Source organism: Chenopodium album, chromosome 15, assembly GCF_948465745.1.
Source record: "Chenopodium album chromosome 15, dcCheAlbu1.1, whole genome shotgun sequence".
In the NCBI taxonomy this organism is placed as follows: Eukaryota; Viridiplantae; Streptophyta; class Magnoliopsida; order Caryophyllales; family Amaranthaceae; genus Chenopodium; species Chenopodium album.
Genome location: NC_137848.1, coordinates 15,261,439 through 15,333,527, shown reverse-complemented (window position 1 = coordinate 15,333,527; position 72,089 = coordinate 15,261,439). Strand labels below are relative to the sequence as shown.

General features: G+C 35.9%; 5 protein-coding genes and 1 pseudogene across 6 annotated transcripts in view; 1 reads left to right on the top strand and 5 right to left on the bottom strand.

The window, feature by feature from the left end:
* The window catches only part of LOC145580891 (disease resistance protein RGA2-like), a 1,099-nt gene extending 710 nt beyond the window's left edge, over positions 1 to 389 (bottom strand). The window contains exon 1 of the mRNA XM_081637975.1: positions 1 to 389. This exon is cut by the window's left edge and continues 323 nt beyond it. Coding sequence (XP_081494101.1) covers positions 1 to 389 — 389 coding nt within the window.
* Positions 390 to 15,514: 15,125 nt separating this feature from the next.
* Positions 15,515 to 17,810, bottom strand: LOC145580890 (disease resistance protein RGA2-like). Its single transcript, XM_081637974.1, has 5 exons — positions 16,905 to 17,810; positions 16,455 to 16,827; positions 16,064 to 16,184; positions 15,760 to 15,896; positions 15,515 to 15,672 (listed from the first exon to the last, which is right to left on the bottom strand). Exons 1-5 carry the CDS (start codon positions 17,808 to 17,810, stop codon positions 15,515 to 15,517), a joined length of 1,695 nt encoding a protein of 564 aa, XP_081494100.1.
* Positions 17,811 to 26,514: 8,704 nt separating this feature from the next.
* LOC145580889 (uncharacterized) lies at positions 26,515 to 29,033 on the bottom strand. The gene is made up of 3 exons (XM_081637973.1): positions 28,759 to 29,033; positions 28,236 to 28,342; positions 26,515 to 27,263 (listed from the first exon to the last, which is right to left on the bottom strand). Exons 1-3 carry the CDS (start codon positions 29,031 to 29,033, stop codon positions 26,515 to 26,517), a joined length of 1,131 nt encoding a protein of 376 aa, XP_081494099.1.
* Positions 29,034 to 31,720: 2,687 nt separating this feature from the next.
* Positions 31,721 to 34,044, top strand: LOC145583005 (pentatricopeptide repeat-containing protein At5g19020, mitochondrial pseudogene; annotated as a pseudogene).
* Positions 34,045 to 34,503: 459 nt separating this feature from the next.
* Positions 34,504 to 49,989, bottom strand: LOC145583004 (mediator of RNA polymerase II transcription subunit 33A-like). Of its 2 annotated transcripts, none has more exons than XM_081640103.1 (12): positions 49,625 to 49,989; positions 47,812 to 47,922; positions 46,081 to 46,428; positions 44,632 to 44,942; positions 44,453 to 44,544; positions 43,244 to 43,601; positions 40,782 to 40,992; positions 39,705 to 39,819; positions 39,452 to 39,613; positions 37,024 to 37,675; positions 36,571 to 36,777; positions 34,504 to 35,974 (listed from the first exon to the last, which is right to left on the bottom strand). In XM_081640103.1, exons 1-12 carry the CDS (start codon positions 49,900 to 49,902, stop codon positions 34,860 to 34,862), a joined length of 3,960 nt encoding a protein of 1,319 aa, XP_081496229.1. In that variant the 5' UTR covers positions 49,903 to 49,989; the 3' UTR covers positions 34,504 to 34,859. The 2 variants fall into 2 exon arrangements, with proteins under 2 accessions (XP_081496229.1, XP_081496230.1); XM_081640104.1 differs by having other exon boundaries at positions 34,504 to 35,971.
* A 6,376-nt stretch (positions 49,990 to 56,365) lies between these two features.
* On the bottom strand, positions 56,366 to 62,016 carry LOC145581998 (ribonucleoside-diphosphate reductase small chain A-like). The gene is made up of 9 exons (XM_081639036.1): positions 61,456 to 62,016; positions 59,636 to 59,796; positions 58,988 to 59,036; positions 58,784 to 58,910; positions 58,226 to 58,291; positions 57,999 to 58,115; positions 57,636 to 57,798; positions 57,448 to 57,518; positions 56,366 to 56,760 (listed from the first exon to the last, which is right to left on the bottom strand). Exons 1-9 carry the CDS (start codon positions 61,619 to 61,621, stop codon positions 56,646 to 56,648), a joined length of 1,035 nt encoding a protein of 344 aa, XP_081495162.1. The 5' UTR covers positions 61,622 to 62,016; the 3' UTR covers positions 56,366 to 56,645.
* Positions 62,017 to 72,089: the final 10,073 nt, after the last annotated feature.

The following is a 72,089-nucleotide window of genomic DNA, read 5'->3' as shown; positions in this document are numbered from 1 at the left end:
AACTCATCCCTAAGCTTTTTCACCTCAGTAGACGTTTTATAAGCAAAAAAGAGCTGGTTATTAGAGGAGAAGAAACGGCTTACCTTCTTAGAGATCTTACCACTGGGCATACCATTCAGCTGCTGAGAAATGGTTCTATATTCATCAAATAGATCATCAGCATCGTACACAGCATTTTTCAAGTTCTGAACCCAGCATTGGCCTTCATGTGTGAGCTCCTGGCACTTAGAGTCGGCATCGAGGAGGAAACTGTTGATGGTTTCAACAGTTTTGAGTAACTTCTCAAGCTCCGTTTCATACTTAAAGACTGAGCATAGCTGTCTCACTTCCGCACACTGCAGTGTTGCAAACAATGTCTGAGCAACACTCAGTACCGTGGCCACGTCCATCTTGAAGCCAAATTTTAAGGTAATAACAAGTAGAACAAGTGAAGTTTCAAGGGAAGAAGTTTGTGTTGATTAGAGTTGTAATTGTGAGCTTTACTAATTACTATCTACTTTAAATAGATGAACATGGGTGGGAGAGGAAACTTCTATCCATATTCCACTAATTCCGCCTACAAATTTCTCTTTAACTTTCCTTCATAAAGAAATTATCTATAACTGTCCTTCATATAAGAAAGTAAGTTGAATCTTGTTAGATTCACCCAAACTTATACTGTCAAAATATCAACTTTTTCCTGTTTTTTTACTAATACTAATATACTGATAAAGTTGTTTTTATACCTCTTATTCGCCCAAGATTTAGCTAATGCAATTATTATAAAATGTAATTACAAAAATAAAATAAGTCCAAGCCCATAGCAAACATGCAAGTCTTGAAAAACCGCAAATTTTAAGCTGGCCTTAGAGTTCTTGACTATATTAGAACAATCTGAATTTATAAATTAGGATTTTTTGCGAACTACTACCATTTACTTTACACTTTTTGTGAACAATTACCATTTAAGTTTTTTTTTAAAAAAAAAAAATAACTACCATTATTTGTAAATTTGTTTGACTACCACTACCATTTAACAGAAGATGTTAAAATTTCTGTCAAGTGGGACCCACATTATGAGTTTCCATCCAATTAGTGTTGTAAATGACCAAATTAACCCACTCAATTACCCTTCTCATAATACCCAACAGATCCACACCCTCTTTCTCCCTCCTCAGCCATTTACTTCATCTCTAATGGAAACAATCTAGTAAGATTCCATTGAAGCAATTTTTTTTTTTTTTTTTTTACTATTTTATTTCTTATATTTACTCATGACTTTGTTTCCATCTTTTTCAATTCCTATTCCCTGTTTCTTTCTTACACATTAAAGAACACAATTGCTACTGTTAAGAAGAAGCAAGCTGGGAGGGCAAGGAATTTGTGTGATGTAATTCAAGGTGTTGCTGCAGTTTTAATAATATATATATTGCTCTTGTACGTAGTCAAGGTTATTGTTAATTGAATTACTAGATTATTAAGAGTAGTTATTTAGTAAGGAACGAATGAAAAAAAAAATAAATAACAAAATTGTAGTGGTGGTACTGGGTCTGTTGGGTGCTATGAGAAGGGTAATTGAGAAGATTAATTTGGTCATTTACAACACAAACAGGAGGGAAACTCATAATGTGGGTCCCACTTAACGGAAATTTTAACATGTTCCGTTAAATGGTAGTGGTAGTCAAACAAATTTATAATGGTAGTTGTTTAAAAAAAAAATAAAAAAAATAAAAAAAAAAAAACTTAAATGATAGTTGTTCATAAAAAGTGTAAAATAAATGGTAGTGGTTCACAAAAAATCCTATAAATCATTAATACTCATTCATATTTAGGTTATTTCGATTCCTTCCCTTTAAAAAAAAAAAAAAAAAAAAAAAAAAAAAAAAAAAAAAAAGCTAATTTTGGTTCCTATTAAAGTCAATCCAATCAAATCCAAATATTCAAAAAATTTCATTCAATCCTATCCAGCTGATTTAAATTTAGAATCAGTTTGAATTAACAATTCATATTGGATAGAATTGAATTTTAGTTTTAATCCGAGTAATAAACACCTCTACTTAACATGCTATTGATGTTTTGTCTAGACCAACCCAATAATTAGGTCTACCATAGTGATGTTATAAATAAAATTTGTAACGAAATAAATAATCATAGTGCTCACTAGTCCATTTATTTATTGTAAAATAAAAGGAGCACAGAAGACCTGGACTTGTAAAGTTATGGGTCGGGTCAAAAAGTTTAAACATCATTGATCTATTGCGATTTGTAAGCATTGCTTTTGGAATTTACCTCATTCTTTCCATTAAAAGTAAACTAATGAATGGGTGAGTGATCAACTTTATTTAGCGTCAAACTAAAGTTGATCCAAATAGTAATCCTCAATCATTGTGATAGTAAAAAACACCAAGCTCAGAAGAATCAATTAGACTGTAGAATTGTATATATTGAATCTAATGGTATGCAATATTCAACATCAGCAAATTATTGGACAAGCATAAGTTAAGCTAAAAGCCGACTTACTGTTTAATTGTTTAATCCTGCCCCTCGTACAGATGACAGATCAACAAGGGCATAAAAAAGGAATCACTGATCGACAGTATGCTATATACATTATTTTGACATAAGATTGAACAACAATATCCAGCAAGTTCTCTATGTTAGGATGTTAGTTGAGATGAACAATACAAAAGGGGGTGAATTGTATTTAAATTCCTAGTGACTACTTTTGCGGAATTATAAAACAATGCATATAGGAACTAGCAAAGACACACAGATTTTACGAGGAAACCTTCCAGGGCCCAACTGGAAGTAAAACCTCGACCCTATCTTAGGGATTTCAACTACAAACAACTTCACTATAATAGGGCAAACACAAAGTTACAACCTACTATAATCAGACCTTTACTCACAAGTTCAAGAATGTACTTGCTACACAGTAGGACCCTATCCTACCCAATCTAAGCACCACATTTAGATTCACTCGTACTCCCAAATTACATGAACTCTCAGCTTCACACTAGAAGCTTACACAAACTGTATGTAAATATTAAACACATAAACACCCAAATAACCCAACCAATACAAACGATGAAACTTGATATATGATAGACAAGCTATGCACGAAATCCGAAACTAATATGACAAGGTTAGAAGCTTGGTAAACTTACTCAATTAAAGCTCTGTGATTTCTCCACGCATAAACTCACCAAAAACCTAAAACAATTCGATCTCTACTATTTATACAAGTACAACTTGTATAGCAAGTAGGTTTTCTAAAAGATAAAGAAGTTAATTTGCCTTATCTTAAAAACACGGTTTAAGTAAATCTTCTATGGAGAAAATCTTTTCCGGAAAAATAAGATAGAAAGAGAAATATTAAAAAGAATAAAATCTTTTTAAAACTGATTTTAAGAAACAAATATTAAATAAAATCTTTTCATAAAATCTACCTTTTTATCTTTTCCAATTTTATCTTTATTTACCAAGCAACTTGTCACGCTTCTAATAAATTTCGTGCATAACCTACTTAACATATTTAACAATAAATCTAGAAGATAAAATCTTAACTAAATAATATTGCTGCGCCATATTCTGCATAAGTAGGTTACTTGGGCTTCACGCAGACCAGGTCCAAGTTCCTGCTGTCACTCGTTCTTCAGTCTTCAACTAGAACTTCGCAGACTAAGTTCCTTCCAGAACTTGTTGTCTTCAACATGCATCATCCAAGTTCCTGTTAGGGAACATTCCTATTAAGGAACTCAGTTCTTGTTAGAGAACTCTTCTTCTATATTGTTTGACTTATCTTCAAAGGTCTCTTCATGTCTTCTTAGCCTAAGTTACTCTTCCTCCTCCAAGGTCAACTTCACCTGTACTAATCAAACACTTATAAACCTTTATTAATTGAGTTTGCTTTAGTTTAAGTTCATCATCATCAAAACCTTTAAGCTTCAACATAAGACTCAGTGACCGACTTTACCTCATGTTTAGTTTACAAGCCTCGCTCATAAAACTGTAATGGTTAGGAACCAATTGCCTTGTTGAAGATTGTACGAGCAGACGGAAGTGTTGCAATTAACTCAGGTTTGACTAGATGTTATGAAATCCATATAAAGAAGCTCCGTTTCAGACTCAGAATAGAATCGAAATCTGCATTACCCTGTCAACAATGAGCATCACATAATTTATTTTTCTAACAAAAAAGACCTTAATGTACTAATTTATCTGAAAAATGTGACTTTGAGTAGTATGCTGATGATCAGATGGCAGACCTGATTAATCTGAAAAAGATATTTGAGAAATGTGGCATATTTTGGACCAATCTTCCCCGTCTGGTTTTCGGCATCTATCCTTGAGCTCAGGGCTGGGCATTATTATATCAATCGTAGTGAGAGAGGTGAGGTGTCTTAATGCTTCTGGCAGTGATTTCAGTTCAGGGCAATCTTCTATTTTAAGTGTAGAAAGGGAGGTGAGTTGATGCATTTCTTCCGGCAATGATTCTAGTTTGTAGCAGTAATAAATTTCAAGAAGTTTTAGAGATTTAAGGGAGTAGATGCATTCCCCCGTGTTATTGCATCTATCAAGAATGAGGGATTGAAGGGAGGTCAAGTATCAAATCCCTGTTGGTAGAATTCCGGCTTTGAAATTAATAATTTCCAGTGATGAAAGAGAGCCAAGAGATTTCCATGGTATCCCTTCTATATAGTCTGTTATTTCAGATGGTATACTACAAGAGGGGGGATGAATTGTAGTATGTTCCTAATGCCTAATTTTCGCGGAATATAAAACAGTTATAGTTAGGAACTTAAAGAGTGCAAAATGGATTTTACGAGGAAACCTTCCAGGGCCTAACTGGAAGTAAAACCTCGGCCCTATTGGGACTTATAAACAAATTCCACTATAATAGGAAACTCTCCTAGTATAACCTATTACACAGACCTTTGCTTTGCAAGTTCCACCACGGACACTTGCCACTTGATAGGACACCTCATACCAGACCTAAGACACTTCCTAGGTACCTTTTTCCCTTTAACCCAGGACACTTCCTAGGTGACCCAAGACACCTTGCAGGTTCCTTTCACTTGACCCAAGACACCTCTCAGGTTCCTTTCACTTGTTGTGCACTCACAGCTACTTGAATTTTAGAGATTTCAAACTCATACACTCAAACGTGAATTTGTAGAGAATTCACAATCTCACCCCAAAACTGAAAACACTCAAACCCTTTTTCCCATTACAAGATCTTCAAGGAATAACTCTAAATACATATATATGAATAAAGAGATAAAAATAATATGTTGGACACTCAAGATCTGTCTGGAACTCACTGGACGTACTGTAACCAAAACCTGATAGGAACTTTGACCAGGAGGACTGACTTAGCTTCGTGGTGAAGGATGAAACCATTAAGCATGACCACTACACCTCGTCAGCCTGAACTTTGAATGAATACATATGAGCATATTTATAGTACACTCAAATTATTCATTTCACCTTGAAAAAGATAGGTTTTATGAAAGATAAGTTTAAAAGATATTTTCTAAAACAAGTCTTCCGAAAATATATATTTTTGTTAAGAATAAAATCTGTCAATAATAAAAAGATATAATTAATATAAAATCAGATTTTATTCAAAACTTATCTTTTTGTTTAAAAATACTTTTTAAACAAACTTATCTTTTTCCAAAAGGGATTTATTAGAAAATAAATATCTTTATTCAGTAAAACTAAATCCCTAAAAGATATGCACGTATTAGATAAATATCTATCATTAAAACCGACTTTTAAAGACGTGCATACTTAAGTTCCTATTAGGTTCGGAACTTCTGATAGTCTCTGAGTTCCTGACAAGTCAGTAACTCTAATTTCATTGACTGTCTGGAGTTCACCTTGGTTCTATATAAACTTGTTCCAGATCGAATTTTATGTCCAACATACTTACATGAATCCTAGAGCAATATACTTCTATTTCTCCGTCTTCATGTTGCTTCTCTGAGATTCTTGTTCTGGAATCCTGTAGTCTTGATGTATTCTGGATCTTAGGTTTTGCCCCAACATTACACCGGAACCAGGTCATTACAACCCGTTGATATGTTCCTATCAGGACACACCATGGCCCCAACATTACACCGGATACAGATCATTACAACCCTTGATATGATCCTGTCAGGGAACACCTTGAAGTTCCATTTCTGGAACGTTTCTTCTAACTTTACTTGTATCCTCATGGATCTTCTAAAGTTCCTCTGTTTCAGTTCCTTCTTCAACTCCTAGAGTTTTCTAAACCTACAAACATCACAACACTAGAAAATCCTTATTAAATGGAAGTTTGCTCAATCATAACTATCATCATCAAAACCTCATTAGGGTCAACAAGTTGCCCCTTTTTGATGATGACAAACTGTGCAAACTTCCGAGGATAACAAAGTAAAACAGAAGGTTAGTTTTTTCATTTATAAAAATAATAAAGAAAACTAAACTAAATTAAAAGACTCCTACACATACATGACCTATATATGCATAGGATACTTACCTCGTGAAGCTAACATATGTAAACACCTATTTACATAGTTACCTTCATGAATCCTTCGCCATCGTCATGCTCATCAACCATCTTTCATCATTGCGCTTGTTCCTTATACTGCTTATCATATATTACTCAAGTTCCTTTCATATATACCTGTCATTACCCAGGTTCCTTGTACCCTGTTCCAAGCATAACTTGTTCTTTCTATGCACAACTAAACAAACATGTTAGATAGATAATCATCATTAGTTTATAATCATCAAAACCTAATTACTCAATAATTTCCCCCTTTTTGATGATGACAAACTAATGATGCTTATCACACATTATAAGATCAATTGTTGTACATCTATTCCCCCTTAGTTTTTCAAGGAAATAACATTAGAACAAGTTAGGAACATACACAGGAACTTCATATAGTTAGGAACTTAGCAATACACATCATTTATCAATATATATATACTTTCAGCAATCATGATGTAAGAACTTTAGATTTAATTACTGCATACCATAAGCATCATACATATTCTTCCCCCTTTTGTCATTATCAAAAATGGTATTGTTCCACATGTTTGTTTTTCGTAAATTATACATACGTAAAGTCATATGTCACACCTACCACCATATAATAAGTAAATATGTAATGGTTAAACACTTGTTGTTCCTAAAAGCCTCAAGGTACTCACTTTTCAAACACGGATACCATTTTCACACTAATTTCCAACTCACAATCCAAAGGCCCAACTTCAAAACCCTTAATTGAACTTGGCAAATAAGAAGTTAAAAATCAAGTAAAGGTCAGAGCTAAAAAGTTAGAAATGGATTGCATGAATAGGCAAATGAAAGCGCAAGCTCAAAGGATATATATAGAGAAGCATATGAAACAAAATAAGTAGAGGGAACATGAAGTGGAATTTGTGCTCTTCGTTTAGATCTTTTGAGATGACGAGGTTCACCACATTTGTTTTTCATTTCATACTCTTAAACCTCCTGCTAAACACAACACATATTCAACTTGCTAGTTGATAACCAAGTTCCCTTACTTCAACCACCAATTTCTCTGAGGAACATTCTGCAAACTAGAACTTAAATAGATTTCAGTTTCATCATAGTCAAGTTCCTTCAACGTTTATCATTGTTCCTTCACTAGCTCACCAAGTATACAAGTACATGACTTCAAACCAGTCAATATTTTTCATATAACTATCTAGGAAATTAAATATTTGATCACCCTTTTTCTTTTTTCTTTTTTTTTTATTTATTTTATTTATTTTTATTATTATTATTATTATTATTATTTTTTTTTTTAAAGGGTGTCATTACACAAATTTTGCATGCTTTCCTAGAATAACACAATTATAATTAATGAAGATATTACTTACTCATACACTTGAGTTCCACAACCAGATATGAACCATTTTGATTTCTTGGTTTCTACCTTATTCCCCCTGAGTTCCTTACCATTCTTCTTCCTTTTCAAATACTTACCTTTTTATTTTTCTTCAACTTCCCCCTCAACATGTAATCACCATTTTTCACGTTTCATCGAACCATAAAAGGATGATGAACGAACTTAGAGCACATGGGAATTAGAAATAAGAAATAGGGCTATATGAAAAGATAAGGAAATAGGGTGGATAAGAATCTTCGAATATATGAAAATATGAAATAAGTATAGCGCAACACGGACACACAACTAGAAGTTGTAGAATAATGTTGCATTCGAAGATATATGGCGTGGATGCTTGAAAGTTGGCAAAAAGATAGGTTAGTTCCCTCTGAAATTTAAACAAGTGAGGTACAAACAGTCTAGGAACTTACCTGTCTTGTTCCATCAAAGTTTCTTCCATTGTTCCTTGGCAACTTAGGAACTTCGTGTTTGATAGCATCCATAGTTCTATTATGAGACCTCTAATACTCTTAGGCAAGTGAGTATGTCTTTTACAACACAAGAACTAAGTGTGACACATAAACAATAAGCGCACATTCTTTACTTTAAGTATAACATGCATAGGAACCCCAACTTGACATAACTTAAGGGAAAATTACTTTATACTCATGTTATGTTTCATTAAGTCTTGTTCCATTAAGAAATAAACAAGAATATGACAAGTCAAGACAAAACCATAAGAGAATCAATTCACATATTGCATTCATACCAAACATATATCAATTCAATTCATCTAATGCAGACATGAGAAAAGGAATTTATATCTTATGTAGTCTTCTACCAGTAAAAATGTAACTTTTAATACATTGGTTGATATGATGGCTTACCTTGGAGTTCTTAAAGTGGCTGTTCTGTTCCTTGATGATTTCGAATCTAATATGAACTTCCACTTCTAACTCAAGTTCCACTGTCAGTGGTTAATGCTTACAAATATATTTTCTCGTTATAGAATTAGCAAAAACCAATGCACAATGGCTCGTTAGTTGTACCAAAAAATATGATCAATGTAAGTAAGTACAACTAATAAACAATTCCATCTTGAAAACACTAATTGGCAATTTTAAAGCTCAATTTTCAAGAAGGAACTTGGATAGCAATCTATCCCGACCTAGAGTATGTTCCACGTAGACGTCTATATAAAAATTCATATCAAGATATACAAGACATCCATGTGGTACAACTCTAATCCCATATAAACAACAAGAACAAATAATATACAATTACCTTCAAGTCAAGCTACACATGCAACAAGTTCCTTAAAAACAATACATACCTTTATATTGGTTATTTCCTTTAAGAACCAACCTGGCCTTGTTCCATTCACGTGCCTTACTCAACAAGCTTTTTCCAGAACACCCTTTTTAATCTCCAACCCTTTTTAGGTGTTCTAGAATAGGTTCAGGATATAATAAACACCTTCTTCCTCTTAAGCTCATTGAGTTCCTGTTACACATCTAACCTTCAAGCTACATCCTCAAATACTTCAATGTCGTGAGGCTCGCCCTTGGTTACATAATCATATAAGACACTGTAGTTCCATAGTTTGTTGAGATTTTGCTGGTCGGAACAAATATTATCTCAGCTCTGGAACTTTGTTGGAACTTGCTTTCTTGTATTGAGTTCATTGAACTTTGCTGCAAGAGTCTTAACATCTAAAATTTCCTCAACATGTGAAGCTAGCCCTTGCTATTATTCTTAGTGACATATTTCTTTACTAGGAACTTTGTTAGTTCTACAGGAACTTGTGAGTTCATATTTTATAACCTGTTTGATGGGAACAAACTTGTTAGTCTCAAAATATGTTCACTTATTGCACATTAAACAAGGTAGAGAGTAAACTCTTTATGTTTTACTATTCTAGGAGTTTATGGGTAAATCGCCTTGGAACTTCTATCACCAAACATCCTTAAGTGGAACATAGGGTGTCTTGTTAGTCAAAGATCTATTGTTTCCATGTTGATGATGTGGCAAGAGGCATTGAAAACTATTCCAAAGAACCTATAAAGACCATTAGAATATAACTTTGTTTTCCTCGTGTCTTCCTAGATTCAAGGTTTAAAACTTGTTTGTCAATCCTGTGTTCCTGCAAGAATCATCAAACATGACTGGAACTAGGTTCCGTTGTTAGATCTTTACTTTCATAATTGTTGAACACTTAGCCACATATCCTGTTTATAGAAAAGACTTTCAACAAATAGTTCATCATCTCTTCTATTAAGAAAAGTAATCAAGTGCCCATTTTCATTCAACACTTATAAACAAGATATCTCTTTCAATTAATCTCTAAATATCACATGGTAAACAGATCCATATATATCACTTAGATCTAATGGATTAGTGTTACTTACCATCTCCCTGATGTTGAAAGAGAATATAGCATGTTTTGATTTTCATGCTTCTTGATCTTAACCTGTTTGGAACTTACATGTACATATACCTATTATCGAGTTCCTACTAGGTTTATCAAGCACGAAAAGATTAACATGTTTCAAGTTTGAAGCATAGAAGAATTTCATCTTCTATAAAACCTTGAAATGTCAGGTTGTTGTTAGGAACCAACTTGAGATCCACAAATATTGTGTTCCTTATTTGGTTCCCTTTGTTTTTGACATTTCCACTTTTTATTGATGATGCCGACTTAAATCCATAAAACATCTAGAGTTACAAAAATTTAAAAACTAAAATGTGCATTAAAAACTCGACAAGAAAAATGTTCACAATGAGATAGGAACTTGACTTACTAACTTCCTGTTATGTGGCAATTTTACCTTTTGTGTTAGTCTTATAAGTCAAAGTTCTTCCATTGTAGGTTATAGTAGGAGATACCTTGATTTGGCTATCATCATCTCTTTGGAACCTCACTGTCGAGATACTTCGAGTTCCCTTCTACTGTAAACCTTTAACTTTGACTTATAAACGAAATAGATACAAACTAACACAAAAGGTTCATCTCCATAAATATCTATCATTAAAACCGACTTTTAAAGACGTGCATACTTAAGTTCCTATTAGGTTCGGAACTTCTGATGGTCTCTGAGTTCCTGACAAGTCAGTAACTCTAATTTCATTGACTGTCTGGAGTTCACCTTGGTTCTATATAAACTTGTTCCAGATCGAATTTTATGTCCAACATACTTACATGAATCCTAGAGCAATATACTTCTATTTCTCCGTCTTCATGTTGCTTCTCTGAGACTCTTGTTCTGGAATCCTGTAGTCTTGATGTATTCTGGATCTCAGGTTTTGCCCCAGCATTACACCGGAACCAGGTCATTACAACCCGTTGATATGTTCCTATCAGGACACACCATTGCCCCAGCATTACACCGAATACAGATCATTACAACCCTTGATATGATCCTGTCAGGGAACACCTTGAAGTTCCATTTCTGGAACGTTTCTTCTAACTTTACTTGTATCCTCGTGGATCTTCTAAAGTTCCTCTGTTTCAGTTCCTTCTTCAACTCCTAGAGTTTTCTAAACCTACAAACATCACAACACTAGAAAATCCTTATTAAATGGAAGTTTGCTCAATCATAACTATCATCATCAAAACCTCATAAGGGTCAACAAGTTGCCCCCTTTTGATGATGACAAACTGTGCAAACTTCCGAGGATAACAAAGTAAAACAGAAGGTTAGTTTTTTCATTTATAAAAATAATAAAGAAAACTAAACTAAATTAAAAGACTCCAACACATACATGACCTATATATGCATAGGATACTTACCTCGTGAAGCTAACATATGTAAACACCTATTTACATAGTTACCTTCATGAATCCTTCGCCATCATCATGCTCATCAACCATCTTTCATCATTGCGCTTGTTCCTTATACTGCTTATCATATATTACTCAAGTTCCTTTCATATATACCTGTCATTACCCAGGTTCCTTGTACCCTGTTCCAAGCTGTAGGGAATATTTCAAGCATTACGATAACCCCAAACTTGAACCCCACTGTGATCATACACTAAAGTACGGTGGCGTTCCAAAGGGAAAGACAAAGAGCAAAAAGAGTCGCCAACAAGTTTTAGGAACTTGTAAACCCAAAAGACAATCCAAAAGGACCATCAACTACTCCATAAGGTCTTGAACCAAATAGGGTCCGGGGATGAGGGTACGAATCCAATCTACAAAAGAAAGGACCCGCCCTATAAAAGTAGGCCTCTACTTTGTTCTGCTCGTATTCATGTGCGCTTTTCGAATAACATACAAACATTATATTGAACCTACCCTGTTTATCTATGTTGGTTGAAATTAATGCACAAATAAAACTATTATTGGCGATCACTTGAATTAAAATCACATTAGCCTAAACCAAATTATTAATTATCTTATTAAGCGTGATTTCAAGTACAAATTCCCTTTAACAATCATAAAAGGTGTGATCAAGCAATAACAATAAAATATATCAAGCAACATAATAATAAACAATAAACATGATAAAGCTCAATAATAATAGCAAGATCCTAGGCATGATACTAACAAGATTAATAACAAACCCTAGCATGTCACTAAGCAATAAAGATCAAAGCTTTAAACTTAACATGGTACTAACATGATAACATGATATTAGAAATAAGTAAAGGCACCCTAAACATGATACTAGAAAGCATTAAATAACATCCTAACATGATACTAGGAATTAAATACATCCTAACATGATACTAGGAATATAACAATAACAAGCATGCTTTCCACATTGAAAGAGAGTAATAAGATTACATACTTTGAAGCCTCGTACCTCTTTCTAATAACAAAATACACAAGTTAATAAACTTCAATGAAAATAATAAACAATAATTAAAGAATTAAAGAATTAAATTGAAATCAAATTAAATAAAGTTTAGACTAGTTTTGGACCAAACCCTCAGAAATTATCAACCTTGCACGTCTAGGGCGAAGGCAACTTCGAACTTGGCTAAGTGTCTCAAGATCTTGTGAATGCGGAATATTGTATTTGAAAAAAGGTTGTTTAGAAAGAGAAAGAAAGAAAAGAATTAAGTAATTCTTGAGAGGGAATAGAGAGAATTAAGAAAGAGAATTGTTTCTAGATGATTTCTGAAAACAGGAATTCGGACGCTATTTATAATGAAAATAATCCGGAAAAACATAGAATTTGATAAGGAATAAAACTCCATGATGTCTCCAGGAATTAACTCTGTCGCGACGCGACAATGTCTGTCGCGAGGCGACAGGGTCTGTCGCGCGGCGACAGGGTCTGTCGCGCGGCGACAGGGTCTGTCGCGCGGCGACAGGGTCTGTCGCGCGGCGACAGACTTGTCGTTTGGCGACAGCCTGTATTAGCGCGTTTTTCTTCACGCGGAATCCGATCTTTAATCAACTTGATCTACGGAATCCGTACAGAAGATAAAATACGTATTTTAAGATAACAAAACAAAATTTTATTCCAAATAAAAATCTTTTAAAGATAATTAATTATTAAATCTAATAATATTAGAATTAAAAGGAACTTTCTAGAAACTTCTAGAAAACTATAATTAATCCTAATAATTTTAGGAATAATAATTAATATTGGGCCCTCCTCTAGATCATTGGGCCGTATTAAAATAAATAACCGGGCCCAGTTTAGTATTTTGGCCATAACTTCCTCAATATTCATCGAAATCGGGCTTATAATATATCGTTGGAAAAGGCTCTTCGAGCCCCATCCATCTACACCATTATTGGACCCTTATCATGGACCAAAATAAACTGAATTGGACGTTTTTAAATAAAATAAGTCATTTTCAAAAACAGAGAGAAAAGAATTTAATTAAAACTAAACCGCAACACTTGGCTTTTCCACACTTTCACCTAATTCGATAATAACACAACGTGCAAGGCATTCATCACTGGGTTTGGTTTTAGGGAGACACAAATGGGTGTCTACAGAAGCCCCCACTTTGACTGAGTTTGAAGAAACTTAAGTTTCGAAAAACGAGAGTCAAAGTATCGATAGGGACGGAGAATGATTCAAAATGTTCTGCAATTCCAAATCATTCTTATAACGCCGATACCTGCAAAACTAATCATTAGTTAAACAGATAAAAGAGTTAAGAAACGCGTATCTTGCACCGTCGAGCACACGTCTCTGAACGTAACCATTTTGTTGTTGCTCCATTTGTTGTTTGTGACAACCTCCACAGTATTTCGTGAACGCCATCGATGAAGATAACAGTATGTCGTCGCCTTCAATTTTCTTGGTGACAATCCTCCACAGTATTTCGGGAACATCGTAGAAAATAACTGTATGTCGTCATTTCCTGGGTGTGGCAATACGTCGCCACAGCAGTATGTCGCCGCTATAGACAATCTCTTCTTTACCTTGAGGGACCGCCGAAGGTGGCCTTGCTTCGCCATCTTCACCATTTGTGACACTACCTCGTCACGACCGTACTTCGCCGCTAAACAATTCCTCTTTATGTTGAGACATTGCCAAAGAATCACTTTACCTATTGACCCTTAATATCATCATTTATCATTGTCTTTTTATATTTGTGCCGGTACTTTGGTGCTTTTGCCTTTGTGAACCATTACTTTGGTGCATCTACTGAACCAATATTTCGGTGCCTTGAACCATTATCTCGATGCCTTATTTGTTGAACCAATATTTCGGTGCCTTGAACCATTATTTCGGTGCCTTGAACCATTATTTCGGTGCCTTATTTGTTGAACCAATATTTTGGTACCTTATTATGAGCCAATATGTAGGCGCTTTAAGCTAAAATGAGACGATCTTTCATCAAGTCGATCACTCAGTGCATTCTGATCAAGCTGACTAAATCATGTCATTTGCTCAAAGGGGCTAACTGGCGTACCAAGGAACCCAAATTACTAAAATGGACCCACAAAACCATAACTTGTTCTTTCTATGCACAACTAAACAAACATGTTAGATAGATAATCAGCATTAGTTTATAATCATCAAAACCTAATTACTCAACATAGTCTTCTAATTTTAGGGAATTCAGGTTGGTGAGATGCTCTATTCCCAAATTCTCCATTTCCCTGCAACTGCTAAGACAGAGGTGATGAAGAGAAAAGGCACAGCTTTGAAATTCCTCCTTAATTTGTCCCAATTTCTCTATGATATATAATTCGATACTAACATTGCTTCCCACAAATTCCATACCTAGGGAATTGAAAATGCATGAATTATCTATGCACAACAACTCCAAAGAGAATGGATTGCTTTGAACGTCACCCCCTTTCTTACAAAATGTCAGTGCTTCATTGACATTATAAAGATACAGTTCTTTTACCAGAGGACATGGAGGAAAGTACATCAATCCCTTGCACTCATCAATTTCCAAAACACGAAGTTGAGGAAATGACGGAATGAAAAAAGCCCCCTTTCTTCATCCATCTTATTTCCCTCCACCATCCCTCTAACTTTGGTATTTGAATTAGCTCTAAATACTCAAGAGACGGGAAGAATTTTGCCGCTGCAAATGGTGCATCACTCTCTATATACTCTACATTATTCAAACATCTAAAGTTAAGATATTTGAGATGACAAAGTTGACTTAGTGATGATGGAAGATATTGCAACTCATCACAATGTCTCAAGTCGATACTCACAAGCCCTGATGCCCAACGTGGCAAACTGGTACCCGCATAATTCTCCACACTCATCTCGTGAAATTGTATTAAAAAACAGGCTTTCCAACAATGTCTCTTGACCTTCCTTCTGATAAGCCTCGAGTTTAAAACCTAGATGTAAAGACACTAGTTGGACTTACATGCAATCTGAATATGGTACATTGTTTAACTTTGCATAATGTTTAACAGGGAGCTTACCTCTGAGGTTATTGAATAGAGCTATTAAGTCTATGAGCTTGCCTTTTTTATCTTCATCATCCCCACACACTATAAACATCGTTAGTGTGTGAAGACTTGTTAATTTACCCATTTCTGCAGGCATATGATTCAAGCTCCTACATTCAGATATATCCAGCACCCTAAGATTTACTAGTCTGCTTGTGTCTTCAGGCAACTCCTTTAGTTTCCAGCAATTAAATAATCTCAAAGCTTGTAATTGTGAAGCTTGGTGATTGATTTAGGGAGCATCTCCAATAAAATACTTCCTGAGAGATCAAGATACCTTAATTGTAATAGTTTACCCAGTAAATCTGGTAATGTTTTAGAGCGACAACGACTGAAGTCCAACACCCTTAACCGCTTACAGTTTGAAATAACAGAATCCACCTCACGATCCCAACACACTGAATTTATAAATAGGTACGCAATGTATTGCATGGACAATTACTTGACCTAAACCAGGTGGTCGGTCCTTCATTACTGACAATTAATTGATGACGAACTTTGCCTTCTGTATCACTTGAACAAGTTGTTGAGACCTATTTTGCGGCTACATTTCTAGCAAGTTCATGTATGAGATCATGCATTTTAAATGATTTAACTTTACCAAATTTATCGCTTATAATGTCTTGGAAAAAAACATCTATGCAATAAAATTGATATATATCTTTCACCAACATCTTCCATGCTCTCAGTTTTAGCACTTGGAACAAGATATCCTAGTGCCATCCAGATCCTAATTAACTTATTTTTGTTAATGATATAGTCTTCGGGAAAGTGTGAGCAAAAGCTAAAACAACTTTTTATCTCAGTAGCAAGATGATAATAGCTAAACATCAATGTTGGCATTATGCCACCTTCACCATCACAAACGCTAGCCAAATCAATACCAATCAGCGACTGCCAAGTTGCTATATCTTGATTACGCAGCAAACTGGCTATCACCCTTATGGAGAGAGGAAAATTGGCACATTTTTTCACAATATCTTTTCCGATCTGAAAAAGACCGTTGACAGCTTTGTCTTCCCTTTGTCCAAGTGATATTTTCTTGAACAATACCCAAGAATCCTCAACTGACAGACTTGCTAACTCATGTATCGGATAGTTTCAATCGCTCCTGCAACCTTTGTAGAGCGGCTAGTCACTAAGATCCTAGTTCCAGTTCCACCTAAAATCAAGAAGTTTTTCAACTCATCCCATCGTCTCCCGTTCTCAGACCATACATCATCTAAAACAAGCAAGTACCTTTTTCCTTCTATCTGATTTCGATCTTTTCTCTGTAGATCCTCAAATTCAAGCTCCTTATTACTAATCATCTTACCTAGAATATCTTTCATGCTAAAATTTTCAGACACACAAAGCCAATACATATTTTCTTGAAATGCCTCTTTGATCTTATGATCATTAAATACAAGTTGGGCAAGAGCAGTTTTTCCCAACCCCCCAATCCCCACAATAGTAACAAAAGAAATATTTATCTCAGAGTCATCTTGTAACAACAAATCCACAATGGCCTTCTTGTCAGCATCCCTCCCAATAATATCCTGTTCATACACATAAGGACAGGTTTCCTCTCTATTCTTAACAGGTTTATGCAGCTCACTAAACCCAAAATCACTATGGTTTTTAGCCAAGCTACCCAACTTTTCCCTAAGCCTATTAATCTCTCTTGATATATTAACAGCAAGTATCAGTTGGTTATTAGAAGAGAAGAAATGGCGTACCTTCTTAAGAACCTTACCACCAGGCATTCTTTTCAGCTGGTGAGCAATGGTGTTGAATTCATCCATCAAATCATCAGTGTGATACACAACATCCTTGAGGTTGTCGACCCAGTATTGGCCTTCACTTGTGAGCTCCTGACACTTGGAGTCAGCATCCAGGAGGAACTTGTTGATGGTTTTGACTGTATTGATCAACTTCTGAAGCTCAGATTCATAATTACAGATGGAGCATAGCTTTCGAACTTTTGCACACTGTAATGTCGCAAACAGTGTCTGAGCAACATTGAGTGTAGTTGCCACATCCATATTACAGTAAATTTTTCAATTAGACTGTCAGATTTTGTGTAAATGATTTTCCTTACTTTGTATTGCTCATTAACCGGGTATATATAATACAACTTAAGTTAACCTAAAGCCCAACTATACAACTATACAATATATAGCCCAACACCCCCCCTTAAGTTGGAGCATGAAGATCATAAATGCCCAACTTGCGAAGTAGATACAAAAATTTCTGCTTGCCTAAAGCCTTGGTAAAAATATCAGCTAGTTGCTCATTCGTCGAAACATGACTGGGAGATATAATCCCCTTTTGAACGACATCTCGAACATAATGACAATCTATCTCAATATGCTTAGTACGTTCATGAAACACGGGATTTTGAGCAATGTGAAGAGCCGACTTACTATCGCAAAATAAGTCCATCGCACGTGGGTGTGCCACTCCCAAACTACCAAACGGTAGGTTGTTTCTTTGTTTTCCAAGACACGGGAAAACAACCAAGAAACACTAGCCAACCAGTAAGAGATCGCCTATTTAGAGGGCAACCGGCCCAATCCGAATCACACCATCTGTTCAAGAAAAGAGAGCTATCAGCCCGAAGAAGAATACCTTGACCCGGGCACCCTTTTAAGTAGCACACAACCCGAATGACTGCATCCATATGGTCTTGCCGAGGGACTTGCATAAATTGCGCCAAAATATGGACAGTGTAAGCCAAATTCGGGCGAGTAAAAGACAAGTATATTAGACGACCCACAAGCCGCCTATACCGTTCAGGATCACCAAGAACCTCACCCTTAGCGAGAGTTAGTGTGTGATTTTGCTCGATAGGAAAACCCGAAGGCTTTGAGGCCAAAAGACCCGCCTCTGCAATGATGTCTAGAGTGTACTTACGCTAGAATAAATAAATACCCTCGGGGCTTCGGGCAACCTAAACCCCTAGAAAATACTTCAAAACCCCCAAATCCTTCATATGAAAACATTCACTCAAATATCGCTTAAAAGATGTAATCGCGGAAGAATCATTACCAGAGATGATTAGATCGTCCACATACACAAGGACATTAAGCTAAATTTTTCCGTGAGTCAGAGTAAAGAGGGAGTAATCGGGATAAGACTGAAGAAAACCATATTTTTTCCAAGGAAGCAGCTAACATAGCAAACCAGCATCTCGGGGCTTGTTTAAGACCGTACAACGACTTCTTCAAGCAACATACCATTCCCGGTTTTGCTACCATGAATCCAGGAGGTAATTTCATGTAAACCTCCTCATCTAAGTCACCATGTAAGAAGGCGTTATGAACATCCATTTCATGCAATTCCCAATTCTTAGTGGCGGCAACCGCCAAAATAGCACAAACGGTAACCATTTTTGCTACAGGAGCAAAAGTCTCATTGTAGTCAATCCCTTCAACTTGAAATAACCAATCGAGCCTTCAACCTCTCAACAGAACCATCAGCATGATATTTGACTTTGTACACCCATCGACAACCAAGTGCCCTTTTGCCAAGTGGTAATTTCTCCATTTCCCATGTCTCATTTGCCTCAAGAGCATCGATCTCCTTTCGCATTGCTTCACGCCAACCAGCATCCTTCATAGCCTCTTTGAAAGAACGAGGCTCATGACCGTCAAGAATAGCTGCAATAAAATTACGGTGTCGCATAAAAAAATGACTACAATCCACAAAATGTGCAATAGGATAGGGAGTACCTGAAGAGCTGGGAGGAGGCGACAAACTTGGGGATGGACTCTCAGTGTGTGACATAATTTTTCAGCAATACCGAAGGCCGCATTACACGCAAACCACGACCCAACTCAGTTGTAGGAGCACCACCTACTGTAGTTGGCTGGTCAAGGGGCTGTTCTGGCTCTGTCCGGGGATGTTGTACCTGCTGCTGGTCTAGCAGTAGCTTTGGTGTAGAGGCAGCAGGTGTGGGCTGCTCTGTGGCTGTGGCAGCAGGGGGCTGCTCTGTGGCAGGCAGCTGCACAGGCTGGTCGAGGCCCTCAACTGCAGACCACAACCCAGCTGTGGCAGCTGCTGCATCCTCATGGAGGGGAGCTTGCAATATCTCCTCCATGTCTTCTAAGAAGCCAATATCAACCCCATCTTGACCCTCACAAGTTGGCGAAATGTCACTCATCGAGTCACCTTTGTCATCCTCAAACGAAAACTCATTTTCATGAAATCGAAAAAGGTATAGGTTTGCTAGGCTGCTAGGGCTCTGATACCATGTCAGATTTTGTGTAAATAATTTTCCTTACTTTGTATTGCTCATTAACCAGGTATATATAATACAACTTAAGTTAACCTAAAGCCCAACTATACAACTATACAATATATAGCCCAACATAGACAAAGTAGAGAAAGGATGAAGCTAATAAGTATAATATGGTATTATTTTTTTTCAGTTGGTAGGAAATGTGAGCTCTAAGACCACCTTTAAATAACGGGTGAACCTTAGCTTTTTCGAATAAATAGGAATATAGGATGCTTAGCGGTCATCTCTAAAATTAACGGAAATAAAAGTTTTACATTTTAATTATCAGTTCAACAGCCCAATGATAATTTTTAATTATCAGGTATGTTAGAAGTTATCAATTAAATACTGAAACCAAACGCGTATCAAAAGAATCAATCCTCCTTGTTCAACACAAGTACCCAAACTTGTATTATCTATAACAATGGCAAATGTTCAATTGTATCAAACTGTAATTCAATTAAAAATCATCCTTTCGTACTTAAAAGTATGCACCAAATTCCATCTAATTACTTTTCAATACTTGTATATGGTTGAGTGAAGTATAATTAAAAACATTCTTTGGGAAATTAAACAATAGAAAAATGAAGTATTCTTTTACAGACTGATGGTTTGTCTGAACTACTATAATGGATTATACGTGCTAAATAATATCAATTAATTAATAAATTCACTGACATTTAAAGCAAAACAATGAATAATTTGAAATAATAGCATAAATCAAATCAAAAAAAATTACTGCTCAAATTACAAAATTAACAAAATAAAAAAGGAATTTATATGTACTAGATATAGAAATTGCAGTTGGATGAATCGACATTTGAATATCTCGCGTAAATGAACCCCAACTGAATTTCACCGATTCTGATTCCTGATAAGCACAAATATCTCGACCTCACTAACTGATGAATTTTGTTAGTCAATTGAACAAAGAAAGGGAACAGAGAGAGATATAGAAATCAGAACAAAAAAGGGGCCATTTGAAATTGATTCTAATAATTGCATCTTTGGATTATCTAATAATCCACATATTATCTCAAAATTGAGCTTTTAGTTTATTTTTTAGCCAAATTTGAGCTCAATTTGGACCCTGAATAGCTAAAATGACTCCTATAACTGTTAACATAACATTTTTTTAGCATGCAAATTGTGAAAAAAATAAAATAAAATAAATAAATTAAGGTGTAAAGTGGGCCTAACTAACGATGACCGTTAACGGTAGGATAACGGCAAGGTCACTATTGATACATAATTTTAAGTTGAAGATTACAACTCCAAATATGCAACTTTCAATAGAAGGGGACATAGCTTGAAAAAGTCAATACTAGAGGGGTATAGTGTAGAATTTCTCAAAAAAAAAAAAAAAAAAAAAAAAAAAAAAAAAAAAAAAATATCAGCATATTCCAACCCACACCACTACCCCCAATCCTCCCGGCAACCCTCCCTCCCCACCCCTCCACCCTTCCGGTAGCCCCCCCTTCCCGCCCACAACGCCAGAACCCCATCGCCATCACCGCCCATCGAAAATGGGGGTTCAGTGTAGGTGGGGAGGAGGGGTGGGTGTTGGGGTGGCCGTGGAGGTGGGGTTGTAGGGGTGGGCTGGGTTTTTTTTAAAAAATAAATTAAGTTTTTTTTTTTTACTTTTTGATCAATTACTTATAGTGTTTACTCAATGTACAAGTTATCAGTTAAAGTAGGGGTGGTTATTGAGAGGGTTGGGGCGGGTTGGTGCGAGTCATTAGCGGGGCGGGTCAGTTGCTGGTCAAGAGAAATATTTAGCGGGTTAAGGTCGTGTTAGGGTTAGGGTAAAAGTGAAGTGAGTCATTTATAATTTTGATGGGAATTTTTTTAATAGAAAGCTGACACATAAACAATGGTGATGTCAGAGGGTTCTACTTTAGTTATAGTTATAAATTATTATTATTATTATTGATTATTGATTACTTGCTTCATTTCTTTTTTAGAGGATAACAATATTTAACTATATTTTCTTTTTTGAAATAGATGGTAATCTGAGTGATTATTTAATTTAAGGGATGGTAATTTTAAAAAAAAAATAAACCGGTGGTTATTTTGAAAATGGATACATTTTTGGGTGGTAATTTAAAAAATTTCCTAAAAAAATATAAAAAAAAAATACATAAAAACAAATCAATATATGTATATTGGGTGGAGTGAAACTACATAACTCTAGAGATATGTAGTTTAGCCTTAGCTATAAACTGTGTAGCTCCACAATGATTAGCATATAGCTCTAATTATTAGAAATTACAAGCAGGTTCTTTTATATATGCAACCATTGTGGATGCTCTAATGAGTCTATTCTGGTTGAAATGTCAAATAATATTTCGACAAAAGTGCAAAAAACATGAGTTAGCAAGAATGTTTCAAATATCTAGTCGTTGAGCACCATAAATACATTAGTTAAAAAAAAATAAAAAAACAAAAAAACCTTCTATTTCAAATCTATAAGTCATTTATATTAGCATCTCCCCCCAAAAAATAGGAGTTCAAGTAATCTGCACTCCATCGTGCGTCAGTAAACCATCTCTTCATCAGGTACAATTGCATCATGTAGATTCAGGTCATCCATGCCCATCAATACGAGTAAGCCAGCAATAACATGAGCATTCAATGTCAAAAACATGCTGCTAGAACCACCGTTTTTAAGTTAGAAAATTATCAGCACTATTGTCTCTAAGTTTGCAACATGATATCATTCGCACGGCAGTAAGCCAGAAATCCAAATGTCTATGCAAGCTTTCAATTTACTGAGTACACACTTCTTGGAACTTCTTTAACTTGCACGTAAGCATGTTTCCGATAATGTTATGTGAAACTGGCACCCATCATTACGTGGCAAGAGCTTAAACTAAACCAATAAGAATCCAAGGCTTCAGGGCTTCCCGTACACGTAGATACATCCACAAAACACCTTTCAAGGGTATAGCAGAAGCGGCCACAAAATTAGTCAATATAAAGAACAAATGAAAACCAAATTCATGTGGACGTAAATTTTCTTTGGACTTACATAAGCCCAAGCTTAGGGTTTTGAGATGAGCATCTCTGGTTTGAGGCACTGCAAAACCAGAAATTTATTTAGTATGAAGTATGTAAGAATTTATCTTCAATTGTTACAATCAATTTTAAAAAAAGAAGCCTATATTTAAGAAAAACACATTTATTTACCTACAGAATGCATGTCCAACCTATCCTCTTTGGAAAAATTATAATCACAAGACTACAGGAGAGCAACCTGTACCAAATAAGTGTCATTTTTCCTCCCAATGTAAAGGTTTCAATTTACTTCATATAACATATGAAATCTCTATCGCCATTAATAAAACATTGCAAGAGAATGTTTCTACAAAGGCTTAATAAAAAAATAAAAAATTACAGAGTACTAATAGTCTCTGATAATGAAAAAACAGATTATAGGATCTGATCTGCAATGTTCCACTGTCAAATTTAATAATTACACGAACATGTTCAGTAAAATTAAAAATAATTTCAGGCTTACATTATAGGGCTATTGATTGTTGATAAATTATGTAAAGAGAATACCTTCAAACTTGGGTCCATCTTCTCTCTATTACAAATATTACAATATATACGTTGCCAAAGCAGACAATCAGTCAAGCGTACAAGTACAGACTGCCCCTAGTCTGATGCAAAATTGAACAACATTCAACGCCAACTAGCTAGGGAAACTCTGAAATATTACAAGAAAGGGGTTATTCTTCAATACAAAAGAGGACATATTTTCAAGTCATTACTCCCCTGTTCTTTTTTATTTTCTCACCTTTCTTGAGGGTTATAAGGATTATGTACCGAGATTAACCCATGGTTTTTTTCTTCGAGTAAATAAAATCTGCGATCATCTAAGCACAAGTACAATCTTCTGTTGTAGTGACAAATATGATGTTAGCTCAAGTCAAAGAGTTCAATAATATGTACTGTAGCACATATGTTAAAGGCTATTGTAGACACCCAAATGTGTCTCCCCAAAACCAAACCCATTGATGAATACCTTTTGCGTCGAATGATAATCGAATAAGGTGAAAGTGTGAAAGGTCAAGTGTTGCGATTAGTTTTTATTAAAATTCTTTCTTTCTGTTTTCGAAAACAACTCTATTTTATGAAAACAGCCAATCCAGTTTAATATGGTCCACGACAAGGGTCCAATAATAGTGTAGTTGGATGGGGCTTGCAAAGAGTTTTCTAACGATATATTATAAGCCCAATTCCGATGAATAATGAGGAAGTTATGGCCAAAATACTAAACTGGGCCCGGTTTGATCTTTACATGCGGCCCAATGATCTAGGGGAGGGCCCAATGTTAATCATTATTCCTAAAGCTATTAGAATTAATTATAGTCTTCTAGAATTCTCTAGAAGGTTCTCTTAAATCCTAATAGAATTAGAATTAATAATTATATTTTGATAAGTTTTACTTGGAATAAAATATTATTTTATGAAAAATACGATTTCGATTTTCATACGGACTTTACAAATCAATTTTGATTCATATGTGGACTCCGTGTTTGAAAGCGCGTAGAATCCAGCCTATCGCCACGCGTCTGTCGCCTGGCGACAAGGTCGGTTTTGCAGCGACAGCGTGGAGTTTTATTCCTTATCAAATTCTACCTATTTCCGGATTGTTTTCTTATAAATAGGCTCCTGAATCTCCGTTTTTATTCATCTACAATTCACAATCAATTATTCAATCAATCATCTATTCTCTAAATTCTCTCTATGCTCTCATCTCTCTAGCTTTTCATAAAATTCCGCATTCACAAGATCTAGAAACACCTAGCCAAGTTCGAAGTTGCCTTCGCCCTAGACGTGAAAAGTTATAATTTCTGAGGGTTTGGTCCCAAGTCTCTATTTCAATTATTTAATTTAATTGTTTGATTTTATATTTTCCTTGAAGTTACTAACACGTGTATTTTGTTATTAGAAAGAGGTACGAGACACTTAAAAGTATATAGTCTTATTGCTCTATTCTTGTAGAAAGCTTGTTTACTATTTATTAATTCCTAGCATCATGTTAGGATGTTATTATTGCTTTCTAGTATCATGTTTAGGGTGCTTCCTATGCTTTCTAATATCATGTTAGGGCTAAAGCTTTGATTTTTATTGCTTAGTGACATGCTAGGGTTTGTTATTAATCTTGTTAATATCATGCCTAGGATCTTGCTATTATTATGCTTTAACATGATTATGACCGTTATGATTATTTTAATTATTATGTTGCATAATGATTATTTATTGTTATTGATTGATCACGCCTTTTATGCATGTTTAAAGGGAATTTGTACTTGTAATCACGCTTAATAAGATAATTAATAATCTTGTTTAGGCTTATATTATTATAATTCAAGTGATCGCCAATAATAGTTTTATATGTACATTAATATTCAACCAACATAGATAAACAGGTTTAGGGTTAACCTATTGGTTGCATGTTAGTCAGAAAGCGCACATGAATACGAGAAGAATAAAGTAGAGGCCTATTTTTAGGGCAGGTTCAATCTCTTTTAGGTTGGATTTGTACCTTCATCCCCGAACCCTATTTGGTTCAAGAGCTTTTGGAGTTGACGATCTCATGGATCGTTAAGGGTGTAATCTTCACCTTGTAAACGGTTTACAAGTTCCTAAAACTTGTTGTCGACTCTTTTGCTCTAGCTTCCTTCCCTTTGGACGTTACCATACTTAAGTGTATGATCACAGTGGGGTTCAAGTTTGGGGTAATGCTTGAAATATTCCCTACAGCTATGTATTGGAATTTTATAATATAAAATGTAAGTGATATTGCTGTAGTGAACTTTCGAGTACTCTGTGGCTAAGTACTGCATAAACCACCAATTAAGTCACTGGTGTTAATTTTGTGAATTTTTCCTAGCAAAGACTAGAGTTTACAGTCATAAATTACTGCATAAACCATTAATGCTGGAGGAAAAAAAAAATTATTTGTGTTTAAAATACATTAATCATATAGGCATGAAAAACATTGTTACCCCCTTGCTAACCATTTTTTTTAATATTATCGTCTCCTCTCATCACAAGTTACATATCTTACATTTTTAATAAAATTTTTATTACGATTCAATTGTAGCGAGGGAGGTGAGCTGACGCATTTCTTCCGGCAGTGATTTCAGTTTAAGGCTAGAATAAATTTTAAGACGTTGCAGTGATTTAAGGGAGTTGACACAATCCCCAATGTCCTCCAAGTTCATGCAGCTATCAAGAAAGAAGGACCGAAGGGAGGTCAAGTAAGAAAGAGAGCCAAGAGATCTCCATGGTATCCCTTCTAAATTAATTACCAATGTGAGGGATCTTAGGTTGGTGAGATGCTCCATTCCCAGTTTCTCTATTCCCCAGCAATCTCTAATTTAGAGTTCTCGAATACAAGAGGTGCAGCTTTGAAATCCCTCCCTAATTGGTCCTAAAGTTTCTATATCATACTAGTCAATAGAAACGTCACTCCCCATAAACTCCCTACCTAACGAATTGAAAATGCATGAATTCTCTATACTCAGCCTCTCCAAACAGAATGGATTGTTTTGAACATCGCCTCTTTTCTTACAAAATGTTAGTGCCTCACTGACTTCGTTAATGTACAGTTGTTTTACAAGTGGACATGGAGGAAAGTATGTCAATCTTTCGCACTCTTGAATAATCAATTCACAGAGCTTAGGAAATGATGGAATGAAAAATGCTTCCTTCTCCATCCATCTTATATCTCTCCACCATCCCTCTAATCTTGGCATGCCATATAGCTTTAACTTCTCAAGAGATGGGAAGAATTTCGCTGACAGAGATGGTGCATCACTCTCTATGTACTCTACATTATTCAAACACTCAAGCTGAAGATATTTGAGATGACAAAGTTGACACAATGATGATGGGAGATATTGCAACTTATCACAAAAAACCAAGTTGATAATCACAAGCCCTGACGCCAAACTTGGCAATTTGGTACCCGCGTAGTTATGCACCTTCATCTCGTGAAATTGGTGATCAAAGTACTTGGTCTTGAGCAATGTCTCTTGACCTTCTTTGTCATGAGCCTCAAGTACACACCTTAACTTTGAAGACTCAAGTTGGACATCCATATGTTCATCGAATGGCTCATCGTCAGACATACCATAATGTATAACATAGAGATGACCTCTGAGATTATTGATAAGAGCTTTCAAATCTATAAGTTTGCCTTTTTTATCGCCAATTTCCAGTTTGACAAAGTTTGTCAATCTAAGGGTACTCTCGGTATTTCACTCATTAAATACGGGGACCATTTCGTCAAATCAGTGTGATAACATGTTCATTTTGCCATGTCGCTGCTGAGTCCGCAGTCCACGTCATAACACGGGTATTACACGGATGATACCAGAAAGTTAACGCTCATGTACTCCGTCATTCAACCTCAATCTAGGGTTAGCTCAGCTCCACTCCCACCTCTACCTTTACTCGCCGCTTGGTTTCCTCACTACGCTTATTTTCGAATATTGTAATCGAATTTGATTTGGTTTCCGATTATTCGTTTCTCATATTGGATATTGATTGTATATGGGAATCATTCATCTGGGTAAAAGGAGGCGTGCAATGGACGAAGATAGTGTTGATGATGTCAACTTGGAAGATGATTCATTAAGTGATGACTTAATTGTTGTTTAAATTATCCATACATTACTGATTTCTGTGTATCAGTTAAATATATGGCAAGTAATAGAATTGTTCTTGTACTTAGTAAGTGATGAGTTGATAATTATACTATAGTAAGCTACTTTGTTTATTTGAATTTCAATTAGCAATTCACAGTGTTGTTTAATTATACAATTGTTATTTAATGCACTAATTGATGAGTTAAATGTGTGACTCAATTGATAGCAATTTTGTTAATTTGAATTTCAATTAGATAAGTTGTTTGTACTTACCATGTAGCCGACGTTAACGGCGTTAACCTACCATGTTGCCCCTAGGTGTTCAATTTCACATGCCTACATGTCCACTTACTAATCTGACTCATCAGTGTGTAAGCTCAGTTGCTTAGATGGCAAAATAGACTGACAAACTTTGTCAATCAAAGAGATAAACTGGGCAGCCCTCCTTTTTTATATTTGCTTAAGTCTATCATCGCCAAACAATATAAACAAAGGTAGTGTTTGAAGACATGTTAATTTACCCATCCCTGCTGGCATATAACTCATATTCTCACATCCATATACATCCAACACCCTAAGATTTATAAGTTTGCTTGTGTCCTCGGGCAACTCCTTCAGATTCTTACAACTGTGCAATTTTAAAGTTTGTAGATTATGAAGCTTGGTGATTGATTTAGGTAGCTTTTCTAAATCGTTATTATATGAAAGAACAAGGTACCTCAAATGTAATAATCTACCTAGTGTGTCTGGTAAAGGTCTATTGGTCAAAGAATGCCGCAAATCCAAAACCCTTAAACAAGTACATTTTGAAATAATTGCGCCCACATCCCACTAATCTCAATGACTTTTTTCAAAAAGGTACGCAATGTATTACTAGTATTATTACTTGAACTTAACCAGCTAGTCAGATGTTTATTACTATCATCAATAAACAGGTTACGAACTTTCCCTTCAACTTCATGGGTACAGCAGTCAATGTCAAGGATTCCTTCCCAGCTATCTTTCGAGCAAGGTCATGTATGAGACCATGCATTTTTTACTGACCCAATTCCTCCAGATCCATTCTGCTTAACGTCTTGGAAAAAACACCTATGCAATAAAGTTGAAAAATATCTTTCACCTACATCTTCCATGCTATTTTCTGTACCACTTGGAACAAGATAGCCGTGTGCTGACCATAGACTAATCAACTCCTCTCTATATATGACATAATCCTGAGGGAAGACAGAGCAAAAGCTAAAACAGGTTTTTAGGGCGTGATCAAGATGGTAGTAGCTAAACATCAAAGTTTGCATTAATTCATCTTCATCATCACACATTTTAGCCAAATCAATTCTTACATATGACTGCCAAGAGGTTATATCTTGACCACGCAACAAACTAGTAACCACCCTGATGGAGAGAGGTACATTGGCACATTTTCTAACAATATCTTTGCTGATTTGAACTAGGTCTGTGACGGTTTCATCTTCCCTTCGTCCAAGAGATATTTTCCTGAACTATTCCCAAGAATCCTCGTTTGAGAGACCTTGTAACTCATATATTGGATAGTTTCCAATAGCTCCTGCCACCTTTTTGGAGCGGCTAGTTACCAAAATCCTACTTCCTTTCTTCCCTAAAATCAAGAAGTCTTTCAACTCATCCCATATTCGACCGTTCTCAGACCATACATCATCTAAAACAAGCAAAAACCTTTTTTCTTTTATTCGTTCTTGAACTACTTTATGCAGTTCCTCAAATTTCAGGTCATCTATCCCAAGCATATTACCTAGGACATTTTTCGGAGGAAATACTGGTTGATCTCACTCAATCGACAATCGATGTCAAACGTGAAAGAACTCCACCACCACCACCACCACAACCACCATCATATATATTCCATCTCCTCTCTTCGCCGTCGACGACCTCACTTCTACCATTAACGACCCATCTTAGAAAATCAAGCTCAATGGAGGGAGCTTGAATGGAGGACATGGTCAACCCCTAACCCCTACCCTTAGGGGTTGACAATGCCATTAATTTCACCCTTTATTCATAGGGTTTTCGTTTAAGATTGGGGAAGGTGGGTGGAGATCGGAGAATTTTCAATGGTGGTGTCGGGAAAGCTTCAATGGTAGTGGAGATGGGGAAGCTAGTTTAATGGTGGAATGGAGGTTGATGAAGCTTTAATGGAGCAAAAAAGTGTAGGGAGCTTTTCAACGGTTAATGTCCAATAACCCAATTGCGGTTACGGCTTTAAATAAAATGATGCTTCATCTTGCTGATTCATCAAGTGGGGGTCACAAAAGCTGAGGTGGAGAATATGACTGACAAATTATGTCAATCATGAAGATTAACCGGGCAAGCCCCCATTTTTCGTTTTATTTTCAGACACACAAACCTAGTATATTTTCTTTAAATGCCTCTCTAATTCGAATATCTTTAAACACGAGTTGGGCTAGAGTGGTTTTTCCCAACCCCCAATCCCCACAATAGTCACAAAAGAAATATTTATCTCCGAGTTTTGTAATAACATATGCACAATGGCCTTCTTGTCAGCATCTCTCCCAATAATGTTGTGTTCATATACATAAGAACAAGTTTCTTCTCTAATCTTGATAGGCTTATACAGCTCACTAAACCCAAAAGGCCAAAATCCCTATGGTTTTTAGCCAAGCTATCCAACTTCTCCCTAAGCTTCTTAATCTCTCTAGACATATTAACAGCAAATATGAGTTGGTTATTAGAGGAGAAGAAACATCGTACCTTCTTAAGAACCTTACCACCAGGCATTCGCTTCAACTGGTGAGCAATGGTATTGAATTCATCCATCAGATCATCAGCATCAAAGACGAAATCCTTGAGGTTCTCGACCCAGTATTGACCTTCACTTGTGAGCTCCCGGCACTTGGAGTCAACATCCAGGAGGAACTTGTTAATGGTTTTGACTGTATCGATCAACTTTTGAAGCTCGGATTCATAATCACAGATGGAGCATAGTTTTCGAACTTCTGTACACTGTAAAGTCGCAAACAATGTCTAAGCAACAGTGAGTGGAGTAGCAACGTCCATTTTACAGTAAAGTTTTCAAGAAGACAAAGCAGAGAAAGGATGATGAAACTATTAAGCATAAAATGATATTCTTTTAGTGGTTGGTGAGAAATGCAAGCTCTACTTCTGCTATAAATAACGGGTGAACCTTTGCTTTTTCGACCACATAGGATGCTTAACGGTCATCTCTTAAAGTAACTAAAACAAATAATTAGTTAAGCATTTTAAAACTTTATTCAACAGCCCAATGATAATTTTTAATGACCAGTTAAGTTAAAATTTATCAATTAAATACTGAAACCAAAAGCGTATCAAAAGAATCAATCCTCTATGTTCTACACAAGTACCCAAACTTATTAATAATGATGACAAATATTCAATTGTATCACACTGTGATTCATTTAAAAATTATCCTTTCGTACTTACAAGTATGCACCAAATACCATCTAATTACTTTTCAATACTTGTATATGGTTGGGTGAAGTATAAATAAAAAACATTCTTTGGGAAATTATAGAAAAATGAAGTATTCTTTTACACATTGATGGAGCGTTTGTCTGAACTACTGTAATTGAGTATACGTGCTAAATAATATCAATTAATTAATAAATTCACTGACATTTTGAAGCAAAATAATGAATAATTTGAAACAAGAAAAAGATGTTTTTACTTTTTTGTTGTCAGTTTTCAAAATTATTATGATTTTAATAAGTTTAAATAATTTTTTATTCATTATGTGACATATATCATATACTTTTATACAAAAAAAACCAAAAAAAACAGAAAACCACAATAATGTCAAACAAACCTGAAGTAATAGGATTGGATATCTCTCTCTCTCTCTCACACACACACACCAAAAAAAAAAATATAAATAAATAAATAAATCTTCGATACAAAGAAAAAACACAGAGTAAGAGTTGATTGTTTTCCCTCCAAAACACAAACATTAACATCTCTTCTATGATCACATCTCATGTACCTGCCATTAAAACCCAAATCATTTCTTCAATTTTTACCACCATTTTCTTCTCTTTCTTCTTCCAATTTTATATGGGTATCTCATTTTTCGTCGAAATCCCCTCAATTTTTATCAGAATCGAAAACCCATCTCGCAAATTTTTTCAATCCAATCAACATTCAAAGTGGAAACCGAAATTCAAACAAAGAATGTATTGACCATGAACTTGAATTGGTTTCTGCTCTGAAATCTTGTTCTTCCCTCCAATCAATTTTTCAAGGTCAGCAAATTCATTCCTTAATAGTAAAATCAGGTCTTGATTCCAATATTTTTATACAGAACAGTATAATTAGTATGTATGTTAAATGTAATCAGATTGGTGTTGCTAAAAAGTTATTCGATTCGTGTTCACGATTGGATTCAATTTCATGTAATATTATGCTTGGTGCTTATGTGAAATCTGGTATGTTGGGTGATGCCCTCCAACTGTTTGATATAATGCCTGAAAGAGGGGGTGTTGCTTACACTACCATGATAATGGGTTTGGCTCAGAGTGATAGATGGAGTCAAGCAATCTCAATTTTTAAGGGTATGGGAGTTGCAGGTGTTACTCCAAATGAGGTAACTATGGCTAGTGTCATCTCATCGTATACTCGTGTTGGTAGGATTTCGGATGGTAGAGCTCTCCAAGCATTGACTACAAAGGTAGGACTCAAAGACTTTGTTCTTGTTTCTACTAATTTGCTGCATTTATATTGTGTTAAATCTAGTTTAGAGGATGCTAGGCGCTTGTTTGATGAAATGCCGGAAAAGAATATAGTTTCCTGGAATGTGATGCTGAATGGATATTCTAAGGCAAAGTTTGTTGATGTAGCCAGGGATTTATTTGATAAGATTCCTGAAAGGGATCTGGTTTCATGGGGCACAATTGTTGATGCATATATACAAGTAGATAGGCTAGTTGAAGCTTTGACACTGTATCGTTCAATGCTAAGTGCAGGATTAAGGCCCAACGATGTTATGGTTGTGGATTTAGTTTCAGGATGTGGGCGAGTAGTGGCAATTGGTGAAGGTCAGCAACTGCATTCCACAATAGTAAAAGCTGGGTTCAACTGTTATGATTTTATTCAATCTACAATTATTCACTTCTACTCAGCTTGTGGGAAAATTAGTCTTGCTTGCTTACAATTTGAGGAAGCTTGTCAATCCCATCTTGCATCCTGGAATGCCCTTATATCAGGGTTTGTAAGAAATGGAATGATTCAGAAGGCCCGAGAATTCTTTGACAGGATGCCTGAAAGAGATATCTTCTCCTGGAGCTCTATGATTTCTGGTTATTCGCAAGGTGGACAGGCTAGTATGGCTTTAGAATTGTTCCGAGGAATGGTGGCAGTTGGTGTCCAGCCAAATGAGATCACTATGGTGAGTGTTCTTTCTGCCACTGCATCTGTTGGTGCATTGAAAGAAGCCAAGTGGGCCCACGAGTTTATCAGAAATAATTCTATCCCTCTCAATGACAATTTAATTGCAGCGCTTATTGATGTTTATGCAAAATGTGGGAGCATCAGCAACGCATTGGATGTTTTCAATCCTTTACGACCCAAAATCACTTCAGTCTCTCCATGGAATGCAATAATATGTGGATTGGCAATGCATGGACATGCTACCTTGTCATTGAGAATATTTGAAGACTTAGAAAAAACAGGTATTCAACCCAACGCGATAACTTTTATTGGAGTTCTGACAGCGTGTTGCCATGCTGGATTAGTGGAAGCAGGAGAAAAATATTTTGAGAGCATAAAAAATGTCTATAAGATTGATCCAAATATTAAGCATTATGGTTGTATGGTGGATCTCCTAGGCAGAGCAGGGAAATTGCAAGAAGCCGAGGCAATTGTAGAGAGCATGCCAATGCAGGCAGATGTGGTCATATGGGGTACATTGTTGGCAGCCTGTAGAACACATGGTAATGTGGAGGTTGGAGAGAGAGCAGCTAAGAGTTTAAGGGACTTAGATACCTCTCATGGGGCAAGCAGGGTCCTGCTGTCCAACCTTTATGCCGATGCTGGGAGGTGGAATGATGCGATTGGGGTTCGGAAATCGATGCAAGGTGAACAGATGATAAGGCTGCCTGGTGCTAGTTTTGCATGATATTTTTTTTTTAGAGAAGTTGGGAAAGTTTCGCTGTTGAAGTTCTCTGAGTATAAAAAATTATGAATTGTACTAATTGAAGCTCTCCGTAGTTGATGACTTGTAATGACAAATATTGAGTAGTTGACAACTCATACTAGTATTAATTAAGCAATGGCCTTCTGCTATGTAATGATAATGATGCTAGTTTAAACAAAATTTCTGCACTTGTGTATAAACATTAAACACTACTGGGGTCAACTGCCCTTGTATTATGGTCCAAGTGTTTTGAAGCCGGATCATGCAGCACGCTCATCGCTGGTATAGAATAAGCTTGTGAGTCAAAGCATCAAAAGAGGAGACAAGTCTGAGTCCTTTGAGGAGCACTCTTGCTTATTGACTACGAGCAAAGTTGATGAACAATCAGGGCTTATGAGTTATGACGACCAAGTAAGTTGAGGCTAGCACAAGTGGGTCTAACAATGAGATTTACCTGTTTCACCTATGTCAAAACAGTCCTGGACCATGACATTTTAGTAGATGATGACTAACATTGGCTTGATATTTTAGTAGATGAGCCAATAGTGATCTATGATCTATCAGTAACTAAGTCACCTGGGAGCTGCTTCATTTATCTAAAAACATGCATAAAATTTGAAAATATGGAGTGCATAATAATAACTTGCCAACCAATTTGATACCAAACAAAAAATTTGAATGGAAGCCTTGAAGAAATCATCACCTACTAGTTCACTGGAAAAGAAAAAAAAAAAAAGCCGATACTATACACCTCTCCCTATTTAATACTCGTAGAAAGGTAATAAAAGATAGCTATGGTACAAAGATTAGTTAATCTCAATATGAGTAAACATGTACTCCCTTCAAATAAAAATAAAAATACAATGTGGTCATGGCTGCACAACTACCCTACATGAAGATGAAACTCGTACAATTCTACTAGAAACTAGCAGGCACCTTCTATAAAATTTCAGGTGCAGCAAAAAGAAAGAAAGAAAGATGAGCGTTATCTCTCACTTTCTACTATGAGCTTTGCCGCTGCACCCATGGTATTCATCCCACCAGTCGTGAGCAATGCAAAAGCAATGTCCTCTTCATTCCAGTGAATCAGTCCTTCACTCAATCTCATCAATACATTCACGTCCATTTCCACCACCCAATTTGGTGTGCACCCTACCATCAAGTTTATGAACCTCGAAACATAGGCTTTCCATACAACTGAATCACAACCCAAAGAGATCTTACCATCCAAAGCACTTGCTAGAAATTCCAAGTATTGCCCAAGAATTCTAGGGCGTCGTTTGGATGCAGGTGATGATGAGTCAACACCCCAAGCAAAGGCTCCACACAGGACTGCAAAATACGCCAATGCATGACCTCTAAACGTTGAAACTATTTCTTCTGATTCTTCTTGTGCAGATCTCTGAACTGATATGAACCAAGAAGGTAGAGTTTCTTTTAATAGACACTGAACCAAGCACTGTCCCCCAGATAACCACAGAAGTGTAGCAGCAAGAGAAGCTGCCAGTTTCACTTTAGTCATTACCACATCGAGTGAGACCTGCCCGTATATTGGTCCCATTTTTGTCCTTTTAAGTTTCTTTCTTGATTGCTTAGATATCCCAGCACCTACTATCTCTCGAACAGACTGCATTAAGAGAAATATTATTTCCTCTGCCAAATACATGATCTCTCTAACAGAGCGATATACACGCAAGTATAGAATTCCTGGAGCAACAGGAGATATCCCCCCATTGAAATGAGACCCAAATCCATGGCCAAGAAGGGCAGCAACCCCACCTCTGCTTGAAGAAGGGTTGGTGCTCAGACCAAGTGTGGTAGTAAAGCAACTCCGGAGAAGCTGAACCACAGCATTGTTGTCATGGAGGAAGACGGTACGTGATGCCGAGAAGACAAGGAAATCACTCCAACGTTTTGCCTTTTGTGTCCACAAAGAAGCCACAATAGGCATGCATGGCCATGGGCAGTCAGCTGCAAGGGACTCAAGGGCTGGTCCTGCCAGATTGAGGAAACGCTGCGATACTTTGTCAAGTTTATAGGTTATAGTGAGGCTCAAAAATGCAGCCAACGGCAGAGGAAGAGTAGCTGGAGAATTTACTGCTGTAACAAAAGCATATATTTATTACTAGATTAATTTGAGGAAAATATATGGGGATCATAATAACTGCGACTCATATGAAATAACTCCAAAAAACAGAGAAAGCTGCAAAACATTCTAGAGCAAGCAATTCTAACCAACCATTGAGATGATTATTAATTGAAGTTGCTAAGCGTTAAAACTGGCAAACATGTATGAGAAATTTAAACCGAAGCAAAGTAACAACTGTGTCCAGGGATGCAAACATGGTCTATGAAGCATCTCTACCCTTTCTTACAAGTTATAATTACATCATTAATACCTTTGAAATCACCTGAGTGGGGAAAATTCAGGAGACAACTCTGACATTACAATCACAGAAACATTCCTAAATTCTTTGGTGTAAATTCACATGCAATTTTTAAATTTCAGAATTTGTTTCCAGTTGCCACAGAACACAAGCCAACCAAAACCACCCCATTTTGAAATAAATGTTCACAACCTATATTATCTTGGATGTCAAATTGTCAAGGGACAAAATTTAGATACCAAATCAGCATATACTAACAATGGATAGCTTTTAAAGTTGCCAAGGATGGGAATGCTATAATTATATTACCTACAGCAAGGCTGGGAACATCAACCCCAGTTGCAGCAAGTATATTCTTGATTTGTTCCTCAACATTAGATAAATTTGCCGCAGGGCTTGGCCAATCTGTTCCATTCATAAGAGCCGGTTTCCATATTCCCCGAGTCACTTCAGCAGAAAAGTAACTCACTATTGTTGCCAAAGATGCAGGAAGAAAATCAGCAAGATCTTTAAGACCTACATTAAGAAAAAATTATCAGATTTATGTCATCATTGCACAAAACCACAAAATCCAATATTATTGTAGAATACCTGTGTTACAAATTACACACAAGAAAATTGAAGGAGTTGGATCGGAGTAAATGTGTATATACAATTACTTGAAAAAAGACGCTTCTTATACATTTTCCGCATAGAAATATTACATGTGAAACTGTAAAGACATTCACTAGTATCACAGAGGATGAATGAAACAGGATTTACCTGTAGCTAGCTCACGAGGAGTGACCTGTCCATGAGCACAGGCACTTAAGGCTGCATCAACAACATAGGGAACAGCTTCCAGAATATCCCAAGCAGGCAACTGGGGTCTTAAAGAGCTGTCTTCACTAGCAGGCCCAGAAGAATTACTACTTCCAGAAGCTGCAGAAGACTGAACTCCTCTTTTGATCTTTCTGAAAATCATATTTAAAAGTACCTCAACAATCTGATGCACAGGACTTTCAGGAATTAGACCAGAGAGAGGTGCAGCAATGCATGCTTGGTGCTGACGATACCAGACTTTCAATTTTGGAAAGGAATCAACGAATATGGGTTTTGGGCATGATGCACTAAAAACAGCTGAAAGTCTTCTTTTGTTACGATCCTTGAGGACATATCCTGCAGATGAAAGGAGAGCGTTCCGCACTAATAAGAGGTACTCCGGAGTAAGTTGAGACCCAACTGGAGGTACATCTCCCACACCATAGTCAAGAGGCGGATGATTGAACCGCCAGAGCTTCAAAAGGAGAGCAAAGGCATTTGAAAAAACAGCATGAGCGGAAATTTCTTCCTCATTGACTGTCCATGAAACATTAGGAACACATGATCCAAAAACTTCACAGATTGTCATTAATGATGCAGCAAGTTGAGGCACCTGCAAAGAAGCAGAAGACTAAATGAATACTGACAAATTCTCTATCTCAACCTATTTTTTTCATGAATTTTTCACAAGTACAGTTGAAAACAAAATAGTCATGCCCCAAACAATCGACACTGTTTAAAGCAAGCACTTGCTTCAAAAAATTAGTTCATACTTGTAGAATTTTATATCTACCACAACAAAAAGTATTCCAGTCAACAATCCTAAAAGTCCCTTCTTTACATGTTTGCAAAAACATAAAGCAAATTCTGCCAGCAAATAAAAATCATTCTTGTTTAAAAAAACTGTCAACTTGCTCCAGTGCTCAGCAGTTTATTTGCTCATTCAGTTCAAACTACTCCCTCCATTCATTTTTTTATCTTCCTACTTTCCGTTTTGATATGTTCTTTATTTATCTTCCTACTTTACTTTATTCCTTTTATGGTAATAAAAATACTCACTTTTTCACCTCTTTAACCCACCACATGGTCCACATTTTATTATACAAAAACACAAAGTTTTACATGTGGCTGGCCACACCGTGCTGCCAGCCACAATATTAAAAAAGAAAAAAAAATCATTTTCTTCTCTTCTCTCCCTCCTCTTTCTCTCTCCTCTTTTCTTCTTCTAAGTTGGGGTTACTTCTTTCTCTCTCTCCTCTTTCTCTCTCTTTTCTTTTTCTCCAGAATTTGAATTTTTTGATGAAGAGATAATCGTTGAATTGTTGATGAGAAGTTGAGTTCGAGTTTTCAAGGTCGGAGCTCCTCAAGTCCTCGTCATTGTCGCCGGAAAACAATTTAAAGGGTTTTAAGGCCAAATTCGGCCATAAAAACTCTAGATCTAGAGTTTTCATGGTCGAATTTGGCCTTTTTAGCCATATTTGAAGTGAAATTCGAATCCATTGTTAATTTTAAAGGTATTTGTTCGATTTAATTTTTTTTTTTTCACGATTTGGTTGTGGGTTCGGTGTATGGTGGTGGTGGCATGGCGTATTGGGGGTGGGGCTAGTGGCGTATTGGGGGTGGTGGTGGGTCAAGGGTTACTAGGTCGGGGGTTACTTAAGGGGTTACTAGATGGGTAGGTCGGGGGTTACTTAAGGGGTTACTTAAAGGGTTACTTAAGTGGGGTTACTTGAAGGGGTTACTGAGAGGTTACTTGAAAGGTTACTTAAGTGGGGTTACTTGAGGGGTTAGTGGAGGAGTTACTTAAGTGGGGTTACTTGAGGGATTACTTTAGGGGTTACTGACGTGGCAACTTTCCGCACTGTGTGGGTGGCCGCACCAAAAACGCGCTGATACAAAAATACTAATGTCTCTACACAATTTTCTCTTTCCTTCCCAAAAAGTCAAAAAAGGGCCCACTTTCCACTAATTCTCACTTATTCATGTTCCAAATTGTTAAAGTAAATCAAAGATTAACAAAATAAAGAACGGGGGGAGTGCCTCCGTTCCTAGAAGTTCAATTTGCACACAAATTAAGGCAATGGGAGAGAGAGGGTCAATGTGGTGTGTGTAAGAAAAAAGTGGAAGAGTAACAGATAGTACAAAGGTGTATATATTGAGGGGTAAGGGAGGTAAGGTAGTAAATGGGGTTTGTTAAAAATAGAATAACACAAGAGTGTAAAGAAATTTCAGAACAGACTAAACGAAAAGCGAAAAGAACTTTCAGAAATGAAGGTAGTATTTACTAATAACTCCTAAAAGAATATAATAATGTGAACTTATTAGATAAGGTGTCCAAAGAAGCTATACAAATTCAACAAGACAGAAAGAGAGTCAAAGCCCAGCATACCAAGCCATGTAACGAGAAGATCTGGACACAGTCAACTGGTGCTATTCCAACCAAGAGCACAAAAAGCATTGGTGCATATGCTATAAGATGGCTGTCATTACCCAGAAAATCAGCAGGAACTGGAGGAGACAGTAACCTAGTTATAAAAGAAACACTATGCTCCTGCAAGATAAGGCATCAAATGTATCAATAAATCAATGTTCACTCATAAAATGCCGGCACTAGTTTAAAGTTGGAATGTCTAATTTATTACCTGCACATTCCATCCCCGAAGTAAGGATGCCCCACAAAGAATTGTGGCTGCGTAAATCTTTTCATCCTCTGATCCGCTCATTGCAAGCTCAAATACTTTCTCCAGCTCTGCTAAACTTCCATCAAGTGCATGAGCTTAAATTCAGTTGCTTTACCCTCAGTTAATTTACTAAATAGAATATCTTTTACACCTGACTTCAGAAAAATACATGTAGCAAGAGGCCAAGTATGAAATATAATGAAAAAGAGATTTATAATTCATACTCTTGTAATCTCTTAAATAGACCCGATTCACATTAATTTATTGTGGACCACTAATATTAGGGTCACTCTATGCTTACATGTTGTTAAAAGTCTTTATATTAATAAAAAGGTCACTAAGTCAAAATAAAGGTTATTATGTTAATTTGTAAGTCATTGTGTTATAATAAAGGCCATAAGATATTAATATATATTATAATGAGAGTTTTAATATACTAGTCAATATACATAATAAAAATCACTATACTAAAATTAGGTTCATTATGTTCAACATAACGTCAGCGGGTTAGTTCCTCCATCTTTTTTAGTTGCATCACTTTAGTTTTCACAGACTCCTAGGCAATTTTTGGAGTAGAGAGAGGTAGACAGAAAAAACAAATAGGGCCCATGTGATAGGACAGAGATAGAGAGAATTTATTCAGTAAAAAGGAAAGTGATGCATCTACATTGAAGATTCCTTAATTAGAAAGTGATGCATCTAAAAGAAAACGAAGAAAGTATTATTGTTAATCAGGTCACACAAACTTTAATAAAGCTCACTATCTTAAAATTAGAGTCACTATATTTAACATAACGTCGGTTGGCAAATTATTATTTGTGTCGCGACAAAGAGAATTCAACTCAGTTAAGAACCATTCCGAAATTCTGAATCTCTATCCCACGTCCCACCCTTCACACTATATTAAAAGGCGCATACAATCTTCCACGACAATATCAAAAATTTACAAACTCCACAGAAAACAAGTAGGAATTGATAAATCCATAGAAGCTTTAGAAATAATCTGGAGGAAGACTTCTCAGGTAATTCTTAGCATACCTTGAAGCTGGAGCAGCAACCATAGAATTGATCATCACAGGTCTAAGTGGAGCTCCCTGCATAAATGATGACCAACCAGGCACTTGAGAAGGAATACGACTAGGAAATTGATTTATTTGACCATTCACATAGCCTGGCCAAAAATATGCCGATGTATCAAGAAGATTCCTAGCTATGCAAGCTTCAACTATTAAGTGTCGCATATTCCCAGCTGCAAGTGAGGATTAATAAACAGATCAAAAACAGGCAGTAAGATCAGCAACAACCATGCAAACTTTCACAAGTGTCATCAGCAAAGCATACGCACAAAGTAACTAATCTGGTTATTTCTGATGCTGACACTAATAAATTATGTATCTGCTGCTGTTTGGGTGTAATTTGAAGCAAGTATTTGTGCCTCCCACCCATCTTTTTAATATGAGCTTCATTAACACTTGGTTAATCTATTTAAGTAAAGGATGGACAAAAAATATCAGACATCCTTATCAATTAAGTTTGTCCAATCACGTAACTTAGAATTAGATATTCAATAGAATGCTTTACTAAACAAAGACGCGCAATCATAAACAAAACTTTTAAGTAAACAAAAAACTGGAAAAACTTAATTACCCTAACCTTTTCCCCTTTCCATCTTTCTCAGAGAAAAACAGCAAAGTTGATAATGTCCAATACTGTTACTCCAAGGTCAAACAATTTGAAGTTTGACTGAACTTGAGGTGGGGGAGCAGAATTTCGCCCACCTCAGTTCCCTGATGAATAATGATCACAGGAACCAGGCCCGTAGATAGGGGTGTGCAAAGAGTGCAAAGGCACATGGCCCCCAAAATTAGGGGCCCAAATGTTAATGACTGGATTTTCTTTTCTTTAATTATTCTGAATCAATTAACTTATGACTTTCTCTCCCCCTCCCCCCCCTCTAACTAAAGTATCATAAATCCTAATTCCTAAAATCACGCTCAATTATAATTCCCAATTTCCCAAACCAATTCGACTTTCTTAGTCAATGATTTCTTCATTCTTTAAATCTCTAAGTTTTCATTGTCTACCTTAAATTTAACATTTATTTTTCTCTTTTTTTCATGTAAAGATGTCAAATTTGGGAATAAAAAAAAATTCTCTTTATTACGACTAATCTACATTAGTATCCGGTATGAATGATTAAAATTCCAATTATCTGAATCAGAAAAAAGAAATTGGCACATGGAAATTCAATTGCATGAAACATGAATTGGCAAATCTGATAAATTCTACTATCTTGATTCACTGTTGTTACTGATTCATTTTGCCGTTGCCGCTCAATTTCACTTCACCTCTGTAAGGTAAAGCTTAGTATTTCATTTATTTATTTATTATTTTTTTAGAAGTTTAATTACTTTGATTTCTTAATAGATTATTTTGCTTCAAAGAGCTTTAGAGGGATAACACTTTTTAAATAGAAAGTTGATGAATATATAGTTTAAGTTGTATTGGCTATTGAGTTACTATTACAATTTGTGATTATCAATATGAAGTAAAATAGCATAATTGGAATATATTCCATACTTTGTATATTGTTTATCAAATTGTAGCTTACAAAATTATTAAATTGTTGATGAAGGGCCTACATTATTATTTTGCACAGGGCCCCCAAAATCTCCGAGATGGCCCTGACAGGAACCATAATCGCTCCACCCAGGTTGGCTAGTTGGAATCCACCCCCCCCCCCCCCCCCGGTTCCCCACCTTCCAAACGCAGAAATTATCACATTACCTTCCACTTTATTCTGAAGGCTATTTAATTCTTGAGCTTACATTGTTTTCTTTTCCCATATGAGTGGAATACTGTACACCAAGTATACAGCTATTAAATTATTACAAAACTTGTAGTTCCCCCTTCAAATCTTTCTTGAGAAGAGCAGCAAAGTCGATAATATACAACACTCTATTTCAACACTCTATTCCACCTAAATTACTGGAGTTTGGTCATTATAATACCATAGATAAATGGGACATAGTGCATCTGTAAGAATTGTAACACAACAGAGCTACAGAATCAGTTAATCAAAAGTAAAAATTAGGAAATATGGGACTATGGGCGGAATTCCTATTGCCTTGAAGACGCTGAATGAAAGCAACGACAAAAAGTAATGATAAATATAAAAGATTATAACACTAAAGAGGCAGGCGACAAAAAATCACACAGGCACACAGCAAAATAGGAAGATTGTCACTAAATTCTGGCAGTTTTGCTTACAATAGATGATGGTCAAGCAAAGAAAAATATAGGGATTTCATTAAACTAATGAGGCAGACGACTAAGAACCACAGAGGCAGACAGAAAAATCGGAAGACTGACACTAGAACTTGACAGTTCCGCTTACAGTAGAAAAACACTTTGGCAGTCAAGCACAGAACATAATCATTCTTTTTCATTAAATTAGAAAAATTCAGAAACTTTGTAATTCAATCCTGATAAATACTTACCGCAGTTAGGTGGTAGATCATCCACATTAATGCACTCAAAGTATCCACCAGAGACATCAATGCCTGAAATAATCATCATTGCTTTTGCAGCAGCCAAATTGGCAGAAGGAACAACAGATTGAGGAGGGGACAGCAAAGACTGATAATCGCCAAGTATCTGCAAACAGGAAACCAAATCTTTGCGACGGGTGTAGGGATCACATCTTCTATTCCAATTATTGGTTAAACCACTTTCTGATTCATCGAGTGGATTTTCCTCTTCGTCTATGAGATCAGCAACCACTAAAGGAGTGATCGACAACAAAACACACATCCGGGTGTCAAGGCGAGGAACTGGCCCTTCCATTGGATCCCTTTCCTTAAAAATTCAAGACAGATCAAGAATGTGAGCTGTACCATTTATATTTCAACCAAAATAAAAGACAAAATAACAAAAACAAATTTAGTCTGTCTCTTGTGTAACGCGTTACACACGCAACATATTCCCTTTTGGGATGTTTCACTATTACATGCATCATTTCCTTCAATGGAAAGTTTATTTTGGTGAAATCAATTCACTAAACAATATATAAGTAGAGACTACTCGACTTTTGTACCTTTGTTGTGCACACTCTCTTTTAATCAAATGTCTTTCTCCACTCAACTGATTAGCGTGCAAAATAAATGATGCAAGTATTCGGAAACGGTTATAGTATTATTTAGGGAGTTCGCTATCAAAATATTAAGAAAACTCAACAACTCAACTCATAAGCCGATTACCAATATTAGATACAAGTTTTGGGCTGAAGGGAAACTTCACTCAGCCATGGCTTAAAAAATTTAATATAAAAGACGGATAATAATCATTTTCAATGGAGATGAAAGATTCATCATTTTTAGGCTTCAGATTATAACAGAATGAATCAAAAAGGCATAGTATTGGGTTTCAGTTCAAGGTATAAATGCAACAGCCACTCTAATATTGCTGGAGTGTGGCTGGAACTCTTCAGCACCCACCCTCCCCCACCCCCCCCCCCCCCCCCCCAAAAACCCCTACCAGCCCACTCCCTACAGGATGGCTTTTTTAAAAATTAGGAATATAAGTGGAAAACATTAATGATGAAATAATTAAATCAATAAATGCATGACATTCTAAACAAAACAGCATCCTTATGAAAGATGGTTTGGAGTGACAGGGAACCAGATGGTCAGATGTCTTACGACTCTTACCCTTTGAACGAAACGTAGAGCACCAATCCACAAGGCTAGAAAGGTATCATACCAGGAGGTATTGTTAATCGCTTGAAGGGACTTCACCAAACCTGTCGAAAAATGTGTCATTAACTTGTCATCCTCTTCATAACAAACTCAACATATAACATATCTTGCAGTTCTAATGTCGACTGTACCAGTAATGATCTCAACCGCACTTGTTGCTGTAACTTGAGATCCATCCATGACATCCTCCAAAATTATATCAAGTGGAAGCCACAAACCCAAATGGCAAGTTTCTTGACCATGAACAGGAGAAGCCAGTGATATGAAATCCAAATCACCAGAAAACTCTTCCGACTTTTTGTATTTCCAGGATGAAAGTTTGCGAGCATCAGAAGTCAATTCTAAAAGCATTTTGGGACTTAAAATCTTTGGATTCCTTAACGTTGATGAGTTAGTTGCAAGCAACTCTAATCTTTCAGTAAAAGCTGCCCATTGTTTTGGCCTGAAGCAGGAAAAGACAAAAGGTATCGAGCATCTTTAGCATAACTAAATGTAATAAAGCTTCATAACGGCAATTAATTCTGGGTTCCATGGTTACATAACTGGTACATCAAAACCGATCCAGCACAAAAGCATGAGGTAGGCAAACAAAATCATATGGAGGTTTAGCATCAAGCTGAGTTGCCTTTATGTCCAACATACATCTGAGACTCCATGCTATTACAGTAAACAGTTCATAATTAAATGTTGAATGGAGTTTTGAGGGATTTTTGTGCATTATATTTATTTATTTTTTGGCCAGGGGTTGGGGTGGTTGGTTGATCGAAACTAGGAAGTGAAAATGGTGTTCTTTCAAAGGCACTAACAAGTGCTGCCAATGAAACATAGATTGAGATTAATTAAAACTAATGAGATTGGAACTAGGCAGTGAATAATTGAATATAGAGTTCAATCAAAGGTGCTAAGAAGTGCTGCCAATAAATCAGAGTGTAATCAATAAAATGTACTAGCAATTAATGACTAAAATGAAACAATTCTTGCAAATTCAGCCATCAAAATATAACAAGCCAGCATAATACGGACGATTCTAAGAGATGAAAATGAAGATTTTGACTAAGAAACAATATGAATGGGAAAATTGAAGCAGCAATAAAAAGGAAGATGGAATTTGCATGAACAATGAAATTTTTTATTTTGAAAAAAAAAAATTAGTACAAACTTTCGAGAGGCTTGTTCTCTTCTAACCAACCTTCTAGAGGCCGGAGCTCTTCAAAGTTTTTTTCACTCTCTAACAATATTAAACATCCCCTTTCCTTATGCATACTCTCTCTATGACTATTAACAGAATCATATTTGACTACCCATAATGGCCCTCCTAAGATCGGTTCATCACACACAACTGACCAAAATATTCTATTTGTTTGACAAAACTTGCACCAGTAAAAAGCGAGGTGTAATCATAGTTGGTGCAATCACTTTAATGTTGTTTTTTAGGGAAGGGTGACAAAAGAGTGGAAGAAGGGGGAATACTTAATAGCTCAACTTGTAGTCTAACTGACCAGAAGAAAAAACAAGAGGAGCTTCCCTTTAAGGGTTTTACCAATATAAAATAGACTTCTAAACAAAAATTTAAGACTTACATGTTATGGCGAACCAAGCAAATCATTCTAAAGGTAACTCCATTTTTAAAAAATTGTCCAATCATCTCAAAGGCCATCTCAGTATTCATTCTTCTCAATTTGTCAAGTTGTTCAAACTTCTTCTCATCATAATTATCATAAGGATCAATATCCATCCCTTGAGTAGTAATAGCCCAGAAAGATTTCTTCTCTGTGGTAAGTTCCAGTAACCCCTCGTCATCTAGTAATGCATCAAGCAGCTGCCACATGATAGTAAACACAAATTCAACCAATAGAACATTTGGTTCACTTGCTCGTGAACCAAATATCTGAGAAAGACATAAGACATGCTCAATTGACATCATGACTCTGCAAGAAGAAAGAAAATGAGATTAAGGTCTTAAGACAAAAAAGGATATGTAACAATAAATAATCATTACAATTAAGCATAATCCACACAATGAAAGAGAAAGTCGAACAATACACGGAAAGCACCAATAAAAAAAAATAAAAATAAAAAAAAAAAAAGAGTGAAGAAAGTGGGTCATTTGAAACAAGTAAAATAAGATATTTAAGTTCTATATAGATCATAATTCAAGTGCCGCACAGCTTAATCTAAAGGAGATAATAATCCAATAATAGCCATGATAAAGGTCTGCAGCTCTGCTATTTGCCTATCAGGATTATCACTAATTTCTTCTCCTTAACAGTTTAGATCTTTCAGCACACAAGAAGTGACCACACATTATTTTTACAAAGTTCACATTAAGGTTGAAACTCTAAATTTACGGGAAAAGGGCTAGAATCCAAATCAGCCCACCCCATTTAGTGTTTCTAATCCAAAATTATAAATATTAGACTAGTAAAGCCCCTTTTCTGAGAAAAACAAAAGGAAGAAAGAGGATCAAAGGTAGCTGTAACAGCAATAACAATAACACCAGCATGCATAAAAAGGATTATTTCAGCAAATATACGGGTAAGCATCAGTAACTACTTATACCACCCAGTGAATCACACTTCTCAGACAAATAGGTCTGTAAACTTGACATCTTGAGAACTAAATAAAGCTAAATCAATTTAATTAACCCATAGAATCCCCATATTGTGCCATCATAAGCAGAAAAACCTGTGACACCAAAGTGACTAAAAGAACAAGAAATACTTATATACAGGTACCTTCTTTACATATGACCACTCCAAGATTCAGAAGCTAATAAGATCTTTGCAAATAACAATTAATTACCAGCAAAATGCATAGCTGAACAGAAAGCTGTAGTAGATGATTTAATATGGACAGAGAACTGAAATGTTATCTAAACAACAGTAATCTAAGGGAGGGAAGACAGCTCTTAGGAAATGTTAGTGTCATGAGCTTTGAACGTGAAGAATCTTAGATACATTTTGTCATTTTGATATATACAAAGCAGCAATGACATATTCCAAGCAAAGAGAGCTAGTTCTGCACATAGTAAACACACACAACCCAGTCCTACCTCAAAGTAACCTGTAAAAGCTTATCTAACGAACTGTTAGCATAAGTTTTCCCAGCCAATTATAAACACCATAGACTTTCTTTTTCAATCCATTCAGAATTCATCCAATATGTACTCAACATTATTTGTGCACAATTCACTTAAAACTGTCATGAAACACAAAAACTGAAAGCAGCACAAAACTAGATCATGAGTTGAAGACAAAGGTTATGAGTGATACAGACCCCGGCCTCTTAACGCATCTAAATTTAGAACTTACTTTCCAAAATTAGGCACACTGATCTGAGACTTCAACTTAAAAGCATATCTCTTCAAAAATTCCATGTAAAGCCTATATCCAGTGGGTCGAGAATGTCGACAAGGAATGACCCTGTGGAGAAAGGAAATTCAAGCAAAGCATGAGTATAAAACAAGCTCAACATGCAATGACAAAGAAGGGATGAGAAAATCAGGTAACAATCTAGATTCTAAGATCAGGGAATTGTTAGATATCAGAATAACAGGAAAGACCACAAAAGTAAAGTGATTGAAGTCGGAAATGCCACAATCATTATTATATGGGGCAGCTAACTGCAATGCATATCAAAAGCTAGAAGAATCTAACCATAACTTAGCAACAAATTAGCCTTCAAAAGAGAAGTTAACATGGTAGAAAATTTTAGAGGGGAGGCTAAAAGTGAATAAGAAAAGTAGTCCATCTAATCATGCAGTTTAGTAAAAGTAGAACAGAAGAGCTTTAAGTCAACAGCTTGTCAAAAACAGTACTAAGAAACATCATTGATATAGAATTATCAACATGAGCAAAAGTACAATTACTTTATTTTGAATCAAAGTAAGCAGCGCTCATGCAAATATCCCAACCAGTTTTATGTCAATTTTTTTTTAGTAAAGGTTCTCTGATGAAAAATGAAATACCAAATTTCCCACTGAAGAAATTATTGCTGGGATAGTCAGACAAGATCAACCCATACTCGTGCAATTCAGAATAGGGCTAAGACTTCAATATGATGTTGGTTTTTGTGTTGGAGAGAATGATACCAACACTTTCCTAGATGTAGTGAGTAAACCATGGGATTTTTCATTGTGATATGTATGAATCCAAGGAAAATACAGTTTTTCGTGTTAATTCCAGGACTACTGCAAAGCTATAGATTTTCACAACCTAACATATCATTTCCTCGTTCTTTCAATATTCTCTAAGACTCTGATCCCCTAATAAGACACGTCATCTGATTCAAATCCTCATTTGTTTCCGAACACATAGAGAACATCAATACACTTTATGCAACACCCCTCATAAAAACCAGCAGCTTGAGTAAACTTTAGGCAAAAAATTAACCACAATCCAACATTTGAGTAGTTTGCTGCAAATGTTAGACCTGCTGTGCAGTCTTGCAGAACCCAGGGATTATCACTGTAATGCATGCCTCAATTTTTTCCATCAAAACAAATGAAATAGAAACAAACAAAAGGACAAAATGACAAGATTAACTATACAAGATCAAAAAGCAGAAAATCTCAGACAAATTCAAACATTGAGTAACCGATCTAAGATAATGACACATAGATTTGCAAAAACCATCAAACATAAAGAAACTTCAATCACCAACCAATCATCTAATTTCAAGAGAACACGTCCACATAAACCGAAATTTCCAAGTTCATCTCCTAGTACTAAAAAAAAGAGTTGATTCCGGGTTATAACCGGAAAATGTTTGGTTGACACTGAGAATTACCAACCTTTGTGAGAGGTCATAAAACATTATTTTAATACAATTATGGCTAATCACAGTATGAGAGTCGCTAACTCTTAGAGTCAATGTAACATTAATCAATACGAAAATTCAAAGTTTAATCCAAATTACCAATGATGATTATACAAACATCATGATGCAAAAAAACACCCTCAAATTTCTACAAATGTAAAATAACCCACAACATAAAAAGGACAAAATAAATGCAAAATTCAGATCAAATCAACAAAAACCAATCAAATAACAATCAACAAATATTAAAAATTTATCAACAATGCAAAACAACAGAAATAAAATGACCCAGAACAACAAACAAACCTAGTTGAAAGGAGAGAAAGAACAAGCAAAGGAGGAACCATGTTCAACATTAGGGCTTTTTCTAGAAACTTCCAAGCAGAAGGAACGTTGTTGTCCCAAAAAATGTAGGACACCATAGTATGTGAAAGTTCAATAGAAGGCAAAGAAACATTTACAGAATTCAAATTAGAGGAAATTTGAATTGCCCACAAAAAAGGGTCGGTACCCTTATGTTGGGCAGTTTTGGTAAGCTCAAGGACAGTGTCCCAAATGCTGTTCTTGTGTGTTGAAATCGCCATTGAAGAGGAGAAGAGAGAGAGAAAAAGGGAGCCCAAAAATGGGAGGGAAGAGGTTTGTTATGCTAACTTTGTTGTGGTTTGTTAGCCTATTATTTTTGGATGTTTTTGGTGAGTATTAGACCAACAAATTTAAAAAATTACTTGTATGAATGGAAGTCAAAGTAACTTTTCCACTTTGGTAATTTGATAATTTCGATGGAAGTGTAGGACATTAGGACATGAGATTATTATTATTATTATTATAAAATGAAGCTAGAGTTGAAACTTTTAGAGTTGGAAGTAAATGAGTAATTATTCTTGTTACTTGTTAGTGAGTAGGAATGGCAATGAATTCGTATCCGACCCAGATTCATGAATCCATATCCGTGGAAATGGATATGGATCTTTAAAATTTAGACCCGGCGGATCCGGATTCTGTGCTAAAAAACGAATCTGGATACAGGTCTAATTAAAATACCCGTATCCAGATCCGTTTACCCGTTTTTAATAAATTTTTATTTTAAAATTGTAGGCTCAACCCACAACATGTTATAATGAGACTTTTTGTTTCATTATTGTTCATACTAATTTCAAGAAAGAGTGGAGCTCCTTTAGTGCTCACTGTTCTTCACATGTTGATTTATTTTTTTTGTTATTTTTTTTATCTTATCAGTATAATTGTTGTTATAACTTGGGGTTAGTTTGTACTTGAACTCGTTAGTTATATTTTTTAAAAAAAACACTTAGTTTGTTATTAAAATAAGTGAAAGGTGCAATATTCGTTTTGGATCCGTTTTGGACCCGGATCCGTAGGATCCAACGGATATGGATATAGATCCCACTTTTTCATACCCGGCGGATCCGGATCGGATCTGGATCCAGGGTATAAAAACGGATATGGATTTGGATCCAGTTGGATTCAGTCCAGATCCGACCCGTTGTCATCCCTATTAGTGAGTGTTATGTGTTAGACTTGTCAAATGATGTCTTGATTTATCAGTAATTAGGGCATCTAACGGACTAACGCGTGTGTCATTGCTAGTCATGTTTAGATAGTTCTTTCGGTTTGTCATAACTTTAGTTGTTAATAGTATTAATGAGGGAAAATATGTAAACAGATATTGTTAATAGTATAAATGCTTGCACAATATTATTAAAAGTTATTAAAAAATAAAAAAATAAAAAAAAAAGGTAAAAATTAATATTATTGTGAGCAATAAGTAAATAAACATTTTGGAGGGTATATTATTCAAATATAAAGTACAGTACTATTTATAAAAGTTATATCAAACATTTTAAAAGGTATGGATACTTGAACATTTAACTAGTGCAAATGTGCAATGTATTAACGCTAGTATACATTCAGATGTATAATAATTTTTGAAAATTGCAATCCTAATAATTACAGACTATATTAGAAGTTAAGACATTATTAAACAAAATGGTCTGCAGATAAATAAGGTAAAAAACAACCTTAAAGGATATATGTAAGAAAGGTCAGCATAGAATTTGATTTAAGCTAGCTTAGCATGTTACAAGAACAAATTAAAAGTTTGCAATGTAAGAGCTAAGATGATTCCAAATTAAGCATCAACCACAAAATTTGAACTCTTAAAAAGTGGTTTAATTGTTAGTTTAAAGATCACACAAGTTCATATAGATAAAAAAAAAAAAAAAAAAAAAAAAAAAAAAGTTAATAGTCTCACTAAGAACATGTTTGGTTGGACTTTTTTTTTGCTTGTAAACAGATTTAAACAAATTATTGCCGGTACCCAGCTTTGGATAACAACTACCATTATTACCTAAGGGTAATGGTTTCCACTAATTTATTATCTCTTAAAACCTAATGTAACAATTACCCTCACTCTCCTCAAACAAAAATAAAGAAAGATAAGTTTAAGTGATTTCATTCCATGATAAAACCAAACAAATGAAAAGGTAAGAGTTAAATGATTTATTTCCTCCCTCTTATTTGTTTCCTTTCCACTCCATTTTCATTAGTTATACCAAATACCCCCTAAAGATGCACTGATCTAAAGTTGAATATTGAGTAGTGCTTATACTTCACTTGTTTCCTTTTAAAATGAAACACTTTAACTTTTACAATATTCATATACTTCACATTGATTAGCTTTGATAAAATAGTTAAGAAATATTATAGTCACGTGAAATCTTGTTAGATTCATCTCTATATATATTTAATTTGAAAATATTATTAAGTTATAAATGTATGACAAAATCACGCTTCGTTTGGTGTATATAATGTTAGTTTTATTCTAATGTTTTCACTTTTAGTTCTCTTATCTAACGTCTTATAAACGCTCTTTAACTTTTATCTTTATATTTTAATAATATCGAGTTTTTATACGTTTTACACATTACTACTAATAAAAAGATATTAATGATTAAAATAATGTATTGAAAAATGTGTAATGAAAAATATTGCAAAAAAACAAAGAAAGTAGTGTAATTATTAAGCTTGTTAGTGTGTTACTCCCACAATTTGGAGTAAAAATTAAACAAAAATGACAAAACTAAAACTAACAAACAAAAAAATCGTATCTACTTCTCGTAGGTAGTATAGTTGTAAATCACTTAGTATAAACGTCAAATCATTCAACCAAATTCAGATAAAAGTCATTTTAACGTGCGAGGGAGTATGGAGTGCGCTTGGACTGAGAAATGAGACACTGAGACCCAAAGATGCCCTCACGTGGACTCGCCTCCTGCCTTTTTAATTGTTTATTTCCAATCATTCATCATCGTGGGATCCACTTTTATTGTAAGATAAACAAATTTTGTGTATCTCAGAGATTAATTTGCATTTACCCTTTTTTTTTAAGATCTCCATAGTAATCTTTATAACCTTTGTTAAGGTACAGTTAAAGTTAAATAACATTTCATAAGTATATATCAAAAACAATAGAAACATTTCATAAGATATACTCCCTCCGTTACGAATTACTCGCAACAATTACTAAAAATGGTCGGTACACATTACTTGCATCAAACTTTTTTCTTTCCTTTTTTAATAAGTTTTTTTGTGTGATTTTACAAAATTACACTTACTTTTTTTTAACACCTTAATTAAACTACTGATTTTATCTTATTAACTTAAACCCTACATTGATTAAGTTAACCATTTTCACCAAAATCATTCCCTTCTCGATTAAATTCATCATCACCTTAAGCTGCCAACCACCACCACTACCATCACCACCGCTGCCACCACCCCCAAATTCTTCATGTACCCAGAATTTCTCTCTCTTTCTTCACCGATCTCCCCTCAATTCGACCGCAACACCTCGTCGGAAGTCACGCCGTTGTTCCCTAGCTTATCGCCGCCTCCGCTGTCTCTTAACTTCTTTCTTTTCTTATTGTTTCGTCATTGTCACTTTTATGGACAAATTTAACCATTATACCTCTAGACCTAGAGTTTTGATGGTTAAATTTGACCATTAAATTAAAGCTTTAATTGGTGATAGAGAAGGGTTTGTGGATTTGTGGTTCGTGGTTTGATTGGTGAGTTGGTGGTGCTGGGTTTGTGGGTTCGTTCGTGATTTGTGGGTTCGTGGGTTCGTTTGTGGTTTGATTGGTGAGTTGGTGGTGCTGGGTTCGTTCGTGGTTTGTGGTGCTGGGTTCGTTCGTTCGTGGTTCGTGGTTTGTGGGAGGTGGTTCGTGGTTTATGGGTGTTGGGTTTGATTCTGGTGTTACTGGGTGGTGGGGCTGCTAGGTGGTGGTGTTGCTAGGTGGTGGTGGGGCTGCTAGGTGGTGGAGCTGCTAGTTGGTGGTGGTGGTTAGTGTATTCATGTTGCTGGGAGTGTGAACTTTGATTTAATTTTTTTGTTGGATTAATACTTAATTGAATACACTTATTTTTCATTAATCAGGCTTTTAATATTTTGCCTAGGAGTCCACAAACTCCCTCTTTGTTGCGAATAACTCGTAACGGAGGGAGTATATTGACAAGTATAAAACTCCCAACATCGCAATTAAAAAAGAACAATTAAATTAATCGCCTCAAATTATATTATGTAAAGTTAAACAAATTGGGAAGATCAATATTATTATGGTAGATGTAAATTTTTGTATGCGGCCTGCTGTATCATACGACAGGGGTTACCTGAGTTTCTCGGTCAGAAGGTACTTGAGTTTTTTGGTTAGGGGTTACTCGAATTTTTCGCTCAGTAGTTACTCAAGTTGCCGAGGTTACTTGAGTTTCTCGGTCAGGGGTTACTCGAGTTTCTCGGTCATGAGTTACTCGAGTTTCTCGGTCAAAGGTTACTCGAGTTGTCGGGGTTACTCGAGTTTCTCGGTCAAAGGTTACTCGAGTTGTTGGGGTTACTCAAGTTTCTTGGTCAAGGGTTATTCAAGTTGTCGGGTTTACTCGAGTTTCTCGGTTAGGGGTTACTCAAGTTTCTCGGTCAAGGTTACTCGAGTTGTCGGGATTACTCGAGTTTCTCGGTCGGGGGTTACTTGGTCAGGGGTTACTCGAGTTTCTTGGCCAGGGGTTACTTGAGTTGCCGGGGTTACTCGAGTTGTTGGGGTTACTCAAGTTTCTCGGTCAAGGGTTATTCAAGTTGTCGGGTTTACTCGAGTTTCTCGGTTAGGGGTTACTCAAGTTTCTCGGTCAAGGTTACTCGAGTTGTCGGGATTACTCGAGTTTCTCGGTCGGGGGTTACTTGGTCAGGGGTTACTCGAGTTTCTTGGTCAGGGGTTACTCGAGTTGCCGGGGTTACTCAAGTTACTCGGTCAAGGGTTACTTGAGTTACTCCTAACCGAGTAACCCCTCGAGTAATTCATGACCAAACCCCTCGAGTAATCCTTGACCAAGTAACCCCTCAAGTAGCTCCTGATTGAGTAACCCTCAAGTAACCCCTGATTGAACTTTCAAGTAACCCTTGAGGCCCTGACCGAGTAACCCCTAGACCGAACTCCTTAAGTAATCCTTGACCGAATTACTCGAGTAACCCCTGACCGAACTCCTTAAATAACCCCTAACCGAATAACTCGAGTAACCCCTGATTGAGTAAGTCGAGTAATCCATGATCGAGTAACCCCTAACCGAGTAACTCGAGTAACCTTTGATCGAGTAACCCAAGTAACTCATGACCGAGTAACCCCCTCGAGTAACCCTTGATCGAGTGAACCCCTCGAGTAACCCTTGTTCGAAGTAACCCCTAACCGAGTAACTCGAGTAACCCCTGTTGCATGGTATAGCATGCTGCAACAAAAAAGTTTCTTGTATAATATCATCATACTTGATTGTCTAAATTGATTATTCAAATTTCTATATTTTTCAACAATTTTGTATTACAACAAAATTGTAAGAATATTAAAAATGAAAACATACAAGATATTTTACTCTACATTTTTTCAATTTATCATCACCTCTTAAGATTTTAATTAATTAAGTTAGTACTACATAATTATGTACTACATTTGAAATCTAATTGTTTATTCCAAAGGATTTAGACTTTTTCTACAAGCAAACAAATATAATGGGCATAAAAAAATAAGAACATAGACACAACATATCCGTAACATATACCACTTCCCACAACTTTACCGATGATTGATCCATCTGCAATCGGATTTTATCCACAAGACAACATAGGATTATATGATGAACCGATGAAGATACCCACCCTAACATAAGTGGTTAGAGGGTAGGTGAAGAAAATGACATGAGTTGAGATCCCCATCACAACACCCATTTTGTGAAATTGTGATAGTGATGATGTTTTGTTTTCATTAGGTATGAATAAAAGTTCAACTTATCCCTTACTTCCTCATCAAACTGCCTACTTTTTTATCAACTTTATTCCCAATTTATTTTTTGCATTACTTTTTTGGTAGGTGAGCACTAGTGGATGATTCTGTTAGGCTCTTCATCATTAATTGACAATGAACTTTGTGTTAGCATAAAAAGTCTCAAGTTAAGTGATTAGATTACCTCATGTATTATTAAGGGCTAAGGACGAATGTCATAAAAGTCAGCCATATAATTAGGGATAATAGATGATTATCATGATTATGTATGAGCATTTTTGTACTAGTTTTCTTTTTTGGCTGATTGCAAAACTTTACCTTTCCCACCAACATTGAGAAGTAAAGCTTACCTACTAATTGGTGCTAATACAACTACTTTAGGTTGCATGCATAATTTTACTTGAGTAATAATATTACTGACGGATTAGCTACCAGATGTTTGCCACGTAAATCAGATCCATTTGGGTTGTACCTTTTTTTAGAACAAGTCGATTTCACGTGAAAATGTTAGTTATATATTCCTAAATTTGAGGGGGCGGGAGTATAAAAAGTTTATCATACACTAGGAGCCCAATTATCATTAGTAATAGTGGAGCACCCCTCAAGAGTCGATCCAATCCTATCTTTAAAAACTAAACCTTTGAAAGTTGGAAGACGAGGGCGAGGGAGAGGGCACAAGGAAAGCCCAACCTAAAAGGACAATACAACAAAATTCAAGATTCCAAGGTGGGAATCCTCCTAAACCAAGCATGCTTAGTAATCATACCAAACTCATTATACAAGTAGTATTGTAAAAGATAGGTAACATATTTATATCTATAATATCCAAAAGGTTTACACATCTAAAAAGTAAATATAAAAATACAGATACCTTGTCTTCTAATATAAGGCTACTCCAGACTAACATACAGCAAATGTTCCACTACTATAAACAAAAAAGAATACACCCAAACAAATTGGATCACTCTTTCTCAATATCAAACGAATCAACACTAAAAATCTTCATCCAGCTTGAACACAAAGTTCTTGTTACCATCCTTAAGGTTAGACATTACAGATGCCTTCTGATACTCACCTACCCTTCTCTCAAAGAAGTTCGCCTTTCCCCTGCATAAGTTATGGCAAATCAAGATTCGAAGTCTAAGCCGTATAAACACTAAACAAGTGCTCAGAATATATTATAACTTATAAGCACACTTTTATTCCATGATCTTGATTTAAAAAGGATGTGATTATATAATTTGCTCCCCACAATTTCCAAGTACATAACATGTCTCGATCAATAATACCACCATTGTCTCTTATCTAAACTACATTATCCGTATATACCAATATCACTAAACAATTGAATTTTACGTGTTCATGAGGTGTCAAAGAATAGAAGAAAATGATAGTGCAAGGCTACAAGACACAGGATGACATTCAAAATATGACTTATACCATATGTCAGGATGTCACAAGAATACAAGATTCAGCATATTTTACCCTCGGCTATTTTTTATTCAACAAAAACTAAAGATAAAACCTGAGTAGGAAATTAATTTCTTAAAAATAGGGGGAAAAAAGGGTCAGAAGAAAAAAACCTTTTATTTTAACAGATCAAGTAACTAGCAGTTTAGCACAGAACAGCTAAACAGACAGTTCAGCTACCAGAGCAGTTTCAGCTCCTTGAACTCATGTAGACGATATAGTCACATGCTTTGATTAAAATATCATTTATAGTATTACTCTGTATAAGGTTAAGTATTTGTCACTTGCTCCAAAAATTAATCAAAGTAAACTCATCATACTTACGTTAGTGATATGAACTCCATCCAATCGAAAGGGTTTGCCACATTGTATTTCTTTTGGCTCCCCAATGACACCTGAAAGAGTGAGAGCAACATCAATGATAATTTAGCACCCTCATATGTATCAATGATATTTCCTAAATACTTCATTAAAAAAATCCAAAGAACTAATTAAAATGACATCAACTGTACCAGAAGTCGATCAGCAACAAATTTTATGTACTGCCTCATGAGCACAGCATTCATGCCAATCAAATCACACGGAAGTGCATCACATACAAACTCCGTCTCAATTTCAACAGCTTCATGCACAATCTTTTCAACTGTCTCTGGCTGCAATTTCTTACGCAGCAAACTGGAAAATTGTCATTACATTGAGCACAGGACAAAGGGAAAAGAGGAAAAACATCAGTCAAATGCACTGCATCAAACTTGAAATGATATTGCACCATTAACAGAGGAAGGAACAAGAGCTTCACAAACGAAACTGAACTGGAGAGCATACAGGCCATAAGAAGCTCAAAAGCAACAGATTAAAGTGTGGAGAATAGAGACCTGTACAGAAGACAGGCAAAATCACAGTGTAGGCCTTCATCTCTTGATATAAGCTCGTTCGAGTAAGTTAAACCAGGCATCATGCCTCTCTTTTTAAGCCAAAATATGGCACAAAAGCTGAAATTTAAAAAAAAAAAAAAAAAAAAAAAAAAAAAAACATATCACTAACCACACTGTGAGTTGCACAATGAATAAACAGAGCAATATTAAATCAAGTAAAAACACACCTTCCTGAAAAAAAGATCCCTTCAACACAAGCAAATGCAACAATTCTTTCTGCAAAAGAATTTGTACTGCACAACAAACACGTGGATAATATTCCAAATAAGATTACTAATTGTTCAGTCCTAACAAAGCAAGAAAAATAATACAGTTTGACTTTACGATTCCAAGGCCATGAGATTAAATAAGAGATAATTAAGTATCATTTAAGTGACAAAGCATGCAAATTTTTATAAGAGTTCTTTTCCTGAACAGAACTTAATACAATAGCTTTAAGAGCTTAGCAGCTCAATCTTGACCTCAAGTCTAAGATCCAGATAAAGTTTAGGGTGAAAATTGTAATTAGACTGCTTGCAAGTTGAAAAAAAAAAAAAAAAAAAAATCTAATCATAAACAAGCAGAATAAAACTTATACCAACAATCAAGTAAGAAGAAAATATCTGAACACAACTACCTGATGGCTAGCTGATATTGAATAAACTTCTTCATCATTACTAAAACCTATAAGATGGTACTTATACAACTTTTGCTACAATACCTACAAAACCATAAGGCAATGCTACCTCTGAATCCAATTTAAAGCCCAGTTTGCCTTCTTCTTTATACATGGAATTGTCTCAATGGCATTGAACAAGTGGTTCTTCTCTTTAGAATCCCTAATATATGTCTCCAACAACAAACTGTACATCTCTGTGAACAGGAAGTAAAATTCGTACTTTTAATCCTCATGAAGAATGCAAAATAAACACTACGAGTCTCGATCTTACCAGAATGTATATTCTCCATTGCAATTTGAAATCCATAGAAAGCTCGAGCCTTTATAAGTTAAAAACCAAAAATTAAAAAAGACAGTCAGTCAACCTCAACAAAGCAAGCATCATACTATATCATTAAAGCAAGGATAACAAAACAAAACACCAAGAGGATACACAATATATATTATAAAGCCTCCATTCATGTCTTCCATCACAAAGAGAAAAGAACATTCATCAACAAACATCACAAAAATCTAGACCTTTTCAAAGTTCAAATGCCTTAGTATATAAATCTTTGCTAGTGATTCGTAAGGAAAAAGACCAAGGAATCTCTGGCCAAATATAAATTAAATCATACAAACAAACTTTAAAACATTTGTGCCATCATGCCCAATAAAACAGGGCATTAAAATTTGGATATAGTTATCTCACAAAAGGAAACTTCAAGAATGATTTTTTTTTTTCTTTTAAGCAAACAGGTGTCAATTAACAAATAAAATTTCAGTAAGACTAGTAACAAAATATTTAGCTGAGCATTACTTATAAAATAACATAACATTCAACCAAGCACATAATAAATTCTTTGTCTTCTATCATGGAACTATAACAACAAGGAAACAAATCTTGTCTGGCTATTCGAAATCATTCAGAGAAATTCACCTCTGCAATTTTTACATCATTTAAAAATCTTGCAGCAAGGTTCTCCAAAACAATCCCATCAGACGCAGCAAAAAAGGCCAGTACATGAGTTATAAAATGTCTCTCTGAGTCCGATAAAGAGTCCCATTGCTGCACGTCAGAGGAGAGATCAACCTCCTCAGCTGTAATTACACAAAAAGAGCAGAATTGTTGTTAATAGAACTATACACAACAGACAAACAAAATTAAAGCGTAACATAAGAAAAAAAAAAAAAAAAAAAAAAAGGATACCTACAACACTACAAGAACTTGAACAGTTGCAACCGTAATTTAAAAATATAAGAACATAATAGATGTGAATCTAAGAGAGCCAAATGTAGCATATCAATTGTAAGAAAATTAATTAGATAAAGTAGACAAAATATTTGAAACAACAGGCTTGATAAATGGATAGAAAATCATCTATAGTCCATTAAAAGCTCTGCTACTTTATGAAATAACCTACACAAACACACACTAGAATCTTGGACAATCAAATCATGTCATCAGAACGGTACAAATTACAGTCTAAAAGAAACACGTACCTTCACAAGAAAGTATAGTGCAAACATTTGTAGACCCAGGCCAGTATAATAAAGGACATTCAAAGTTCAATATTGTATGTAAAGTTATACAGTAATTGAGTTCATAGCATCATTAAACAAATGGTTTCATTTTCAAATACTAAGGATCTATCAATTTTCATCCGAATCTACTAAGATTTCTCAGTTTAAGATCATCATTATGATCTCTGCTTCTTCCTAAGCATAGACAAATGCCTAAAGAGAGTTTTTTTTTTAGTAACACTGTGTTTGGATAAATAAAGGGGAAGGAAAAGAAGGGGAGGGAGGAGAAGAGGAGGGGAGGGATAGGGAGGGGAAGGAAAAATGGTGAGTTTTCCTTCCAAATCTCTCCCTTGTTGGAGGGATAAATTTCTTGCAATTTAATCCCTCCAATTCTCTCCCCTCCAAATCCCTTCCTTCCTCATTTGTAATCCAAATGAAAGATATCTCATCTCTCCATTTCCCTTCCCTTCCCTTCCTTTCCCTCCATTTCCTTCAATCCAAACACACCGTAAATTAAGCCCATTATTGAGGCTCCAAAATCCAACAGAAAAATTATCCCCAAATTCTACCTAAACTACATAGAGGGATTTAATGACAAGTTTGCCACATAATTTACATTCCAAGTTATCAAGGAGATAATACTCAGTCATCTTTACAAAGACAAAATCATTCCAATGCTTGAAAGACGAAAAGTGAAATGCTGACCTGTTCCTTCCCTCCCCTCTTCCTTGCTCTATATATACCAACCAAACACACTATTACATCCAAAAAGACCTCTCCAACATTTTCAAGCACGCAGAATAGTTAAGTCATTAGTCCAACACACGATTACGAAAAACCGCCTTAACAATGTCAGAGTCCTAAACTCATCCAATTAAGGCTTAGCAAACAAAACAATCCCTAAATATTGATCAAATTCTTAACAAACAGCAGAACATTATCACCCCCATTTCACAAAAACATAATATAACTAGCATGAATCATAATTGTTTTCACAAAATTATCTCAAATTTAGAAACTTCATCAAGACAAAACCAACCAACATGACAAGCAATTGGCAAAAAATCCAACAAAACTCCTCCGAGTAACTTAAATTGTCGCATAACTTGTTCAAATTACACAATCGAGCATTCCAAACAGAGATTTTCATATATTAACCCAAATTTAAACCAATAAAAATCCGAAAAAAACAAAAACAACATTAAAAAGATAATTGAAGGAAATGTGGATACAAACCAGTCCAAAAACTAGCGACAGCTTTCTTATACATCTCCCAAAGTTGATTATAACGAACAGGAAACATACAGAACCTTTCAGATTGTTCCATTGAAATGGGTTCATCTTCTTCATCACCAAATTCAACCTCTCTTTCTCTCTCCTCCCCATTATTCAAAGAACCCATTTCAATTCTGGCCCAAAGTTGGAAACTTTTTGATACGATGGGTTTGAAAAATGAAATTGGAAGAGATAATAAAAACCCTACAAAAACCCTATTCGAAGAGGAGAGAGAAAGTGGGTAAATTTGTCAGTACGTTAATGGTGGATTTTTGTGGAAGTGTTGTTTTTTTGAACTTTTCTATTCACGAGATGGTTTTGATTTCGTTTCAATTGAAATTTGACGACGTCGTTATGAAATGAGGAAATAATATGATCATCGTTGGAAATGTAACCGCCTCTCGTGAAATTCCCGCGAAATGAATGGGCTAAAATCGTTGAAGAAACTGTCTGATATCAACCGAAATAGGGAACATTCATTACGGCATAATAGAGTTTGTTGACATTCCAAAGGAATGCCCAAAAATTACAACCTGATGGGTATGACCCCTATTAATATTAGCAATGTCATCAGCTAAAGTACTACTACAGATATTCGGAGGAACTGATATAATACAACACTGGTTCAAAACATTTAGAGTCCCTTTGCATTCTTAGCCAGGATGTTTGCCACTTGATTCTTGCCCCTTTCTCCATAGAATAGCTTGATCTCATTCAGATGAAGTAGTTGCTGCCTGTATTCACATAATTTAGGCGTTAGAAAACATGGGTCAATATCATTTATTTCCTACACAACAGATTTGCAATCTATTTCTATGTGGCACTTTGTCCATCCATGTTCTGTTATCCAATCCAGAGCAAGTCTAACTGCTTGTAGCTCAACATCTGAAGAAGAGACAGAGTAGCCTCTCCATTGAAATCCTTCAATCCAGTTTCTATGTTCGTCTCTACAAACACCTGCACACCCTGCTTCTTTCGACATAGAGATAAAGGAGGCATCAACATTAATTTTTAAGAAGGTAGCTAGGGGAGGTACCCATGCTGGAGGTGTAGGCTTTAATCTAGAAGATTGGTCTGAGGAAAAGAACCATTCTGTAGCAGCCCACATGCATTGGGTAATAGAGGTATGAATGGGAGAGTTTATTTGTGAGAAAAGCAATTTGTTCCTTCTAGAGATACAGAAAATGACATGCCAAGGAATGGTGTGTTGAGATGTTTGGTTTGTTTTGAGATTCCTGAAGATCCAACTTTGGGTGGATTCTTGAATTTGTTTGTGACATACAGAGGGGATAGCTATGGCTTCCCATAACTCAAAAGCTCTGGTACAATGGTAGAATAGGTGATCTATACTTTCCATTTCATATGGGCAGAAGGTGCAAGCCTTTGTTGTTGCCACTTTTCTAGCATAGAGGTTTTCAGCGGTTGGGAGTCTATCCCAGACTAGCTACCAGATGAACATTTTTATTTTGGGATAAGTGTTGCATTTCCAAATTGTATTCCAATCCCACTTTTCCTGTTCAGCCAAGTTGTTCCCACTTGGTTTGTGCTCAAGCAGCCATTCTATTGCCTTACTACTATTAAATTTCCCTTGTTTTGTCCAATTTGTGAAGTTATAGTCACTACCTTCAAATAGTGTAGTACTATCAATTATGCTGAACAAGTATCAGGAATTTGGAAGTTTATAGCCTCTTCCAAATCCTGTTTTGAGTGAATAGGAAGAGAGTGGAGGCATTGATGAGAGCTATTTAAGAGGGTTCCACCAGTAAGCTTCTAACAGAATCAGATTGCAACCACTTATTATTCCAGAAATTTATCATTGCACCATTTTCAGGTTCCCATAGGAGACTCTGTTGGAAGAGATCCCATCCTCTTCCCACAACATTCCAAATATGTGAGCCCTTGTTGAAGGGGGTTGGACTGTGCTTATTACTTATATATTTCTCGAAAAGTAATCTACCAGCCTAGTTGGATTTGGTATCCACCATCCAACATAATCTTGCTAATCCTAATAGATTTATATTAGTGTTTTGCAGTAGTCCTAACCCCCCTTTGTGCTTTTCTTGACATATATTCTGCCAAGATATCCAAGTTATTTTCTTGGAATCAAAGTTGCCCCCCCCCCCATAAGAATTTAGAGCAGATTGAATCAAGATTCCCCAGGATAAACTTTGGGAGCTTAATGTAAGACATATAGTATCTAGAAATGGAAAGCATAGTGGATCTTAGAAGCACTAATTTCCCTCCCCTTGAAAGAGTATTTGTCTTCCAGGAAGCCAGTTTTTTCCCTAGCTTATCGATAAGGCAAAAGAGATGCCTCCTATTAGGCCTCTTTTTAGATAATGGGTATCCTAGATAGGTTCCCAAGTCACTGGATTTGCTGACATTTAATGCTTGTTCAAATTCATCAATCATGTGGATTGAAGTATTTTTTGAAAAATATATTTGGCTCTTATCCTTATTTATCTTTTGTCCTGAGATGGAGCAAAACTTTTTAAAGGTAGTAGCCATGGAAGTCAGAGTCTGTCTGTCAGTAATGCCAAATAAGAGAACATCATCCGCAAAGAGTAAATGGGAGATATCAGTTTTCCCACCTCTAAATCTAAAGGGTTTCCATCTATTATTGCTACACTCTTCATGGATTTGTCTAGAAAGGAATTCCAAGCATATGATAAAGATATAAAGTGATAGGGGGTTGCCCTGTCTTATGCCTCTAGTAGGATTGAACTTTTGAGAAGGTATTCCATTAATGAGAATTTGAGAGGACACAGTTGTGATACAAGACATGATAAGAGATATTGTATCATGTGAGAAGTTAAAGTATTGCAAGCAATGCCTAATAAAAGACCACTCAAACCTATCATAGGCTTTTTCAAGATCAAGCTTAAGGGCAAAACACCCCCCTTGATCCCTTTTTCTTTCTCATAGAATGTAGTATCTCAGAGGCTATGATGTAATTAACCTCAGTTTCCCTGCCTTTGAGGAAGTTGTTCTGACTTGGGGAGATGATGGAGTAGAGGTGGGGTCTAATTCTGTGAACTAGGATCTTGGTCACTAGCTTATATGCAATGTTTACCAGACTGATGAGCCTGAAGCTAGTGATAAGGGAGGGGGATAATACTTTTGGCACTAAGAAAATGAAAATCTTATTTAAGTCTGATGGGATTTGCTTTTAACTGAGGATCTGGTTCACAAAAGAGTGAAAGTCCCGCTAGATGAACTGCCAAGAAGATTGGAAGAAAGAAGCATGGAATCCATCAATTCTTGGGGCCTTCAATGGCCCAATGGAAAAGAGAGCATCTTTAATCTCACTTAAAAGGGGGGGGGGTGTTGAGAATTCTATCTCCTGTGTGGAGGGAGCTGAACTTATTTCAACTGTAGCTTCAGAAGTGAACAGATTTTGGAAGTGGTGTAGGATGTGAGAGTGGATTTGACGAGGTTCCTCTATCCATTCCCCAACACTGTTCTTGAGGGACATTATTTTGTTCCTCTTTCCCCTTATGATGGTTGTGCATTGGAAAAATTTGGTGTTTCTGTCACCTTGGAGTAACCAGTCAGTTCTGGCCATGGTAGTCCAGAAGAGTTCTTCCTGGTCTAAGATGGTGTTTAATTGTTTCTATAGGTCTTGTTCAAGCTCAAAAGGGAAGGAGTTATTTGGGTCTCTTTGGAAGGCAAGCTAGGCTCCATTTATTCTGGCTAAAAGTCTTTTTTTCTTTTGTTTTTGGTTTGAGAAGTGGTTAGCCGACCAGGTTCTTAGGTCTGCTGCTAAAAAATCAAGATTTTGGGTCATATTTGATTGGTAGGAAAGTCATTTATTCTTGACAATAGGCAGGAATTCTAAATCAGATAGCCATGGGGGTTCAAACCTAAAGGGGGCTTCCCCTGGGAAGTTCTCTTTTCTTTTCAGAAGTAGAAGAAGGAGGTTATGATTAGAAGACATTCTAGGCAAGTTCCTAACAAGGTTGTGAGGGAAACGCTGAATCCATTCAGCACTAGCCATGAACCTGTCTAGTCTCTCAAGGATGGGATTCCTCTTTTGTTTGTTGAATCAAGTGTACTTATTCCCAACATAGCCTAAGTCAATTAGCTGACAATCATGGATTGTTTCATTAAAATTTCTCATTTGGTGTAATGGGTGAGCGTTCCCCCCCCCCCCATTTTTCATGGTCAAAGGCTATTTCATTAAAGTCTCCATAAACCAGCCAAGGTAAGCCTGTAGGGTTTTAGGTACTCTAAGCGGAATTTGACGAATCATATTTGTTCGCACCTAAACAGGATCTACAAGCATAACATATAAAGAATCACATAATACATCCCTTTGACACGTGATTTACACAAGCGATTAACTGTCAAATAGGGAGATAATAGAGCCCCAAGCGTTGCTCCTCTACTTAGTCCACATGATAGGATTGAACCTGCACTACTGCTAGATAGTTGGGCCCGAACACTTCGAACCACCTTCTACGGAGAGGGGAGGAGAAAATCGAGCCACGAACAACCACGACCACCACCGTGCACCACACGCATAACCGCACGTGTACGGTCATGAGGGAAGAGGAGAGAGTATGTGCGCGAGGCGTTAGAGTTTGGTTGCTAACAAGTCTATTCTCAATTGACTGCTCAAGTATTATGTCAAACCCTAGGCAAGGCCTCTATTTATACATCATATGTATAATTAGAGTCCAAAACCAAGCCCAAACTATTCCCTCTTCAATCCCATATGGCCGGCCACTCCATGAGGCCCAATAATGGGCTTCTTTCTTTTATTCAATCCATCACCCTTTTGTGTGACCTTATAGGATCCATTCTATTGGGCTTTGGACTATTTGACTAGCACAAAGATCATTGATCACGTCTAGCAACAAATAATGACGACCCAAAAGAACGAACTTAATTATCTCCGTAATTTGATCCATTATATATTTAGTAATTGCACTTGATGAAGACATAAATCCTTTAATCTCCCACTTATCTGAGACAAGTGTGAAATATTCAAATTTCTTTAGTCAATATGTGTCGATTTGATAATATGATTGCATCACATGTCGAGATCATATTAATTTACAAATCTTTTCTTGAAATCTGAGTTAGAATTACAAAACAAATGATTACTGAGTAATACATTTTAGCGCGGCCACGCATTCACTGAATTCTCCCTCTTCAAGGCGCGATGACACATTCCTAATTAAATAGGTAGACTCAATCCAATCTTGTGGCAACCAAAGCTCCCACTCAATTATTGAAGTAACCAGGACATCCTTTATAATCTCCAGTTTCGAGTAGACGTTTGAATTTACCACAGTTAAATTAATAATTGAATGGAATCAGTGTTCCACTCATGTTAAAGGAATCCACTAATATATCCGGAAGCTCTATACTTGAACTTCAAAGTAGGTCAATAGTACGATCATGCATCATTCATGCATATCCATGTGATTAACCGTATAGCCCGTATAGCCCATAAAACTGCGTTATCCAATCAATCTTACATTCTAATCCATTTCTTGAAATCATTTATGTCCAATTTAATGACTTCTAACTAAGAACTTAAATAATGTATGAATTTAGTTCACCTGTGGGGTTTCATTCACCAGGTCATTAACTTGATGAGCCCATCAATCCATAATTATTTTGGACTTTTTATTTAATATCAAAACCATAATTAAACAAGATTAAAACTTTATTTGTTTCAATTGATAAACATAATTTTACTAGTTGATGTATTACTTATGTAGCATGTTTTTCTCAAAACATACACAACTTAAATTACATAACTTGCTTCAATCCAAGAACCTTAGTATGACTGTCATACCTTGGTTATGGAAGAGGTTTAGTAAGTATAATTCATGAGACATTCTCATAAATATGAATTTTGCAACTTCTAAATTTTAATAATAATATTCATCTCCTTACACTAAAAATCTTTCTTCACCCTTTCACTAGGAATTAGGAATTTCTAATTGTATTCCAACGTTACATTGGATTTCGATTGAAATTAATTATCACTCGTTCTTAAAACACGTGAATCAAACAGATGAGTATAGTCCATGACATGCATGATGCATCCTTTGCAAAATGCACAAGGAGCATCACTCAAAAATTTCACCAACCTTTCTCAAAGCATTGAATCTTTAAGTAATGTGCCATGTTATATGGGATTGAAGCTCTTTTCAATATAATGCTGAATCTCATAAGAATCTTATCAATATAAGCTTCTTAACCAAACTCAAACATCCTTCGAGACCTATCTCAATAGATCTCGAATCCCAATTGTGCTCATTTTTCTCTTCAAGTTTTTTCATACAAAATGCATTAGCCGTCACTTGACCCTTCAAGCAACGAATAATTGCTCTTTGTACTAGACCAAGAAGACTTCATACCTCCCACTAAAAATCTTGTATAAATAATATCTTCATTTTATGAGAACATCAAACAATTTTGATTAACTCACAAAATTAAGAATACTAACTCCATGATGCTTTCTTTGATCCATAAATGAACCTCTTATACATCATTAGGATTATTGGATTTTCAAAACTATTTTGATTGTATTGTATACAAATCTTCTTTCATGAACAATTTCAAGAAAGCGTTTTGAAATCCATCTACCAAATCTCATAAGGTAGAAATCACTAAAATATCTTTAATAAATCTTAGCAATATGACTAATGTAAAGGTTTCATTGTAGTCATAGTCATACTATGAATTAGTTGAATCCTTTAACAAGTCTTTGCTTTGGTTAGAAAACATTTTTCTTTCTTGTCTGTTTTTCTTATAATGAGTCATACCCAAATAGGCAAATTAATCAAGTGTCATACACTTGCTTACAAACTTAGAATCAATTTAAGATTTCATGGTTTTTGAACCACTTGGAGTTATAACTTGTCAAATAATCTTTCTTACTTGCATAATTTCATGTTCCAAAACCAATATTTTAGAACTCTTAGTCAATATGAAATCATATTTCTTTGGCTAAGTTTTATGTATGCTATTCATCATTGTGGGTTTTTATGCAACAATTGAAACTTATACAACAACTTTGTTTAGTTTTCAATGAGAAACGACAATAGAGGATGTGCACTTGGAATGTACTACCTTTGACACATGGTTATTATTACCATTACACTTAATGAGACCACGCGTTGTCATTTGTAACATGAGGTAAATCATGCTCATATTGTTGATTTTATTCGATTATTTCTCGAATTTCTTCAAGATTTTCGAATTAGCTTTTCTTGAACTCTTTCAAGGCTCTCGAACTTTTTGAGATTCTTATGCTCCCACTTGTCTTTTGAAGAGGCATATTTAGCATAGGGTGAACCAACCATGGTTTGAACCATGTTTGTTTGTTGCTTTTCTTGAACTCTTTCGAGACTTACACTACTCCCACTTGACCTTTTGGAAATGACATGTTTTCCATAAGGGCATCTACTTGAGCAACAAACATTTTGTGCTAAGTATGACTTGTGTAGTAGTACCCCGTGCTCTGTATAGGAATTGAATGTGCATTAACTATTTAATACAACTTTCATTCCTTGCTTTGTAGAAAGACTTTATAAGAACTTTTCTTATCCATATCACATATGAAGCCTTTGCTACATTTTGATTTGACATATGTAGTTTTGTTTAGTTTTGTAGCATATCTTAAAAGTATATCCCTTGAATAATGGTTCAAAGATAGGTAATTCTCATCCATTATCAAAATATATCTCATATAGATTGATAGCTCCTTTATTAACACTTCATAAGGGTTTCTATCGGAGTTTGTTATATAACGATTTCACAATTCTTGGATGTTTATCAAGTCTTGGCTTGTATTCTCATTGTCACGATCATATCGCAATAAATTGAATATATATTGCCAAGTAAATTGATGTGTCCAATTTATATAGTATTTTACCCCCGTCCCTTGGTCATAATTGGTAGTGTTTTTGGCTCTTTAGAGCCACTTTTATTACTAATTGGTGTTTTTTAGTGTTTTTGTAGTTTTGCTTGAGTTTTGTAGGAAATTGCATATTTGGAGCGTTTTCCGGGTTTTTCATGGAGCAACTACGGACATTAGGAGGACACGACCATCTTTGAAGCCCAGGACCAGTTAGAGCCGGTGATTAAGGGCTCGGTGTGTGATACCGAGACATTTGGACCAAGTATTCAAGACCCGAAGAGGAAATCCGGATTGGGCCGAAGAATCAATCCCAATCGAAGTCCAAGCCTCGAGGAAGAGATCGGGCCCGATCGGGCAAGCTTACGCCCGATCGGGCTGGCACGTAGTCAGAGGCATCAGGAAAGGCGCGCCCGATCGGGTGAGCATTAGCTCGATCGAGCGCGGCTACCCAGGAGAGTCACGAAGAAAAAGGCGGGCCCGATCGGGCGGTGCCTCGCCCGATCGGGAACGTGATTCTGAGGAGAAGTTTAAGCGTCGTTTAAGTTGTTTTAATTTAGGATTCTCGAGCTGAGTTTTATTTTTACGCATTTGTGAAGCGAGTTTAGTATTTCTTTTTTTTTTCCCTTCTCTTCCCTTACTCTCTCTCTCTTTTCTTTTTCTCTAACTTTTCTTTCTCTCCCCTCTTAAACTCTAGTATTATTTTCTCTCTCTGCAACTCTTTTTTTAATTCCATCTCTTGTTTCCTTCAACTTTGGTAACAATTTATTCTCCTTTAATCTCAGTTATTTATTCTTTCTCTTACATCATGACTTGTTTAATTGCTTCGTTTAGTTTATGTTTAATTATGTCTGAGTAGTTTTCTTTCTAGGGTTTATAGGGATCCATAAATAATATGAAGGGGTAATCTATTGTTGTTGATTGTCAAAACTTGATTAATTTCCTATTGATTGATTTAATGCTCTGTGACTAGATTAGGCCTGATCTTTTATGCATGAGTTTGACAATATTGATTCGAGATTCGAGAGACGAGAATTGATGTTTAGGTCTAGTTTCAATAGGCAGGTTAATTTATAAATGGTTAAGTCGAGATTCGAGAGATGAGATTTAATACCGGTAGATTAATTCTGTGATTGTAATACGTAGAGAAAGCCCTTTATGATCTGATTAATTGATGCATTGATGATTGATTATTATGTTTTACCCTGGAATATTATTTATTGGTGAACCTATGCCCTAGGTATTTTATTCCTTGATTTTCCTCCTACTTTTATTCCTTTCCACTTTTACTCCTAGTAGTTTAGTTCTCCTTTATAATAACAAATTGGTTACTTGATAATCTAGATTATATAGATTTATTAGGAATAAATTGACTTGTTTCCCTGTGGTTCGACCTTTCTTCCCTATCTACATAGTTAGTGGATTTAGGTATTATTTTTGATTAGGTGATTACGACTTTAGCCTGTCAAATTTTGGCGCCGTTGCCGGGAAAACAGTTTTATTTTTATTTCTGATTGTTTTTATAGTGTAGATTATTTTCTTTCGTCCCAGAGAGCGTAAGTTCTCTGGGACAGTTCTCATATTTGTCGTCTAGTTCTTTGTGTATGCCCAGGTGTTCCAGATCAGGTTATATCCCATTCGACCCTGAGATCGAACGCTCTTTTCATAGACAAAAGAATCTTTTCAGGCAAGTCCTGGCGGGTTCTGGGGATAACAATAATCGCTGAGACCCTCCATCTGATTCAAGTGATTCAGAAGATCCTTCAGATTCAGAATCAGAGATGACGACACCTAAGAAGCTTAGTGATTATTCGCAGCCGACGCTCACAGATTTTCCACATCTTACCCCCACTCCGGCTCTTGATGGGGTGCAATTCAAGATTAAACCCCAGTTTATCACGATGACAGAAAGGAAGCAATTTAGTGGAGCTAAGGGTGAAGACCCAAATCTTCATATTGCAGACTACTGTCAATATTGCAATACCATCAGGCAAGCTGGAGTCACACAGGACCAAATCAGGGAGATTCTCTTTCCTTTTTCTTTATGTGGAAAAGCCAAATTATGGTATAATGGAGTAAATAGAACTGCACTTGGTATAACTAACTGGGAAACTCTTGTTTTAAATTTCTATAATAAATATTATCCTGCAGAGAGGACAACTTTGCTAAGAAGTGCAATTCAAAACTTTGCCCAAGAGCCAGATGAGACTTTGTATGAGGCTTGGGAAAGATTCAAGGATCTGCAGAGGGAGTGTCCCCACCATAATTTAGCACAATGGCAGTTAATCCAAGCCTTTTATAATGGGATTGGAAATTTATCTAGAACAATATTGGATTCTGCAGCTAGTGGGAGGTTTATGAACCTTAATGTTGATGATGCAGGTCAAGTTATCGAAGATATGTCAATCCACAATTCCCAATATGGGAATCCTAGAGGTTTGCTAACAAAGGGAAACATAGTGTCGACTCTGTGTCCTTTTTACAAGCTCAATTAACCTTTATTTGTCAAAAATTAGATAATCTTAGTACTGCAAATATAACTAATGTTTCTGCAATCAATAATAATTCTAATGAGGCTTTATGTGAAAATTGTGGAATTGTAGGTCATAGGGAGCAAGATTGCAGGAGTTCTGTGGAGCAAGTCAATGCCTTTCAAGCTTATAGGCAGAATGACCCATACTCCAACACCTATAATCCTGGGTTCCGGAATCATCCA

Coding starts and splice junctions, on each gene's coding strand:
- LOC145580890 (XM_081637974.1), bottom strand. CDS start 17,810: ATGGATGTGGCAACTACACTCAATGTTGCTCAGACACTGTTTGCGACA. Junction 15,897..16,063: donor GGTAAACTATTACAATTAAG/GTATCTTGATCT, acceptor ATCTGAATGTAG/GAGCTTGAATCATATGCCTG. Junction 15,673..15,759: donor TCTATTCAATAACCTCAGAG/GTAAGCTCCCTG, acceptor CTTTACATCTAG/GTTTTAAACTCGAGGCTTAT.
- LOC145580889 (XM_081637973.1), bottom strand. CDS start 29,033: ATGTGTGATGATGAAGATGAATTAATGCAAACTTTGATGTTTAGCTAC. Junction 28,343..28,758: donor AATGGATCTGGAGGAATTGG/GTCAGTAAAAAA, acceptor AAAATTGCACAG/TTGTAAGAATCTGAAGGAGT. Junction 27,264..28,235: donor TTATATGCCAGCAGGGATGG/GTAAATTAACAT, acceptor GCGATAAAAAAG/GCAAACTTATAGATTTGAAA.
- LOC145583004 (XM_081640103.1), bottom strand. CDS start 49,902: ATGGCGATTTCAACACACAAGAACAGCATTTGGGACACTGTCCTTGAG. Junction 44,943..46,080: donor TGCTTGGTTCGCCATAACAT/GTAAGTCTTAAA, acceptor TTCCTGCTTCAG/GCCAAAACAATGGGCAGCTT. Junction 37,676..39,451: donor TCTTCTCGTTACATGGCTTG/GTATGCTGGGCT, acceptor GCTTCTTTGCAG/GTGCCTCAACTTGCTGCATC.
- LOC145581998 (XM_081639036.1), bottom strand. CDS start 61,621: ATGGGTTCTTTGAATAATGGGGAGGAGAGAGAAAGAGAGGTTGAATTT. Junction 58,116..58,225: donor GGGATCTTTTTTTCAGGAAG/GTGTGTTTTTAC, acceptor TTTAAATTTCAG/CTTTTGTGCCATATTTTGGC. Junction 56,761..57,447: donor ATGGAGTTCATATCACTAAC/GTAAGTATGATG, acceptor TAACTTATGCAG/GGGAAAGGCGAACTTCTTTG.